The sequence below is a fragment of the Molossus molossus genome, unplaced genomic scaffold, assembly GCF_014108415.1.
Source record: "Molossus molossus isolate mMolMol1 unplaced genomic scaffold, mMolMol1.p scaffold_m16_p_8, whole genome shotgun sequence".
In the NCBI taxonomy this organism is placed as follows: Eukaryota; Metazoa; Chordata; class Mammalia; order Chiroptera; family Molossidae; genus Molossus; species Molossus molossus.
The window spans coordinates 19,080,158-19,152,246 of NW_023425402.1; the positions used below are offsets into that span (position 1 = coordinate 19,080,158).

The 72,089-nt window shown below is 37.8% G+C and overlaps 1 non-coding gene across 1 annotated transcript; it reads left to right on the top strand.

Moving 5' to 3' along the window:
* The first annotated feature begins 27,011 nt into the window (after window positions 1–27,011).
* Window positions 27,012–27,201, top strand: LOC118622165. The gene has a single exon (XR_004957975.1). It is a non-coding gene; the product is annotated as a U2 spliceosomal RNA (small nuclear RNA).
* The last annotated feature ends 44,888 nt before the right edge of the window (window positions 27,202–72,089 follow it).

Genomic DNA, 72,089 nt, shown 5'->3' on the forward strand with positions numbered 1-72,089 from the left:
CCTAGAAGTGGGATCACTGGGTCAAATGGCAATTCAATTGTTAACTTTTTGAGGTAACACTGTAGTCTTTTCCACAGTGGCTGCATCAGTCTGCGTTCCCACCAGCAGTGTACTAGAGTCCCCTTTTCTCCACACCCTCCCCAACACTTGTTTGATGATTTATTGATGGCGGCCATTCTGACAGGTGTGAGATGATGCCTCATGGTTGTTTTAATTTGCATCTCTCTGATTAGTGATGTTGAGCATTTCTTCATGTGTCTGTTAGCCATTTGTATGTCCTGTTTGGAGAGGTGTCTATTTCATTCCTCTGCCCATTTTTTAATTGGGTTCTTTGTCTTCTTTTTGTTGATTTGTATGAGCACTCTATATATTTTGGAAGTTAGCCTCTTATCTGATGCATCATTGGCGATTATGGTCTCCCATATAGTGGGATCCCTTTCTGTTTTGATGGTTGTTTCTTTTGATGTGAAAAACCGTTTTAGTTTCATATAGTCCCAGGTGTTCCTTTTTTCCTTTGTTTCTCTTGCCTTAGGTGTTGTATCAGTAAAAATTCTGCTGCGTATAATGTCTAAGATTTTGTTGCCTACAGTTTCTTCTAGAATTTTTATGGATTCATGAGTTACATTTAAGTCTTTATACATTTTGAGTTTATTCTCATGTATGGTGTAAGTTGGTGTTCTAGCTTCATTTTTTGCATGTAGCTGTCCAATTTTCCCAGCACCATTTATTGAAGAGACTTTCTTGACTCCACTGTATGCTCTTGCCACCTTTGTCAAATATTAATTGAGCATATTGTCTTGGGTCCATTTCTGGGTTCTCTATTCTGTTCCATTGATCTATCTGCCTGTTCTTGTGTCAGTACCAGGCTGTTTTGATTACAGTCACTTTGTAGTATAACCTGAAATCTGGTAATGTGAGCCCTCCTACTTTGTTCTTCTTTTTTTAAGATTGCTATAGCTATTCAGGGTCTTTTTGGGTTCCATATAAACTTTTGGAGTATTTGTTCTAGTTCTGGGAAGTATGTCTTTGGTATTTTGATAGGGATTGCATTGAATCTATAGATTGCTGTGGGTAGTATGGACATTTTAATGATGTTAATTCTTCCAATCCATGAACAAGGTATATGCTTCCACTTTTTTTATATCTTCCTCTATTTCTTCTTTCAATGTCCTATAGTTTTCTGCAAATAGGTCCTTTACTTCTTTGGTTAAGTTTATTTCTAGGTATGTTAATTTTTTGCTGTGATGATAAATGGAATTGTCTTTAGTTTCTCTTCCTGTGATTTCATCATTGGTGAAAAAGAATGCCATTGATTTCGTTACATTAGTTTTGTATCCTGCTACTTTACCAAATTCATTTATCGAGTCTAGTAGATTTTTTATGGAGTCTTTAGGGTTTTCTATGTGCAATATCATGTCATCTGCAAATAATGACAGTTTCACATCCTCCTTTCTTATTTGGATCCCCTTTATTTTTTGTTCATGTCTAATTGCTGTGGCTAGGACTTCTAGTACTATGTTAAATAAGAGTGGCAAAAGTGGGCATTCCTGTCTTGTTCCTGTTCTTAAGGGGAATACTTTTAGTTTTTGCCCATTGATTATGATGTTGGCTGAAGGTTTTTCATATATGGCCTTTATTATGTTGAGATATGATCCATCTATTCCCACGTTGTTGAGTGTTTTTATCAGAAATAGGTGCTGGATTTTGTCGAATGCTTTTTCAGCATCTAATAATATGATCATATAATTTTTATCTTTCATTTCGTTTATGTGGTGTATCACATTTATTGATTTGCGAATATTGTACCATCCTTGCATGCCTGGGATGAAACCCCACTTGGTCATGATGGATAATATTTTTGATGTATTGCTGGATCTGATTTACTAATATTTTGTTAAGGATTTTGGCATTTTGTGTTCATCAGAGATACTGGCCTGTAGTTTTTTTTCTTTGTAGTGTCTTTGTCTGGTTTTGGGATTAGGATTATGCTGGCATCATAAAATGAGTCTGAAAGTGTTTCATCTTTTTGGTTTTTTTGGAGTAGTTTGAGGAGAATGGGTATTAGATCTCCTTTGCATGTTCAGTAAAACTCCCCTGTCAAGCCATCTGGGCCTGGGCTTTTGTTTGCTGGGAGTTTCTTGATTATATCTCCAATTTCCTTTGTTATTAATGGTCTTTTCAACTTTTCTATCTCTTCCTGGTTCAGTTTTGGTAGGCTGTGTGTTTCTAGAAATTTGTCCATTTCTTCTAGTTTGTTCAATTTATTGGAATATAATTGTTCATAGTATGTTTTGATGATTCTTTGTATTTATGTGGTGTCAGTTGTTACTTCTCCTCTTTTATTTATGATTTTGTTTATTTGGTTTCTCTTTTTCTGTTTCTTGGTGAGTCTGGTTAAAGGTCCACCGATCTTGTTCATCTTTTCAAAGAACCAGCTTTTTGTTTCATTGATCTTTTGAATTGATTTTTTTTTAGTCTCTATGTTGTTTATTTCTGCTCTGACCTTTACTATTTCCTTCCTCCTATTAGCTCTGGGTTTTTTTGTTTGTTTGTTTGTTTACTTTCTAGTTCTTTAAGTTGTAGGTTTAGGAAGTCAATTAGGAATTTTTCTTGTTTCTTGAAGTAGGCCTGTAGTGCTGTGAACTTCCCTCTCAGGACTACTTTTGCTGTTGGACCTAGAAAAATCTTTACCCATTGCTGGTCTCAGAAAAAGTCAGACCATAGGGATAAAAAACTGACCTCTTCAGAGAAAACTCACTGTGAGCAAAGAATGCTTCCATTATGGTAGGGCCAGCTTTGTTTCAGGACCGAGGTGTTGGAATGAATGGATATGACAAAGCGAGGTGAGATCACGGTACCCGCTCCCCATGCCTGTGCACTCCTGAAATAAGGTGATCATGGTCGAAATGAAAGACCTGTCTGAAATACTCCCCTGGAAGAGCTAGACATAAGAAACGAGTCTATTCACAACTGGCTGAAGAAAGGAATGCTGGAAATGTGGAAACAGGATGGTAGTGGAATTTAGAGGATCCTGTGGGTGGTATTGAAATCCACAGACCATGGTAGGATGAGCAAGTAGTATAGTCAATGGCCTCACTAGCAGAGCAACAGTAGGCACAGATACAGTGAACCTGTAGATGGCAACTTTGATTCTGAGAGATGTCATTGGTCAGGGACCATAAATAGTGTGTAATCTGTGTAGCTATAGTTAAATGGAGAATATATATATATATATATATATATATATATATATTCTTGTTTGTTTACCGTGGTACAAAAATGCAGTTGATGACCTGACAAAAATGGCTCCACCTAAGGCTGGAAGGTTTGAGTTTCTCCAGCAATAACAAAAGATGCTCCCAGTTGGGGCTGAGTCCAAGCACACAGCCATTCCTGTACACACATTATTTGTAAGCTTCTCTGGTCTCTGGGTACTTAAAAGTATATGGAGAGGAAATCCTTAGAAAGGGCAAGATTTACAATTAATCTAGTGCTGAGGGCATGCATTCACCAGCTGATGAAGGGGATATATATATATATATATATATATATATATATATATATATATATTTGTGTGTGTGTGTACACACACACACACACACACTCAGGGTATTATTATTATTCAAGATTTTCAGACATACTTCTCGGTTGTCCTTCTCCCAAGTCTAGGAGTTTCAGTTCTTGCTTAATAAGACAGTGCACCTTCAGTTGTAAAATCTTTGAAAGGTACAAATATGAAATAGAACAAAGAATTGTCAATGGCAGGAGGGGGAATGCAACAGCTTGCCAGGCTGGTAACCTGAATTTTATGCCTAAATCTGAATTTTAGGTTCTCTGGTTTCAACTTGTTCATCTTTAAAATTAGAAGCTTAGATACAGTACTTTCTGAGATCCCCCCACCCCCATAAATCACAGGTAAACATAACTCGAGGCTATAGCTGATTGTATATTCCATACCGATTCAGACCTTGAGAAACATTTTTGCAAGAAATGCTGATTTGGCAAAAGAGAAAACTATGTCTAGTCAACTGTGTAAAATCTGTTTTTTTCTCTGCATAAGTTTTCCTCAGCAGGTCCTGCTGGAAGTCCTACCACTCTCATAGATATTGTGTTCTTTTAGACTAAAAATGTGTAATTGTCCAACTGGAAGAAACAGATGTCTTCTAGAGCAGCTGCCTCCTCTATTGCAGCTCCTTTTATTAAACTAGATGCAGGTGCTACCTGGCACAGGTGGCATATGTCCAGAGTCATTAGAAAATTTCTGCACCTGTTGGATCTCACCACTGATATTATTTTTATCTGCTCCACACACCAAGTTTCTTTATGTATCAATTTTCAAGTAAGGTTTTAGCCAGACTGCAGTGAAAAGTTGTAAAAACTTTTGAATGAAAAATAATTTATTATATTTTACCGATTAAATCGTAAATGAGCCTAAAGTTGGGACCAGATACTTTAATCTTTCAAAATACTTTCCTACTAAATATTTTTCTACAAAATATTTGTACTTACAAAGACTGAGGCATTATAATGTTCTTTATTCAATGTATCATTGAAGACTGAATAGAGAATATTAAAACCAAATAAAACTAACCAAAGTAATATTTAAACTCTTCATAGTTAAATTATTCTTATGCCCCTTTTCAGAAAAGAATGTTGAAAATATGAAAGAGTTTTTACTCATTTTAGAATCTAAGAATAAAATTTTTATCCTTATAGCCTTAGGTAAATCACTTCATTGCTCATTGTTTCTATTTCTCAAGGAAAAATGAGAAATGTAATAATTTGTCGAATCCTACATAATGCTAAACTCCTAATGAAACAATCAACTAGCTTTTAGAATTGATCTCAATTCTAGAAGCAGTTAAAAATGCAGAAAGAGTATAAGATGATTATCTTTATCCATTTGTATCAGTGTTCAACAAAATATACTTGTTCAAGCACCAGTATTTTTAAATATTCTATGGGAAAACGGTTCTATTATTAATACTTTAGATCCAGAGACATGGAAGGAGGGAACAGACTGACATACCTCAGAAAAAAGGGGGGAGGGTTGTGGGAAGAGAGAAACCAATGAACTTATATGCATAAACAATGGACACAGACAATAGTGTGGTGAAGGGTTGGGGGGACCGGGGAGGAGGGGTCAATGGAGGAAAGAAGGAGGGACATCTGTAATACTTCCAACAATAAAGATAAATTAAAAAAATACTTTTGGGAAGCACTGTTGACTAAACTCCTTTCTAATAAGAAGATAATACTGCTTTTAGCTCATTAAGGGTTCTGATAAGTCCTGTAGGTAGAACTCCATTTATTTTTTTAACCCAGTTTTTCCCAAGTGTATTTGATCTTAAAGACCTTTCTCCTCAAATTATACGTATTAAAAATATGTAAAACACACCCACACCCACCCTCACCCACCCTAACCCCCCCTCCACCACAGAATAATTTTTGAAAAATTGTCTCCTAGATAATAATTGTACTGCACTTCTTTGGGTTTTGAATAGGGGAATGATATAAAATGTCTATTATCTCAGAGTTCTTATAAGAAGTTTGGTTGTATCAATAGTGCTTCTCACCTATGGCTACGTGTTCAGTGATGAGTGGTTTCACAGTATGGTTATGTGCCTTGATCTCTGTTTTTAAGCATAAAATCAATTTAAGGGGCACCTTTTTCTTACAGACAAATAAACACCCTGGATATAAAAGATGACAGGGATGCAGCACAGTCTTATTTCCAAGGGCGGCAGATCACTGTGAATGTCACACAATATTTTGTTTCATTTATCTCAACTTGAAGCCAGCAGGTTTGTGCAGAAAATAATAATAATATTTACAGCATTATATTTGGTTATAAAATACAGTCCTTGAAATGACTTCGGTCCAAAAAAATAAAAAGTCTTTATTTATTTACATGATCTATAAAACATTATATCATCCATAAAAGAAGAGGCTGATAATAAATTCACCAAGTTTGAAATTTTTCTTTTATTCTCTCTCTGTTTATGCAACTGTGACATTGAGATAAAAAATATTCTTTTTCAGATTTAGTTTGATGATTTTTTAAAAATTTGTGTATTCGTTATTTTTTATAGTCATGAAAGAGACTCTTTAAATATTATAGTACTTTATCCACTCATCTACTGATGGGTACTTGGGCTGTTTCCAAATCTTGGTTATTGTAAATAATGCTGCAATAAACACAGGGGTGCATATATTCTTTCAAATTAGTGTTTCAGGTTTATTCGAATATATTCCCAGAAGTAGAATTGCTGGGTCATAAGGCAGTTCCACTTTTTAATTTTTTGAGGAAATTCCATATTGCTTTCTACAGTGGCTGCACCAATCTGTATTCCTACCAACAGTGCACAAGGGTTCCCTTTTCTCCACATCCTCACTGGCACTTGTTGTTTGTTGATTTATTGATGATAGTCTTTCTGACAGGTGTGAGGTGATATCTCATTGTGGTTGTGGTACATTTACACAATGGAATACTACTTGCCATAAAAAAGAAGGAAATCTTACCCTTTGAGACAGCATGTATGGACCTGGAAAACATTAGGTTAAGTGAAATAAGACAGAGAAAGATGAGTACCATATGATTTCACTGATATATGGAGTCTAATGAACAAAATAAACTATTAAGCAAAATAGAAACAGATTCATAGATACAGAGAACAGACAGACAGCTGTCAGAGGGGAGGCATTTGGGGGGCTGGGTGAAAAAGGTAAAAAGATTAAGCAAAGGACAAAAACCTCATTGACACAGACAACTGTATGGTGATTACCAGAGGGAAAGTGGGTGGGAGCAGGTAGAAGAGGGTATGTACATGGTGATGGAAGGGGTGGTGCACACACAATACCATATACAGATGATGTATTATAACATTGTACACCTGAAGCCTATACCATTTTATTAACCAATGTCACCTCAATGACTTCAATAACTAAAAATAATACTAAAATAAAACTAAAAATAAGTAAAAGCAAACAGAAAATAAATGTTATAGTATTTAAAATCAACATCGACACCCCATTTTAATGCATTTTATTGTCTCAGGAGTGTAAGTGTACAGTTTATTTCTCCAAGAAAAAGAGACAATGTCAACTTCTAAGTCTAACAAACTACTGATGTGTTTTTCTTAGTGGTGCCTTTGCCGACAGAGAAGCCCTGTGCTGCTCTCTCCATGCCTCATCCCTCCATTTCTCTCTTTTCTTATTGTTTAATTAGGTTGTTTTACTATTCATGAGGTGGCAATAATTCATACTTCAAAAATTGCTATAATATCCCCAAAGAACTTTCGCATTGTTTTTGGGTTACCAGTTTTAAATTTCATTTCTAATTTTTTGACTCATTTAAATGCAATAATGTTATCTGAGACATGGTGATATACTCAGTCATCATGTTCTGAGTTATTGCCACCACCAACTCCAAGAAAAATTAGTAATAGAGAAGGCTTTGTATGTATACAATAATAGAAGCAAAGTTAATTTATTAACCAAAATGTACCTCACACAAATTTGAGAAACTGCAAAAAAAACAAAAAACAAGTTTGAGACATTCATCTGAATATTGAAAGCATCTGGCCCTGAGTGACCGTCATTCTCATCAAGAAGACATGGCGTGCACTGCGGAGACAGAGGTGAGCTTCATTAGGGACACAGGAAGAAAGATCATTAGGCATGCTCCCTTTATAACAGCAGGTGGAAATACCTGTTATCCAGGTCCTGATATGCTCTGGCAGGCACTTGATGTAATTGCAATGAATTGCCACATTTGGAGAAGTGGCAGATAAAAAGAAATAACAGGTATAAATTATATATAGTCTAGAGGTCAAACCCGACACAAACACCGAATAGGTATCTGAGGGACATGAAAATTACAGTAACGTTTTTACTAACAGAGTGCTGAAAGGAATAGTAATGAGATGTATGGGATTTAGAAAAATGACAGGTGTAAGTGTTTTGATAAGCACTCATTTAAAATGTAATGGATGGCTAAATGAAAGTGCTCAGTTACGCTAATGTATGAATGAGATCAACATAATCACTAGAGTGTGAATGAGAGAAACAACTGGGAGGTTATGACATCAAGCTCTTATTTTTAATTTTTGAATTAGTTTACATGCAATATTATTTTGTATTAGTTGCAGGTGTACATAATAGTGATTAGACAATCCTATACTTTACAAAATGTTACCCCTGATATTTCTAGTACCTACCTGGCACTATACAGTTATTGTGCTATTGACTATATTCCCTGTGCCGTACTTTACATCCCCATGATTATTTTGTAATTACCAGTCTGTAGTTCTTAATCCCTTTACCTTTTCCACCCAGTCCCCCATCAGTCTGCTCTTCTTGCTGTGGAAGCTCTTATTTTTCTTTCTCTTTCCACCTTAAGAAACTGTTGTGTGGTCTAAAAGGAATAAACTATATTGAATCTGAGGCCTGAAATATTTTTTTTCCTGTCTTTAGGCTTACATCATCTGAGAAACTTTAAAATAAATATTAGTGAATGTACAGATCAATGATTATTTAATTATACCTGAGTACATTTGTAGATAGATTAGAAATTATTTGGAGTCAGTGATTTGTGACAATTCTAAATAAGGTACAAGAGATGTTTTGGGTAAATGTGTATACTGGTAAAATTGTTGCTTTTCTGTTCCTTTTCCAAGTTCACACTTCCTCCTACTGTTTAACATATTTTTTTTGCAGGAGGAGTTTGTCTTCAATCTATAAATGTGAGATGAGATTCCTTTGATTTATGAATTCACTGCTTTAAATATTTGATTCAACAGATACTTTCAGGTTCCTACCCAATAGAATGTACAGACCTGGCTAACCTCAAGTTCACCTTATTTGAAAGCTGCACCCCCACTGACCCTTCCTGACCCCCTTATGGAGCTCAGCCAGTATCCAGATGCCTGCCAGCTAGCTCCTCAGATAAATGGGACATTGTCACTCAAGGACTTGGTTTATTCAAGGGATTAATGGGAAAAACACAGGCATGTTTACGGACCTTACTGAACTTTCAGTCTGGTCTAGAAGATAGTTATAGCAGAAAATACCGAGTGCTCTATCTCAGGGGGTTTAGCAGAAACTACCTGAAGAAGTGAAATGTGTTCAGCGTGTGAAGGGTGGAGGAAAAGAATTAGCTTGTTGGAAAAGCAGCAACAAAGGAGGGGAATTGGGGGCGGTATTCTAAGGGAACACATTAAGATAGGAATTTATCATTACATATATTTTTATCTCATTTATTTTACTATTGTTGCTTTTATTATAAAGTCAATATGTAAGTAAATTCTGATTGTTAAAGTATCGAGGAAATGGGGTACTAGGACAGGAATATGGAAAATGTCCACTTACACCTCAGTTTGTTTTGTAAATTTGTTTTATTTTAAATATGTTTTTATTGATTTTTTAGAGAGAGAGGAAGGGAGAGAGAGATAGAAACATTAATGTGAGAGAGAAACATTGATCGGCTACCTCCTGTACGCCCTCTACTGGGGATCAAGCTCACAACGCGGGCATGTGCCCTGACCGAGAATTGAACCGGGACCTCTCAGTCCATGGGACAATACTCAATCCACTGAGCCATACTGGCCAGGCCACTACTCAGTTTATAGATAAGAAAGATATCATGTGTGCCATCCCATTTCTTCAGTTAATGTTCTATGTATGTTCATTCAACTACATACACATATCCATGTTTTAAATTAATGGGCTCACATTATAAGCTTAGTCTGACTTGATTTTTTGATGTAATTGTATCGGTGCATTTACCAAGAAGTACACATAGACCTACCTTCCTTTTAATGGCTGCATAATTTCACATAACCTAATTTTATTATACTTGCATAATCACTTTTTCAAAGATTGATATTTATGTCAACTTCTTCTTTTTTCTTTCTATTATATAAAAATTGCAATGAACATCCTTAATCTCCATCTTGAAATCCCAATGCAAGTGTTGGCCGAAGGTAGAATCAGAAGCACAGCATGACATTAAAAGGTCTGAGCCGGTGCGAGATCACATCCACAACACAAGGCCAGTGTAGAGCAAAATGGCTTTATTGCATGTGCCTGGGTACAGGTGGGCTGAGTCAAAAAGGGTTCAGCTCCGAATAACAGTTGGGGTGTAGGTTATATACTCTACTTTTAGCTTCCGGCAGTTCCTGCTGATGTACTCTGCATGGCCCACTGTCCACCTTGCAGTAGGACTGGTCTGGTATCTTGTCCAGCTTCTGCTGGGTTATCCATTGCCTTGTGGATAATCCTGGTAAACCTTATCTGTACTCAACAAAAGGCTGAGCAAAGATCATGCAAGAACCACAATTTCTATAGTTTTCGACTTTAACAAATTTTACCTTTACCCATTAAAACATTACTAACCCTTTCACACATCGGTGTACGTCCTGCTTTCCAGTGGGTACTGCCCATCTAATGGCCCTCCAAAAGCGGTTTCCAGATCTGCAGTCCTGCCAGAAGTTAGGATGGGGTGATTTTCTCACAGCCTTCCCTCACAGCACTACACATGTTGCAAGTTTTCTTTGTTGATAGATGGTTCTATGTACCTTGACACCTTTTCTGTCTTACATTAGATAAATATAGGGACACAAATTCAAAGACCTAGGGGAGTCAAACAAGTGAAAAATATTTGCATTGGGAAAAGAAAATAGCAGAGTGGTAGAGAGCCCGGCAAACTGTAAAGGATACACGCTGCCACATTAGCTACTGAAATTTAGGCTTTTTTTGAAAATAATCTGTTCACCAAATAGAAAGAAAATTGGGGCTGGAGGACCGTCAATTTGAGACCTTGCTTTAAAGACAGATGTCCTTGGTGGGAAGCCAGTCAGGCGAAGGCTTCTGTCTTCCCCTGGTTGCACAGTCTCTGTCCTCCCGCCGGAGGCCAAGGTCAGTCGTTGTCAACACAGACTTAGAGACACATTACCATCCTATTTTGAGAACTGAGGTGCCAGAGAATCTCTCTATTACCTTGGCATGGGTGAGGTATTTCATATTCTGTAGAAAAGCCGTTCATCACAGCCAGAGTTAGAATGATAAAAGATAAAGCAGTTGTAGGAAATTTGACATGTGTTTTGTTCTTTTTATGCAAAATAGCTGGTTTGCTGCAACACAGTTTTTAAGAGGCATCCATTTGCCTCTCCTGTGAAACCATGACTTTTAGACTTTAGATCCCATCTCCTAACTACCTTTCTGTTCCTTTCATCTGGCACACTGCTAAAACTTGTATATCTGGAAAGTTTTATCTAAACATGACTTATTTTTACTTTGTGTAGATAGGTAACATATTTTAAGTGGCAATGCTTTGCTATGTTCATTAGATTGTCATGGTGGTGCAGTTTTTATTATTATTTAAAAGGAAAATCTTCTTAGTATATATATTTCAAGGTGGCAGGGATATAGGTGGTAACATACATCATGGCCATGAGGCTGAAGACTATTTCTAATATTTCTGGCTTCCAGAGAAGGCCAAATTCAATATCCATGAGTTCTAGGTTCATGAGGTTTTGAAAGCGGTTACAGTTTTAGTGGGCAGAGAACAGACACTTTTCCAAATTCAGCTTACATCTGCTTTGAAAGATCTTGTTCAGCTGCTCACTGCTCTAGTTTCCTGGGTTGGCAGACGTGTGAATGTGGTAAATAGTCTTGCAGACGGGATTTTATGACTCAAGCCAAAGTCAGCCCCTGCCCAAGTGGTGAAGTAAGCCAGCTTGGGTGGAGAGGCTATCTTAAAAATCAGTACGAGTATCTGAATCAGAAATTTCTGAGTTAGACCCCAAGTCTGACACTTTCATATTGTGAATTTGGTGGGCGATTACTATAACATGCAAAAACCTTAGTGTCCTAATAGATTGTTTTGAAAAACCTACAGTTGTCCTCCCGTGCGTCTGTCCTTGACTTTCACACATGATGCCTAACATCAGGCACTTCCTGTCTCCAAACGTGTGGGAGTTGTTTCCACACCAAACAACTCTCTGACACCGGCTGGGTGTCCCACAATTTAACTCAGTTCTGACACTACCTGGGATAGCTTCAGATCCCACAGGGTAAGGGCTCAGTCCCATAAGACTGCCCCTACCACTTCAGATGCCGCTCACTAATAGTAGGTCCTCAGGTTACCCACAGCTTCTGTCCAACTTGTCTACAAATCAGAAGTTTCCATGACCTCCTCCCCCACGGATTTGATTATTTCCTCGTGTGGCTCACAGAACTCAGGGAACCACTTACTTGCATTAAAGGATGTGATAAAAATATAAATGAACAGCCAGATGAAGAGGCACATAGAGTGAGGTCTTAAGGGGGTCCCTAGGGCAGGAGCTTCTGTCCCCATGGGTTTGGGGTGTATCACACTTCTCGTATGTGGATGTGTTCACAACTTGGAAGCTCTCCCAATCCCCTCCAACTGTTCTATGGAGGTTTCCCATGAAGGCATGGTCAATTGTTAACTTCATTTCCAACCCCTCTTTCCGCTCTGAAATATGGGGGATGGGGCTAAACATTGCAAACTTCTAATCATGGCTTGGTCTTTCTGGCAACCAGAAGTCCACTCAGGAGTCCAACCAGGAGTCTACTCAGAGACATGCAATTAGAACAAAAGATGCTCCTAGTGCTCTTATTATTTTAGGAAATTACAAGGGTTTAAGGATCTCTGTGCCAGGAACTGGGAGCAGATATGTTTATGTATTTCATTATCTCTCATAGATGAAGTAGTACTAATAACACCCACCCCCTTAGGTTGTGTATATTAACCAAGGTGAGGTATATAAAATACAAAGTACTATGCCCGCTCTAGTCACTCTGTGAATTTCATTAACTGAGAAAGGCATTTCTTAATTATTTTTTTATCCCACCTCCTTCATGGGCACCTGGGGTTTGTTCTGTTGTTCTGGTTCATTAAGAAGGTGATCCTTTCTCTCTGGACTTCTGATGTTGCATGATCATCTGCTCAAATGAATGGCCTATTGCAATATAGAAAATTTTTATTTATCAAGAGAGCATGAAGAACTGTCACACCCCACCCAAGCTTGCATTTTAAGCAAAAGTGCCTGTAGTGTCTCCTTCTTCCTTTTGACATCCTTCCTAGTGTTGACTCCCTTACACTCCCATCCACCAAATGCTGTCATCCTTGACATCATCCCCTTGGGTATTAGACTAAAACACCTTCGTTTCTTATTGCTTCCTGTCCTTCACTAAATTAGAAGAATGTTTGCAACCATGCTCTCTCCTTCTCCAAATCCACCTCTATCTCTGAGCTCAATTCTTGTCATTTTGCGTCTTTCATTTTTTACAAATTCGTATGTAATCTTCTTCCATGATTCATTATCTCAAAATGTTGCTACTCATAACTACACATTCTAAATTGGTTCACTGAATTTTTTCCCCACCAAATAGTGAATGCTTATGTTACTCCGCAGCTCAAGAAACTTAAATTCCTCTCATCCTTTGCTGGACTGAGAGATTTTCTTTTCCCTCTGATCCATTTCCCATTCCCTGTTTTGCATGACTACCATTTTTAAAGGGTACCACTTTGGCTCAGGTTTGGATCCTTGCATGTGTGTGTGTGTGTGTGTGTGTGTGTGTGTGTTTGTTTGTGTGTGTGTGTGTGTGTGTGTGTGTGTGTGTGTGAGAGAGAGAGAGAGAGAGAGAGAGAGAGAGAGATTGAGATTTTTACCCAACTCTTACATGTATTAGTTTAAAAAACCAGTTCTGATAAATATTTTGTGTTTCAAGAGGCTATTGTGATGGCTTTGTAAGAAATAACTTGAAATACCTCTTGTTGATCTCTACAAATATATAGTATTACTTTTAAAATCCATCATACAGTATAACCAATAATTTGATACATTAGATGTCTGCTTCTCTAATTATCAAAGCTAAACTCTCATAGACAGAATGTCTGTCAAATATATGGGTTTGTTATTTTGTTAATTAACTTGTCAAAGTAATGTCAATGTCACTTGATATTACATGAGTGATGACACTCTTCCCAAATATATTGATATTTTTTTTCTGACTTTGGATAACCCTAGATATGACCCAGACTTTCTAAAAGGCCGTTTTGATGATTCTAAGGTAGGTGTCTCTTTCAATAAATGTTTATATGTAGTATTTGAAATACATATCTTTGAGCATCAATATCTACCATATAAAAAGCACTAGGTTCTTAAAAGCTTAGGAGACATTACCTTTATAATTAAAACCCGTTGAGCTCCATCTGGCTGAGAAACAGACTATGTCAGGACCATCTTATTATTTATTTGTCTTCCCCTCCTCCTTTTAGCTGTCATTGCCTATAATCAACTCTTCTAGGACTTCTAAAAAAACATTTTTATTTCTAGTGACAGGAAGGATTTCACAGCAGCTGGAACCCAGATGGTTCATTAGAGGCATATTGAGATGGACCAAAAATTTAACTGAAGCTGCTATTCATAGATAAGAGTATAAGGAGAGTTGGCCTTGGACATTCAAAGAAAGTGCCTTTGCGTCTCTTTGTCTCTGTTGTAGATACTTTCAGATATCTACCAGAGAGTATGCACGCACTGTATGTTAGAAAACCCAGTCTTATTCATCTAATAGTGAATAATAAAACCCAGTTTTATTCATCTAATACCATTATATGATTCTAAATCCAGAAACCACCAGGAAATAACAACTCAGAGGCACTGTTATTATTTTAAAGTTTTCTTCCAATACCATAGATTCAGAAACTCTAATAAACCAAACAGATATCTGACTCTACATAATTGTGAAAAAAAAAAAAGAATCTACCAGATAAATTTAAAAGTAGAAATAGTAGATTGTGAAATATGATGAAATCATATGTTCTCTATTGAATCAGTGTCCTTTGTTTCTGATTAAATACATATACAATACTCACGTTTTAAAGTTGTATTAAAAATATTTCTCTAAACTGGTTCATAAGTATATCTAAGTTCCTTTGACTCTCAACCTAATATTCAGCAGCAATCAAAATCAATCAATCCAAATGGATGTATTCAGAACATGGAGCTATCCATTGACTGAATATTAGATTCCCCAGAGAACTTATTAATTATTTTTTCTCTATTGATTTCACAGAGAGAGGAAATGAGAGGGAGAGATAGAAACATTGATGAGAAAGAACATTGACCAGCCACCTCCTGCATGCCCCCCACTGAATATCGGGCCCACATCCTGGGCATGAATCCTGACCAGGAATCGAAATGGCGACCCCTTGGTGCATGGAGCGACGCTCAACCACTGAGCCACACTGGCTGGACTCCCTGGAGAACTTTTAAAAAATACCCATTTATGGATTTTGCCACAAACCAATTAAAAATTGTGGTTTAGCTCTATACATTAGTTGCTGCTGCTGCTGTTGCTTTCTAAACACCCCAGATGATTTAATCTGCAAACAAGTTAGAAAAACACTAATGCATACTGCTTAGTGTTAGTAATTTTCTACTGACCTGGAGTTTTCAACGATTTTCACTTATGGTATTTGATAACTGTATTGATTTAGACTTACACCGAGTTGCATGTAACAGAAACCAAGCAAATCCTTCGCTAACAAGAGCTCTGAAGATAAGTGGTCCAGGGCTAAATTATTCAGTGTACAAATTAATCAGTGCCATGAGGTCCTTAACTTCCCCAGTACACTGAGTTTTCCTTCCAGCCTCTGTTGTTTTTCTAGGAAAGAATAAGAATTAACAAGGGGGTAGGAGAGGCTGTGTTATCAGAAAAACTTATTTTCTAGTAACCCCCCAATTGACAAGGTGCCCAGCACTTCAGCCACCAAAAATATGAGAAGTGTTTTGTTTTTGTTTTTTTTCTATTTTTATTTACACCAGTATTATTTTTACCTTGTATCCTTAAACTGTGCATACCATTTTGATATACTTGGTTGGCTTACACCACTCTTTTTTTTACACATTGAAAAGTCAGCAATGTTTTTATTGGAGAGATATAATACAAACATAACATGCAAAATCTTTTTTAGGGACCCATTTCTAAAAGATGAATAGTTTTTCATAAAAAGTATGACAGCTATTGTGCTTAATAATAATGCCAAACATGATAAATCACAGTACTAAGAAAATTATATAAATGTGATGTTCCAGTAACCAACCTTTATGATTTGCTACTTGATCAATGCTCATGAAAGTTTTGTTCCTTGTTTAGAAAAGCATGTCTATCAATTAGAACTATTTAAAAATTCAGCTGGTGTGTACTTTATCTTTTATTCTAAATCTAAAGAGAAAAGTCCTATTTTCATCCCCTTTTAGTTGAATTATGAATGGAATTGCTCTGGATATTAACTGTAAAATCACATGTTCAGCCTTTAACTTTCATTGCTTGAGAAATTCCTTTGGAAGGTTGTTTCTGAAGAGGAACAGAGGGAGCGGCACATTCCCAGATGGCTATATCCCATTTACAAAAATTACACCTAGCAATGCAGAGGACTGGGAAAAGATTTCAATATTTCTTCCTTCTATCAGTCAGGATCCAATCAAGAGACAGAAATCACACAACGATTTAGAAAGGGACCGTTTAATAGAAAGAATAGTTAAAACAAATGCCCAAACTCATAGACACAGACAACAGTATAGTGGTTACCAGAGGAGAAGAATATGGGAGGATCAAGTGGATAAAGGGGGTCAAATCTGTGGTGATGCAAGGAAATGAGATGTTCAGTATTACGTATTACGGAATCATACAGCTGAAATTTACAAAGTGTATTAAGCAATGTTATCCCAGTAAACTTAATTTAAAAAAAAAAAAAGAATCATTAATGATACAGAGTTAGAAATGAGTGCTCTATAGAACACTGCCCTGGGACTGAGGAAGAGTACCCAAGGGAAAGATACATCTTAAGGTGTGACTTCAGACCTCGTTGGGGAAGGAATGGGGGCAGACCTGTGATGGCAGAGAAGGCCAATGGGTTGACCCAGGTATGAGCTTGTCCACAGTTGTTGAATAAGCAGGAGAGACCCCCTCAAGATGCAGGAGAAGGAACCCACGGTTAGTATTGAGAAACAGGAAATGCAGTAGTCCTGTTATCTGTGGTTTTGCTTTCCACAGTTTCAGTTATCTGGGGTCCACCATTGTCCAAAATTACTAAATAGCAAATTCCAGGAATAAACAATTCATATGTTTAAAACTATACCGTGTTCTGAGTTGTGTGAGAAAATCTCAGGTTGTCTCAGTTCATCCAACCCAGGGCATGAATCACCCCTTTGTCCAGTGTATCTGTGCACACAACTCGCCCATCAGTCACTCAGTTGTTTCAGTTCTCAGACCCACCATCACGGTATCACAGTGCTTGTGGTAAGGAACCCTTATTTTACTTAATGGCCCAAAGCATAAGAGTAGTGATGCTGGTGATTTGGATATGCCAGAAAAAGCCGGAAAGTGCTTTCTTTAAACGAAAGGGTGCAGGCTCTGGCCTTATGAAGGAAAGAAAAAAAAAATTGGATGTTTAAGTTGCTAAGACCTACAGTAAGAACAAATCTTCTATTCATGAAATTATAAAGCAAGAAAAATAAATGTGTGCTAATTTTGCTGTTGCACCTCAGACTGCAGACATTATAGCCACAGTATGTGATAGTGCTTACATAAAATAGAAAGGGTATTGCATTTGTGGGTGGGAGACATGGACAGAAAACGTGTTCCAATCGATGGCAATGTATTGTGTCAGTAGGCACTGAACCTATATGAAGACTTCAGCAAGGGATCTCCTGAAATGAGTGACCACATTCACATAATTTTATTGTAGTAGATAATTGTAATTGTTGTATTTTATTATTATTGATTATTAATCTTATTGTGCTTAATTTATATAATAAAATTTATCATAAAAATGTATGTATAGGAAACAACATAACATATCTGGGGTTTGGAGCTATCCCTGGTTTCAGGCATTCACTGGGGGCTCTTGAAACTTATTCTCCCGGATAAGGGGAGACTAGGGTATGCTTTTGGGTTACTTCAAGGATGAAGCTGGGGTCCAACTACTGGCTATGTAGAAGCCTCAGCTGTAATTCACATGAAACACACCATTGAATGGCGATGGGAAGCATTCCAAGGGGCTACTACTGATACTTGATGAGGACAGTAGACCTAGCCATCTTCTCTCTGTGTCCTCACCTGGAGGAAGTGGCAAGAAGAGCTCTGTGGGGCTTTTTTTAAATAAAGACACTGGTCACATTTTAGAGGATGTCACCCTTGTGACCTAACCATCTACCACAGGCCTCACTTCAAAATAACATCGCATTGGAGATTATGTTTCAACATATGAATTTTGGGGCGGGGTGGGGGGCAAACATTTAGTCCACACTATTCTTCCTTTGACTCCTGAAAATTCATGTCCATGCATGCAAAACATGTTTATTCCATCCCAATAGCCCCCAAAGCCTTAACTCATTCCAACATCAACTTTAAAGTCTAAGTCCAAAGTCTCATTTTAATAACATCTAAATCAGATATGGATGAGACTCAAGGTCTAATTTATCCTGAGGCAAAACACTCTTCAGCTGTGAACTTGTGAAATCAAACATGCTATATGCTTCTAAAATATAATGATGGGATAGGCATTGGACAGACATTCCCATTCCAAGTGGAAGAAAGGCCTACCAGGTCCTGAGGTAGTTCACAGCCCAGTGGGGAAAATTCTATTAGACCTTAAGGCTTGAAAATAATCCTCTTAGGCCTGATACTTTGTCCTCTAGGCTCACTGGGGCAAGGGTTGTGCCACTGATGCTTTGATGGGCAGGGGTTGGACCCCCAAGGCTCTATGTGGCCCTGCTCACACAGCTTGTCTGAACAACCCACAGGGCTTCTCTGCCTAGGTGTCCTTTGAAATACAAATGGAGACAGCCACACCCCCATGGCTTGTGCACTCTGTGTGCTGGCAGAGATGGGATAGTGTGGGCATCACAAAATTTTCTGCCTATGCCTTTATGGGAGTGGCCACCATGGTCTACGCTGCACTGGAACCCACTGAAGCCATGCTTAGGTCAGCAGAGGGGCACCGGAGTGTGGACAGAGGAGCCCTCTGTGGCAGGTAGTGCCAGACAGTGAGCTGAAGTCCTGCAAGACCTGGTGGCACCTACCATAACAACAGTTTTAAGCGGTTTACTCTAAACTAGAATTGATGTATGAATTTAGCAAAATCTAAAATACGAGGTAAATATACTAAACAAACAAACTGTACTGGCCTGCTCATATCAGCTCATCCTGATTAAATAAACAAAAGGCCGACTATGAAGCTTTCAGAGGCAAACTGAGGAAGTACCAGCTGGCCTGGTACTCCTCTAAATGAATTTGTCCTCTAAGCGAATTTGTTAGTTTTTAGAACTTAGAAAATAGAATGAATAGCAGGAAAGATGTGTGATGGCCCACTTCACCCAGTTACCTTCCGTCTCAGCTCCCTCCCACTTCCGTTCCCTCTCGCTTATTGATAACTGCCTCTGCTTCTGTACTTGCTTGCTTGCTCTCCCCCAAGGCCAACATGAAATGCCAGTTGCAGAAGTTTGTAACAAGCAACCTATAAAATAAAAAAGTAGCTGAAAGTCGGGGCTGAGCTTCGAGAACTTGGGATCAGTCGCCGGTCGGCTTTGCTCTCTATTTGGCTTTAATTTGGCTCTGGTGGTCTCTCGGTTGTCTCCCGCCGCAACAAAACCAAAAATACCAACAAAACTCCTATTTTTAGATCTAGTGAAAAACAAATTCTAAAATAAAATGAAAATTTCTACCATCAAAATGGTCTTGTAGACATTACATGTGAAAGGGAAAAAAATTATAAAAAATTTTGAAGAATATTAAGAGAATACCCACATGGCTCTAGGAGAGTTAATATTTCTTAAGAGAGACACAAAAGCATTATTCATATAGATAAAGACTGACAAATAGAATTGCATTAAAAGTAAAATTTTTGTTCACCAAAGGATATAGAGCAAAAGGAGACCATTAAATGGAGACAATATTTGCAATACATATATCTGATTAATAACTCATATAAAAACATATAAAAACTTGTACAAATTACTAATAAGAGGATATCCAATTAAAAATTGTACAAAGATTTGAATAATCACTTTGCAAAGTAACAAAACTGAGTAGACTTGAGACTATGAAGAAGAAAAAAGAAAGCTCAATTGTCATTAGTCATTAAGGAAATGTACTTTAAAATCACAATAAATATCAATAAACTGCATTAGCATACCTAATGTAAAACAATAACAATACCATATATTTGCAAGGAAGCAGAGTAGGTGGGATTCTCATACACTACTGTATCGTTTTACATTTGTACAAACACTGTGGAAAACTGTTTAGTACTCTCCATGTTTAACATATGATAATGCCACCCTTAGTCATAACCTCAAAAGTAAGGTGTTCCTATGGGCACCACTAGACTTGTAAACAAGGTTTCTAGCAACAGTCTTTATAAAAGTTAAAAATTTGAAATGAGCCAAAATACACTTCAATATTTTAGCCCCAAAATGGTAGATTTTGGGATATTCATGCAATGAAGTAATTAATAACAATGAGAATATTAAATTTTAAGAAAATTTAAATCTTTGAAGTAACAAAAGGACTTAAAGGGATAGAGAGAGAGAGAGAGAGAGAGAGAGAGAGAGAGAGAGAAAGAGAGAGAAAGAGAGATACACAAAATAAACAATCATTCGAATTTCTCTTTTATCCTCAATGTTTCCCATGTTGGTCTTAAGAGCTCCTTTGGCTTCATATGGCTCTATCATGGATTGGGTTAATCCTTTCATTTTATCAATAAGAACTCTTGATACCTAGGAACAGAAATAGGCCTGTAGGAGTCTAGTAGTTCATGGTATGCCCACTTGAGATCATTTTAATTTTCTGATGAACTTTCTTAGCTTTAACACTTTTTATTGAGATGTTCTACTTTGACTTCCTGACAAATTAACACTTATTGAAAAGATGTCTTATGTGACCCCTCAGTCTGCGTTGTGTGGTTTGGATTAAAAATAAACCGGTGCAGGGAGGGAGGAGGAAAATAATCTGTTAAAAAGAATCATGCTTCTTTGACATGATTTGACAGAAGAATGTATTTTTAATTCATATTTAGAAATAATACAACAGAATATGGAACATTTTTTAACTTGAATGCAAAAGATACAGTAGTTTAAACACTTTGAGTTGGATATTTTAGGGAATCTTTGGTTTAGATAACAACAGTTTTCATTTTCTACTCCCTTTCTCACCTTTTTACTTTCTTTTTTTTCTTTCTTTCACCTTCTTCTCACTTTTTTTTTTTCCCCCAGTAGACTTGAAAAAGAAGAAATGTCAGAATGTCAATATCACTTTGAGTTCACCAGAAAGGCAGCTCAAAAGTACTTTTATAACCTTTTGATTAGGTTGTTGGGGATATCTTTTGTGCTGTGTTTTCAGAGGTTACAGTGGGTTTTTCTTTCTTTCTTTTTTTTTTTTTTTATGAGAAGCTGTGAATTTTGCCTAAAGGTTAAAGAATAAAATTTGTTTTAAAATCTCCTCATTAACTCGATGTCTTCAGTGGGAAATCTCTTCACTAGTTTGTAAACCTGTCAGCAATCTCATTTAGAGCACCCCCCCCCCCCGTTTGTGATCAGTTGAAAGAGGTTAGTTAGCTTTATGATCTTTAATATGGAAGGTATTTAATATTTGTGTGGTTTTGAAAGAGTAACTCTAGGCAATGATATGATGCTCATTTTTAGTAGCAATCCCCAGGGATGCTGCTGAGCATATAAGCTTATCTGTGTGATATGTAGCAGAGGAATAGGAAAAGTAATTATTTGATCTTTTATGGATCTCTCAACTGTGAATTCCATTACAACCATGTTTCTTATAGGTATAAAAAAATAGAAATCATTAAGTTTTTTTCAATCATCTCCTGCAAAATGTGAATTACATCTCCTACAAAGTAGGGAGTGTTAGTATGTTTAATTACTGTATGTGCAAATGGATACAATTTACTATAGAAATATGATTGTTTCCTGAGATACTGATTTTCCACAAATTCCAATCTCTCTTCTACTGCCCTCAGCTGTGCTTCTGATAGGAAGAACAAACCTGTAAAATAGGTTGTCTTTGTGGCTCTTACTGTGTGATTGCTTTTTTTGATCAGGCATTTTCACTCAGATATTATTTTCTTCTCTCGTATTATTTCACACCCAAGCAGACACCTTTTTTTTTTTTTTTATCATTCCTCAAACTGTAATTTATATATGCCAGTGAAGTATTATTTGTAAGCAGTCAAGGCAGTACTGTACTTCTAAAAGATTAGGGTACATAAGCATCACTAAAAAGGTTGTTAAGGTACAGATTTCTGCACCCTAAATCAGAGACTCTGGTTTAATAAGTAACTGGTGTGTCTTAGGAACCTCCAGTTTTATTGAGTTGTAATTTCTGGGAACATTTATGCATCCAGAGAACCCTTAGACCAAGTTTTCGAGATCTGATAGCTATATGGTCTTTATAAAGTCTCTTATTTCAAATCCTGTAAGCAGCTGCCTCTCTGCCTCCTTACAAGGCAAGTGATGCTCTTCTCAGTACCTTTCTCACTGAGCCATGCAAGTTAGAGGACTCTGTTTTAGCTGTGTCTACTCACATATATTCCAACAGCCATTTATTCATTAGACAAAGATTGCATCTCTACTATATGTAAGCTACACTAGTTACTTGGGTTGTATCAGTAAAAAGAACAGAACAATTTCTGTCCTTATGGACTTCTTTTCAAGAAGTAGAGATAGCCAATAAACATAGCATAGTAAATAAGGAAATTTTATGTAACGTAGGTGCTGTGGAAAAAGAAAAAGTGGAGTAGGGTAAGGAGGCTAAGGAAAGTGGGTCTTGTGGTAAGATGAAATTTTAAGTACCATGGTAAGGGTAAGCCACACTGAGAAGGTGACATTTGAACAATGATTTGAAGGAAGTAGGGGAGTAGGCATATGGATGCCTGGGGAAAGAGTATTCTAGGAGTAAAGTAAGAGTGTACCTGTAGTGGGTAAGGAATACCAGAGTGGTTAGAATGTCTGGTGTGGACTGAGCAAGGAAGACAGTCTATAAGGACCTTAACAAAGAACCAGGAAGCCAGATCCTATGAGGTCTTTTGATTCATTGTAAGAACTTGGCATTTATCTCAATGGTATCAGGTCCCATTACAACGTTTTAAGCAGAGGAGTGACACAGTCTGTCAAATTTTAAAAATATCCCTCTGGCTGCTGTGTGACAAGAAACTGTAGAAGGTCAAATGTAGCCATAGGGAGATCATTCCTACAGTTATTTGCAGGCAAGAGATGATGCTATTTGCAGGCCAGAGATGCTACCAGGGTGGTTACAGGGTGCCTACAGTTATTTGCAGGCAAGAGATGCTACCAGGGTGGTAACAGTGGAGGTGCTGAGAAATTGTTGGATGATACTTTATACACATTGAAAAGAGAACCGGCAATTATTTCATAAAAAAATGAATGTGGAATGTGAAAGAAGGTAAAGATGACTCCACATTTTTGTACTTCATAACTGGATGGAGAAAACAGCAAATTAAACAAGCGTGGTGGGGCTAAATAAAGAATCCAGTCCTGGAATTACTAAGGTTTGAGATATCTATTAATTACTGGTTTTGAGGAAGTGGTTGGATAGAAGTATCTACACTTCAGAAGAGAGTTCTGAGCTAGATGCAAATATGGGACTTGTTACCATTCAGAAAGCATTTAGAGGTATGAAAGTAGATGTGAGTGCAAAGATAGTGAGTTTACACAAAAAAAGAGGAAATAATTACAACTAAATCCTGAGGTGTTATTGGGGTCCTGGAGGACTTGACGGCTGGTTGACCTGAAAGCTGGACCCAGGCAAGCTCCTCACCCCCTCCCCTGTCCTTGGAATGTATGTTCTGCTCATAGTTTCCCCAGTGGAAGCCATTTTCAAGGACATGACCTTGTGAGGGTAATGTGTTGTGGAGACTATCTTGACTGCCTACATGACTGAACCCAGTTAAAGCCTGTGAGTCTGGTGGATGGCCACAGAGAGCTACTCATCTTGCTGCCGCCCAAGACAAGCCTCATATGTAAATTCCCTTGCTCATTAAACCTTCCACCACTAATCTGAAGTGGCCTGTCTGTTCTTCTATTTCTTCTTGCTCTGCATGAGTATGGGGGCCAATTTGCAAACCAACTGGTATTTCAATATTAAGAGGACAGTGGGGAAGAAAAAAGTCCAGTAAAGGAAAATGAGAAAGCATGACCAGAGGCATAGGAGTAAAATAAGAGAATTGTGTCCTGGAAACCAAGTGGAAATCAAGGATGGTAGAAATGATAGCTGAAGTAAATGAAGACTGAAAGTTTATCAGTTGTTCCTAATGAGGATGCCACTAAAGAGTTGAATTAGAGCTATTTCATTGTAATAGTGTGGGCAAAAGTATGATTGGGTTGTGTTTAAGAGACTGAGGAAGGAAAGGATTTGAAAACGATAGATGTAGACAGGTCTTTAGAACAGTTTTCCTGTAAAGAGTGAACTGTTCTTGGGGAACACCGGAATAAGAGAATGATTTTTGTTTTGTTTTGAAGGGGGGAGAAAAAAGAGCATATTTGTGTGGTAAGGCAGACAATTGAACAAGTAAAAAAGTCAATGTTGTAGATGACAGAAAGGACAACTGCTGAGTAATGTCCTTTGGTGTGGGGAATGGGTAGGATCTCGTGTAAAAGTGAATGAATTGACTTAAGAGAACACAGAGAGCTCATCCATAGTAGTAGGTACAGAAAACCTTCAACAATCTCAATTTACCTGCTGACTTTTGTCATCTACTTCTTAGGATAGTTTATTGAGCACACCTTGAGAATCTCTAATTCTTGTTGTGTTTTATTTTCATTCGTTGGCATTATCATTTGTACATTACTAGTCAGCTATTATGGATCAATATTACTAGTTGAATGCCAACAAATATAAGAAAGAGAGGAGCCTCCATTGAATAACACTAGTATACATTTCTGATCATACTCATATTAGAAAAGTAGAGTATCCAAAATTTTGTCTAAAACCCAGCCATATGATAGAATAGTAGTGCTCATCAGTAGAGTGTGTAGAGAACCATCTGTTTTACACCTCCTTATTGGCTGAAACCTAATGCTAGCGCCCACTTTTCAGAAAATATACTCAACAATATACAGTATTATAGTAATGGGTATTTTCCCTGTATGTACCTAGTAATTTATGTGTCTTTGGGTCTATCAGAAAATATAAAGGCCAAGCGATTAGCATAAATAAATGAAGTATGCATGTAATGATTTATTACTATATCTAATTATTAAAGACAAGGAGATTAAGAAAAGGAGAGAATAAAAATTGACCAAGCGCCTACTTTATGCCAGATACTATGTTATAAATATTGTGGCTTCTATTTCATTTGTTCTTTGCAAAAAAAAAAATGGTTATGCTTGTTTCCACTTTATATGTGAGAAAAATAACTAAGAAATATATTATAATTTGCTAAAAATATGTTAGAGGCTCATTTGAGATTCAAACCTAGGTCTTTCTGAACCCAGATCCCATGTTCTTTTCATTATATCATATATGTTTTTTTTTGTGGGAAGACTAACTATCTAACTATCTGAATCTAATGGATTTCTACGTATTTTCTTTTGGCTTTACAAGAAAAAGAAGGAGTTGGAGGAGGAGGTAGAAAAGGAGGAAAAGGAAGACAAGAAAAATGAGGAGGAAGAAGAAGATTGAAAGGAAGATAAAGAGGTATGTGTATGAATATGGATAACTAGTATATGAAACACAGTAATGAGAATATAATTTGACTTTGATTTACCTATGGTTTTGAATTTTGGACTCAGGGTTAAAGATTACTGGTAAATTGTAACCATTATTTGAAAAAAATTTCTATATAAAGAAAGCTTTATGGTGGTTTATACACAACAGAAGGTAGCTTCTACTTGAGACATTGGAAGACATTAGAGAATTCTGAATTTGTGGACATCTTATTCATAGGTAGCATGAATAAAGCCACTCTGACTTTCAGCCAACATTAGGAAGGACTGGTGCAAAGAACCAAAAGGAGGGTCTTACAACAGGACTCTTAGAACCAAGATAGCAACCCAGATATTAGGCAGGGGTGCATTTATGACGGTGAGGAAAACACAAGGATCCAAGCTGAAGGTCAAAGAGTAACCTGCAGCAAAGATGATGATAAATGAATCACTGGATATCAAGAATAAAGATTCTTATGTTCTCCCTCACTCAGGGAAAGAAGGGTTCCACAGCTTGACTCGTTTTCACATTCTGATGGCTCAAAGTGGATGGATGAAAGAACAACGAACTGGGCTGATCTGTACAGAAGTGATCCTATTCACAAGTTCTCTTATGGTGCAAGCTGATTTCACAGGAGAGTCCCTTGTTATAATCTAAAGTAACTTATAAAAACTCATCAAATTTATCAAGGTTTACAAATGGAGATATAAATAGACTGTATCATGAGGTGTAAGTGTAGAAATCCATACATTCTGTAGGAATTATGTAGAAGGAAAAGCACTGATCGCGATGATATAAACTCTTGTTTTTCCACAAGCTGTTTTGATTGGTTTTCTTCCTATTTAAACACTGTAGTCTTCATGGGCCTTTCTAAGATGATATTTCTGTTCAGATGTTTGAGTTTTGTTTCAGGAAGAGCTCCACAATACAAGTTTTTACCTATCGTTTTATTTATTTATTGAAAACGCTGTCGCAGTTGCTCAAATATGAAGTATTATTCTCCCTTCTAAGCAATGTAAAAATAAATAGCAGTCCAGAAATATTTATTAGTTAGTGATGATGTCTGAACTTAGAATTTCTGATATGGATTTTCTCAGGGGAGCCTTGGAAATCTGTATACTGGACTTTACCACACTGCAAGATATCCACTTAACTTGGGTAGATTAAATAATACAAGTTCGTTAAGGAGTTATTCAAAACACAATTTGGGGCATCATGAGATTAAAATGGTCCCTATATATATTGCTTCTCAGCCTTTTAACTAAGATCAAGTGTAGCATCTGTTCTTATCAGTTTAATATCTGATATGTCCTCTATCCAAGGACAATATATTAAGTGGATTTTTGAGCAGGGAGATGGAATAGGAGCTTGCTCTGTCCACTCCACACATTGACCCGGTATTGCAGCACCTCTGGAAATGGTGCAGGGAAAAAAAAGTAAATAAATAAAATGGTTCATATATATATCATCACCTGAAGACATTTTTGCATTTATCTTTACTTCAGATAGAGGGAGCGGGAGAGAGAGAGGGAGAGGAAGAGGAAGAGAGAGAGAGAAATGTCAATCTGGGAGAGACACATTGAGTGGTTGCCACTCCCACGACCCCAACCAGGGCCAGGGACAAACCACAACTCACGTACGTGCCCTTAGTGTGAACCGAACCCGAGAGCATCCGCAGGCCGATGCTCTAACCACTGAGCAAAACTGGCCAGGGCTGGTCCCTAAATTTAATGTCATCAACACAAAACTCTAGTTTCTTCTTGGAAACTTGACTTGGCATCATTTTGTACCGATGATGAAAGTCAGGATAACCAACTTTGAACACCTTTCTCTGGGTTAGGATTTGTCTCCGGAATAAATTTAACTGCTTGCTTAACAGGCAATGGAAGGTCCTTTTTTTTTTTTTTTTTTTTTTTCTTTAGGCATGCAAAGAAGCAAATACATTGTGAATGCTGTTTATATTTTATCTAGTTTTCTTTTTTTAAAAAGACCTTGCAGAAGTTCGGTCATATTATATGCCTCTGGAAGATCTCCAGCACACTTGTAAAAAAAATGACAGGCATCTAGAATAATTTCTCCCTAAAGAATAGCAAAAGCTATTACTTTAGTGTCATCAAGTAAGATGTTGATTCATCACAAGGTTACGCATTGTTATAAAGAGAAATTTTGTTATCTCTTTCTAATCTTTCTAAGATATACCATGCTTTCTGTTTAATAGAAAATTATCTAAAACACTTTGTTCAATTTTTATAATTTTAAAATTTTATCTTTATTGTTGAAAGTCTCCCATTTTATCCCCTATTGAACCCCTCCTCCCTGCTTCTGCTTCTCCCTTGCCACCTTCACCACACTACTGTCTGTGTCCGTTGGTTATACATATATACATGTAAGGTCTTTGGTTTATCTCTTCCAGCCCCCCATCCCTTACCCTTCGAGGTTTGTCAGTCTGTCCCCTGCTTCCTGCATGCTGGTTATGATATTGTGCTTTGTACTGGATCTAGAAAGGCTAAGCCAATTCTAGGGAAGAAGAGGTTTATTTATGCCTGAATGTCAGATGTGACTATGATTAACTAGGTTATTTGAAATCACGTAGATTAAGCTACTAGTTGTTTTCCATCTTATTGTTCCTGTTTTGGGATGGTTGTTTTCCTTTGAACCAGTTATTATGCTACTAGTCAATTACAGCCATGTATTAAAACTTTTCAGAAAGATGGTTTCAGAAAGAGAGTGTATGAGAAAAGTGAAAAGATTTACTTAACATCATACTAGACAATAAACAAAAGTGAAAATAGAATCTAGTTACTTTGGCTTTAGTTAAGTTATCATGAAGAGGATTATCCTCACTTATTCTCTAAGATGGAATAACTTTGCCCTAATGATGATTTTCTTTACCAGTTGTTACATGTGAAGTAAAAAGCTTTACTGAGAAGGATAATGACCGCTCCATTCAGGGAAAATCCTTATGTTATTGGTTCCAAGAAATGCATCCAAATGCTTTTCAAATCATCATTGTTTATGGGTACTCATGGCATTTTGGAACAATGAAGGCATTCCATTTGGCAAATAGGGGAGATGAAGGCAAGTCTTAATACAAATATTTTCTTGTCAAAATAATTGCAAAGCACTCAGTGGCTTGTAATTTGTGATTACAGTGCCCATCATAGTATGTTCATGGACGCATGTTCTGAAACAGAAGTTTTTCTAAGAAGTTTTCCTGCAATCTCATGGCAAGGCTTTCAATGGAATATTATTTACCTCCAGTATTTGTGTTGCTCATACACTAGGTGTATTGATTAGAGTATTTTTATAGTCTCTGGAAGAGAAGGATCTCCTTTTAGAATAAAGCATGTTTTATAGTGGAAAGAGAAGGAAACATATATAAAAGGTACTGTGGTAGGGAGAGAGAAGTGAACTGGAAAAAAAATTATCCCAAACTCTCAACTAGGTTATTTGAAGCCACTTAGATTAAGCTACTAGTTGCATATAAAAGGTATTGTGGTCGGGAGAGAGAAGTGAACTGCAATAGAGCAAGGAATGTAGCTTATCGCAGGGCAAATATTGGCAGTTTGATTCCTTTGGTTAGTAACCTTAACTTGAAGTCCAACATGAGCTAAGGTGCAACTTCACACAAAGCTACAAAGCTGCACTGTTTGCTGTAGATTAAGCTAGAAAAGGCACAGCATTTTAAAAAATGTGTATTGGAAATGCTGTTCTGCAAATTTCTCTGTAAAATAGCAAAACATAATTTTGGCACATGTGCCATTTTTAACATCTAAGATTATTGATGTGGCCTGGAAATTTACAGAGAAGTCTTCAAAACAGCTTCCTGTATGGTGATTACTTGTTTTGCTTATTGCTCAAAAGTACGATGAAAATACCCTTCTCTACCCCTGAAGATTCATGACTGCATTTTGGTGTAGGAGGCAGGATTGGAAGAAGCAAAGAAACTTGGTCTGGGAGGCAGAAGATCTTACTTCTGACTCTCTTCCTAACTTTGATTCAAATGGTGTGCTCTTGCTGAACCTGTCTTCACATCCATAATCTGTAGGGTTGAAACAGAGGAAACAGTGCTCTCAAACTCTGGCCCCTTGCCAGATGCCCTCAAATGTGTACTAAGGTACAGTAGCCTAGCTTTTATTTTTCCTGTCTCTATAGACATGGAGCTCAGGAACCTAAGTGTCTCATCTTTGTTCTTTTTACTAATCTTCAAGCCCATCATTTATTATGATCCCATGTAGCTGGGTAAGGTTTCTGAATATGTTAAGTTGAAAAGATGCCTACTACAGGTATCTCTTCTTCCTCTGTATACTGATATTGGATGATGATGATGATAAACAAATGAGAAAAATGAGAGTTGAACAGTTTTTTTTTTCCTTTTAAAGGAGCAGTAAGGTGTGCATGTACACACACACACACACACACGCACACACACAATCAATCAATCAGTGAAGAGCAAGAGAAAACAAGAGCGAAAGAGAAAGAGAAAATAGATCAAGAAACAATCTTAGAGGAGAAACTGGGTTTAAATTTTAGTCCTGTTTACTACTAAGTGTGGAGGATCTGAATGGATTCCTTACTTAACATATGTCCTAACTTCCTTCTAGTGTGCCATTAAACTTACTCTCCCAGACTCCCTTATAATTAAAATTTTGGGTACAATTTAAGTTTTACCTTTCAGTGCCCTTACATGAAAGATATCAAAGCTAAGGAGGGGAGAGAGGCAAGGCATGAAGCTTCTATTTTGTGTATAGAGGGGGAGAGGATTTGAAGCCAACTCTAGAAATCCTTCTATATTGAGTAAGCAGGTTGAGTAGGTTGGTTCCATGTCATGCAAACACATTAGTTGCCATGGTGACCCAGATTTGGAGTGTTACATACAGAATTCATCCCTTAAAGTTCAGCAATTGTCTGTTTCTTCAGCCCTCCTGACAATTCTTTAAGCTATTTGCTATGCTAGAATTAATTACCTTTTCACTTAACTTTGCTAGAATTTCCTGTTTTATTCAATCAAACTCTGGCTAATTAGGTTTGTAACCTTGAAAATTATATAATCTCTATAAGTTGATGTTTATTCCTCTATAAAATATAAGCAAAATAAAACTATTTTATAAAAAGTATTGTTCTTTACAATAAGTAAGATAGTATATGTGAAGTGCTTAACACAGTGGTTAACATATTAAGCATTCAATAAATATTTGGTATTGCAATAATTATTATTCTACAAAGATGGAGAAAAGAGCATAACTTTTACTCTAGATATGTCCTGATGCATCACACACATGCACCCCCAAACCTGGTCATGTAAACAAATTATTTTATTATGTTACAAATTCTATCATTTAGGGATTCAGAAAGACATACTGCATTGCTTCTTTCTGTTCCAGAATGTCTTAGGCTTCCGCTTGGAGGACGTGGAGGCAGAAGTGACTCAATGGCAGGGTATCCTTATCATCTGAAGAACCATCCACTCACAAACCTGCACCTGGACTTGAAGAATAGCAAACCATGGCACTGACACACACTATATCTCAGTATAGTTTGGTTTATTCTGAGCATGGCAGCATTAATAGTAGCTTGAGGCAAAATTCCTCAGCAAAACTTCAGCAAGTCAAATTTCATAGTGTACACCAAAAAATTAACATATTATGAATAAATAGGGTTTATCCTAGAAATGTAAGGTTGATTTAAGATTTAAAATTCAGTGAATATAGAGATTCTCAAGTAGAAGAGATTTTTGAAGAAGTAGGTGGATAGTTTCTACAAAGTAAAACTTATATAATGCTGGATGAAATTGTCAAAAGCAACCTCTTCAGAGCTCTGAAAGTTAATCAAAGGCATACAAAATATTTAGCAGTACTTATTCTAAGAAAAGTGCTATAGCTTTTGTAAGGACAAAGATTCAAACATTGTAGCCTTACCTGGACCTACTTCTACCTTTTATCACTTCATGACCAAGAATGGTAGTTTTACTAATTCAGGTAATGAGAATTATAATTTCACCAACATAGATATGGCCCTGAATAAGGACTGCTCTTTAGCTGGAGGTAACAGACTTAACCAGGAGAGGGACGAGTGGGAACCCAAGGCCTTTTCAGCTAAAATTGTGAATTCATTATTAATGGGAAAAACCCAGAGCATTGGACCTATAATTTTAGTTGCAAAAAAAGGTGGATTAGACTGAATTTTTTTGAGGAGACCAGGAACAAGTGAAGGAAATGAGGGAACTAGTGGAGGAGACCAAGGTAGCCATTTGTTAAGTTAAAGTAAAGGAAATTTTAAAAACTGGTTGAGCCTTGAATTCATTTCCCAGGATACATGAACATCAACTGGTACAGAGAGGAAGCCTATGATGCTTGTGATAGTTGGACAGAACAGTTGCTCTTTTCATTACCTAAACAATAAGACATGTACAAACAGTGGCAATCCCCAGGAAGCCAGGCTTAAAATGTAAAAATAAATATTGAAAACGTGAGAAGAGATATCAAAATCTGAACAGGAGAAGATATATCCTGCAGTTTAAATGCAAGCAAATTGCCCTGGCCAGTTTGGTTCAGCAGTAGAGTGTTGACCCACAGACCAGAGTCGCAGGTTCGATTCTGGTCAAGGGCATGTACCTTGGTTGCGTTTTGGTTGGGGTTGTACAGGAGGCAACAGATTGATGTGGCCCTCTCACGTCGATGTTTCTCTCTCTCTCTATCCAACTCTATCTGAAGATAAAAAACAAAAAAAAAGGAAAAAGGTATCCTCGGGTGAAGATTAAAAAAAATAATAATAATAAATAAATGCAAGCAAATTTGCTTCCATATTTTTATTCAGTTTGGGTCTCGGCAAAAAGGAAGAGAAATAATAAAAGACATATGCCTTAGAACTAAAGATGTAAAGTTATTTTTATTTAAAGATGACCTAATCCTGGGTGAAAAAAATCCTAAGCAACGTATGTTCTAAAAAATTTGTCTGCATATTGCTTTGGCTCATATATTGATTTAAAACATATGTTAATAATATAGTTTCTATGATTAAAACAAAAATACATATCAATGTAAGAAAACAAATTTGTAGGTTAATCTAAGTTTTATTAATTCTTTGCAACTGGATAATTTTTTCAGAATCCTTTAACTCTTCCTAGAGGGCATTTTCAAATCAGAGTCTTGGGTGTCGCTTGTAAAACCAAAACAACATTGCAAACCACCAATCTTTCCACTGCTTTTCAGTTGGGTTCACATCTTCCAAGAGGCAAACTGAAAAAATTGTATTTTTCTTCTTTTCTTTGTTTTTTATTGTGAAATATGACATGAATATTAATGGAAACATATAAACTTTCTGTATAGTTTACTGAACCTTCTCCCTTTTCCCTTTATCTAGGCAAATGTTTCTTTTTTTTCTTCAGTCTTTTCAAAACACCCAAATTTGTTTTATGTTCTTTATTGTAATTTTAATTCTGAGACCTTGCTACACTGACTTATTAGTTCAATAAGTTCAAGGAGTTATTTTTATAAAAAAAATTGATGAGTAGAAAGCACAGATGGGAAAAATGAGAAAACAGGAAACATAAAAATGGGTAAAATAAGGTCAGAGTTAAAGGCTGATGCATAAATATCAAAGATGAGGAGTTCATAATTATACCAGAGAGACCAAAAAATATATTATGGAAAATGCATATGGAATCTGAAGATAAACAACTTTACATATATGGGTAATAAATGCAATCAAATGAAAATTTTTATTTTTATTTGGTTTGACATTGAGAAATCTGCTCTTGGTATAGAAATGTGTGGGGAGAATATATAAACTATAGTCAGCAGTAACAAGATCATCAGAATAGAAAAATAAAAGCCTGGTTTCTTCCAGTTAGTTAAGAAAATAATTTTCACAGGTTGGTCCGATGGTTAGTCTTCCAGAAATAACTTACATAAACCAGGCAGGCTTCTTCCTCTTCCCCAGCCAGATAATATGTAAGCATAATAGAACAGTAATAGTTTTTCAGACATATCACCCAATTATACTACTAAGTGAAGTAGTAAGAGACTTAGATCTGTGAATGGAATTTGTATCATTTGTTGTTGGGTCAGTACCAAGTTCCTATTCTATCCTTTGTCCAGCTTCCTTTCCTGTTTCATTATCTGGTTTCCATATGTCCAGAATGTTCCACCATTTCTCCAAGTTTATATCATAGGGGTGAAACTGTCATATATTTAAAAAGTGATGATATAATACCACATGTGAATAATAAATAACATGTGCATCTAAAATTTAGGTTGTACTCAGCAGAGATTATAGCAAGCAAATGTGTGTGTGTGTGTGTGTGTGTGTCTGAGAGAGAGAGAGAGAGAGAATATTAAGATTATTCAATGACTGCATATGATTCTAAACTTTGGGTGTAGTGCATCTAATACTCTTCCAGCACTCTGTCCCCAAGATCAAAGTATTTATTGCTGCAGTTGCATAAATGAGGGTAGCTGACAGCAGTTAGCTAAGTCTTGCTCTGGTACTTGGCCTTGGCTAAAAGAGCTAAGCTTTACTTAAGGTTATAATTGGTAGCAACAGGGAAATAAAATCTCAGTTTTGGAGAACTCCAAAGAGCCATCTCAGCTCTAGTTTCCCCCTTATAATCAGCTGAGGACTCTGTGTCAAATTTATCACAATCCGGGTATCACCTCTTCACAATCCTGCTTCTTCTCTCCATTAAATGTGTTGATCTTAAGAGCATTTCCTACTAAACCTCCTAGCTGAAAATCTTTAGCTGAGTCTGCCTCCTAGGGAGCCAGGACTGAGACATTTAGTACCAAACATAGTACAGAAAGTAGGATTTTAGAGATGGATCAGCAACCGGCTCACCAGCAATATGAGCCCCACCTCTGGTGATGGGTGGAACACGGATAGCCCATAGCAGATGGTAGTACTGCAAGTTTATCTCTTCACATGGAAGTTGAATATTATGATATTGCCAATGGAAGGAATGAACTGGCAAGTGAAATGTATCAGGTGTTTGAGAGAGATGAGAGAATTAGTAATGAAAGAGTGGGAAACTGGAGCATTTGATACATTGGGGACAAGCCATGAAAGGCCCAGGATATGTAACGAATTAAAGGCTGTGGGCTTTCTACACAGCATATCAAGAGATTTTTATCTCCTGCGTTCAGAAGACAGAACAATCTTGGGATATAGCCCATCACCTAATTATAAAAGTAGCAGAGCTCTTGAGATCTTTACATTTTGACACTTCAGTGTTCCGCTGGACCAAGCTGAAAACATGGAATCTGAGACATGGATCGATGACACCAACACAAATGTAACTCGTCGGTCTCAACAAGAGTTGGCTCATTTATTCCTGTTATAGGTTGAGTGCCCGTTTGTTTGAAAACAAAGCCAAGGTCTCTCTGTCTTTCAAGATATATGTAACGCGTTCAGATCAACTGCACATTCCCTCCTGGCCCTCAGACCGATATTTAGAAATGAGGCCAGAAAAACCAAGATGATATCTTCCCTGGGATTTCCTAGGGGACACGCATTGACCACAGCTCTGCCCAGAGAGGAACTGGCATCGCTGACAGTGATGTAGGACAGGACTGTGGTGAGAGATGTTACATGGCTCTCTGATTAGAGTGGAGACTGCAAGTACTAAAAATAACAGAAGGCAGATGGTGGTGTTTACTCAAACAAGAATGGCGCAGTTATTATAATGACTAATAAGATCAAAGAGTCAACCGGGGGCCTAACCCACAGAGAGCTGTGGGAATACTTAATAGCACCTGGTATCCATAGAAGCGAGTTAGATGGGCAGCCAAGAAGGGTGTTGCTCAATCTCCCAATCCAAAACAAATAATGTATGATTAACCAAGAGGCTGAATGCAGTCACCCCGATAAATAGACACAGTTCCTTGCCTGGTTTCCAGACCTAATTTAGTTTTCAGAGCCAGGAACCACTCACTGAAGGATAACTAGGCCCTCTGGGAGGAATATCCTGACCATATCACAGCAAGTGCATAGATGGGGTAATGTTTTCTGCAGCCCTCCCCCAAAGGTACCTATAGCCATTTACTTGCGCAACTGTACTCTAGATAAAGGCTAATGCCCAAACATTTTGAGGACTGTTTGGCTCAGGGCTGAACTGACATTGATAACCAGGGACCAGAAACATCACCATAGCTCCACTTGGAGGCATAAGAGGACCAGTTATCAATGGACTCCTGGACTCAGTGGGCACATTAGGTCAGTAATCTCACCTGGTGGTCATGTCCCATCTGCATCTGCATAATTGGAGTGGCCATACTTGATAATTGACTGAAACTTCAACTGGCTGCTTTGTGTGTGGGGTAAGGACAATTATAGTATGGAAAGACAAGTGGAAAATTCTAGGAGTGATGATAGAGGATAGTGCCAACCTTTGAGAACTAAAGAATGTAGCATTCTATATCATATTCACATTTAATTTACTAGTCTGTCCACTAAAGTTATTCACAACCTATAAAATGACAGCAATGACCACACAATCAAGTGGTAGCCACCATTGCTCTGCCAAACGAGTTATCTTTGCTAAAGTAAATTAACATGGCCTTAGGGACATGGTGTTTGGCCACTGAGCTGGTGCATACTTGCTTTCCATACCAGTCGGAAAGAAGGATTAGAAATAGCTTGTGTTCTCATCAGATGGATAACCAAATGCAGTATGGTTTTGTCCCAGGGCTGTGTTAAATTTCTTGCCCTCTGTCATATCATCAGAGGGAACCAGAAACATCTAAATCTGGACTGTATGAAGTGGAACAGTATATTGAATAGATAATGCTATTAGAATAAGATGAGAACAAAGTGACAAGTCTCTTGGAGGTTTGAACTTTTAGTGAGATACACACACTCCAGAGTGTGGGAGATAAAACCCATGATGATTCAAGGGCCTGCAATGTCAGTGAAATTTTTAGGAGACCAGTGACCTGTGAAATGCTAAGACGTCCCCTCACCCTGCACCCCAACATAAAATGACCACATCATTGAATCCTACACCTTCACCACTAAGAAGGAAACAATGCATGGTAAGCTTCTTTGGGTTCCAAAAGGCAACATATTACACACTTGCTCCAACCCATTAACCAGATCACATCAAAGACTTCCCACTTTGAGTGAGGCCCTAAATTGGAAAGGGACCAGCAGCAAGACTATGCCACAGCGCAAGTGGCCCTGCAGCTTGAACCAGATGGCATGGACAAAATTAGTTACACTAGCATTCCATTCAGAAGTGAGACTGGACAGTGTAGTAAAGAAAAAACTCCCCTAAAGACAAAGCTTTGGTTGGGATAACTGGTCATCTTTTTGTAGAAAGAAATGGTTTGGCTGATTGACCAGCTACCTAGAAAATACTATTAGTATATTCGGGAAAAAGAACATATTAGATTTTCAGGACTGGTGTAACAAATTGATCACAATTTTGGTCATTTAAAACAAGAGGGATTTATTCTTTCACAGTTATGACAGCTAGAAGCTTGAACTCAAAGTGTCAGCAGCACCACACTCTGGCTGGAGGCTCTAGGGGAGAATCTATTCTTTACCTTTTTTAGTTTTTGGTACCTGTCAGCATTCACTGAATTGTGGCTACACTACTCTAATCTCTGTCTCCATGATCACATTGCTTCCTCCCTGTGTGTTATCGTCTGTCTGTCTTCCCCTCTGTGTATCTTGTATAAGGACACTTGTCATTAGATTTAGAGCCACTCAGATAATCCAGGATAATGTCTGCATTTGGAGATCTTTAATTGTACCTGCAAAAACCTTTCACAAAAGGTCACATTCACAGATATTTAGGCTAAGTCCTCAACACAGTCCTATCTCTAGAGGAGACAGTTAGGTGCTCAGTGACAAGCTGACTATATTAGATCCCTTATATTCTGGAGAGATCAGTAATTCTTTTTGACTGCCATGGACTTACATTCCAGTTACAGTTTTGCCTTGCATGCAAGACTCTCCAATGTCATAAGATGTATTATATTCTCTGTCATGCATGGAAGCTACAAAATGGAACCCAGACTACTGGATCTATTTTATTGCAAAGGAGATATGGGTATAGTCACACAACCACAGAATCCACTAGATTTACCATGTACTCCACTTCCCAGAGACTGCTGGTTTTTCAGTAGTTTTCCAAAAGACTACTGAAGTGGAAGATCCAATTTGAAGAAGATACTATGTGATACCAAGGTACTATGGTAAGCATAATTTTAAGATAGCCCCCAAGGTCCTTGCTTTGTGTTGTAAGAGCCCTGCATAACTGTAGGGACTAAGAATATGACAGCTTTTACTCTCGTGATTGTTACTTTATATTGCAAAAGAAAATTTGCATTTGTAATTGAGGTCCCAAATCATTTGACTTTAAGTTCAGGTGACTATCCAGGTGGACCTGACTATCACATGAGCCCTGCAAATCTGGATCTGGAGGTCAGCGAGCAAAGGAATTAAGAAATTCAAAGCATGAGAAGAAATTGATGTGCAGTTATCATCTTAAAGATGGGTAGGGCCACAAGGCAAGGGATGCAGGAAGTCTCTAGGAACTGGGGACCACCTCCAGATCAGAGGAAGCAAGGAAATATTAAATTCAGTTCTACTGCCACAAGGAAGTGAATGTTGCCAGTTTCTCCCCAGAACTTCCAAATGAGAACAGCCTTGTCAGAGTCAACATGTATTCACCAAAAGGCCCACTGGACCAGTTTGAGAACAGCTGAAGCTATTGGGTTTTGCCCTATTTGACACAGAAGAATGTGAGGAGTCCTGAGAAATGGCTGATAGGTCCTGGACATTGTGAGTCACAGGGTGTCTTGCAAAGGACCAGATACAGTTTCCAGGGCAGAGCCTGCCACTGAGGAGAGGAATTACAATGAAACAGAAAAGGGAAAATAGAGATGAAGGAAAGAAGGCAGTCCAGATAAGCATGGGAGAGTAGAACAGAGCCAGCAAATCTCAGAAAGTAAGCTGCTGTATTTTTATTTTTTTAAATTAATTGACTTATTTTAGAGAGAGAAGAAGAGAGAAAGAGAGAAAGAGATAGAAACATTGATTTGTTGCTCCATTTACCTATGCATTCATTGGTTGATTCTTGTATGTGCCCTGACTGGGAATGCTGTAAGCAACTGGACTATCTGGCCAGGGCCAAGTAGCTGTATTTTAAAACATGTCTTCTTGCCTGGCTGGTGTGGCTCAGTGATTGAGCATTGACCCATGCACCAAAGGGTCACCAGTTCAATTTCCAGCCAGGGCACATGCCCAGGTTATTGGCCCAATCCCCAGTGGGGGGCCATGCAGGAGGCAGCCAATTGATGTTCTCTCTCACCGATGTTTCTCTCTCTCTCCCCTCCCTTCCTCTCTCTCTACAAATCAGTAAATACACACACACACACACACACACACACATATTTGAAACACATCTTCTCAATGGTATAACTGGAATTATGTGAAGTTAGAAAAACTGTCTTGAACCCTTTAAAAGTTAGATAAAATAATTCTGTTTAACCAATCAGAAAGAATATATGTACCCCCATGTTCGTAGCAGCACTATTTACAATAGCTAAGATCTGGAAACAGCCCAAATTTTCATCAGTAGACGAATGGATAAAAAAGCTGTGGTGCATATACACAGTGGGAAACTATGCAGCTTTAAGGAAAATAGATCTCTTATCCTTTGAGACCACATGGAGGGACCTGGAAAGTATTATCCTAAGCGAAACAAGCCAAACAGAGAAAGACAAGCATCATATGATCTCACTTATTTGTAGAATATAATGAACATAACAGTCTGAGGAACAGGGTAGTCCCAGAGACATGGAAGTGGGGTTCAGACTGACAATCCCCAGAAGATGGGGTGGAGGGGAGAGATAAACCACAGAACTTATATGCATGTATGCACGAACAATGGACATGGACAACAAAGCTGGGGACAGGGTAGGGAGGAAAGGGGAGGGGGGAATCAGTGGGGGCAAAAAAGAGAAACACATGTAACAAAAATAAATAATTTAATTAAAAAAATTTTGTTTGGCCCTGGCCGGTTAGGCTGAGCGGTTGGAGCATCGGCCTGCGGTCTAGAGAGATCCAGGTTCGGGTCCCGCTAAAGGCTCGTACCTCGGTTGCAGTTTGTCCCTGGCCCTGGTTAGTCGTGCGGGTGGCAGCCACTCCATGTGTCCCTTTCACATCGATGTTTCTGTCTCTCTCTCCCTCCAACTCTATCTGAACAACAACAACAACAAAAAATTTTGTTTAAAATGAGCAATGTGGTAGCTCAGTGGTTAGAGCATCAAAGTGTGGAGCAATGAGTTGTGGTTCAATTCTGGTCAAGGGCATGTACCTCAGTTGCGATTCGACCCTGGCCCTGGTTGGGGTCGTGTGGGAGGCAACCACTCGATGTGTCCCTTTCACGTCGATATTTCTCTCTCTCTCTTCCTTGTCTCCCTCCCACTCTATCTGAACAAAAATGGAAAAAAAAAATGTCCTTGGTGAGGATAAAATGAATGAATGAATGAATGAATGAATGAATGAATAAATAAATAAACTGAGCAATGAAATAGGATGGTCAAATACATAAAAATGGCATGCATATAAATAAAACGAAATAGAGAATAGGGGCAGAATTGAATTGCTATGGTCAAGGATAGTATGCCAGAAAAATATGCCCACAAAACATATCAAAGTGTAACCTATTTTAAAATGAGATAAAATGCAATATTATAAAGTGATGTGGTAGGAAAAACAAAAGGCTTTTCAAACTTAAAAAAAAACAAACCTCATAAATGATGTAAAATAGCTCAGGTATGAATTAAAAATAAAAGAAAATGGTAGACAGTTAAATTATAAATTAGAAGATACAAGAGCAAATAAAATAACTTATTGAAAGACATACAGAAAAGGTGAAGAGGGGACAATTTAAAAAATAAAAATAGTAGAGTTTAAAATGAATTTTTAAAATGGAAAAATATGGGGAGCAGTCAATGAACAACATATGGATTACCAGAATCCCTAAGGAAGAAAAATCAAAGCAAGGTAACATAATAAATATTTCAAAACATATTTCAAAAAACGATTGGGACATAGAAAAAAATTAAACTATAAATTGAAAGAACATACTTTAGAGCTGAGATTATACATTCAGAAAGATCAATAGCCAGACACATTCTTATAAAATTCCTGGACTTTAAATAAAAGAAAAGTCATTTGGTTGCCTAGGAAAGAAAATACAGAAGAACTTAGTAAGGGAAAAATGCGGGTTATCATTAGACATTTTGGCAGTGACACTTTATGCCCCATGAAAGAAAATGTGAGTCAAAGATTTTACAGCAGAAAAACTGACAATCAAATATTAAGGACACAAAGTATTGACATCCAAGAACTCTGGGACTATAACTCCCATAAGCACCTCCTGAGAAGTCCACTGGAGAATAAGCTGTGGACAACCAAAATAACTAGGGAAATGTCAGTATTAAAGTCTAGGCATGGAGATGAGAATTCAATAAAAGTGACGGAGAAGTGGAACTACATCTGAGTTAAAAGAGAGAGTATAGTTTGTAATGGATCTATGTTCTCACAAAGCAGATAAAATACAACTATTATAATATTGGAGAACATAGAAAGAGCATGTAAAATAATTTATTTTTTTCCTAATTATATTGGTGAAATTTAACTTTTTTAACTAGTAATTATATTATTCTGATGCCGTTGTGTGTTTGATATATGATAAAGTAATGAGATATTCCATTATTTCCTGTGTCCTCGAAAATCAAGATTAACTTTGTAGAAGAAAGTATATATATACAGATGTAATATAGAAGTAAAAACCCCTCTATTCTTGAATTTTAATTGTAGATCCCAATGATCTCAGCCTGGTATAAGCTCTCTTGAGTAACTTGCTTCTAACCAATGAGGGCAAAGAAGGTAACATTGAGGGATGTCACCAGTATGATTATAATATAATAGATTGTAGTCTCCATTTTGCCAGGAGATCCTACATGGCTTTCTTTAATTGCATGCTTTGATGAAATAAGCTGCCATGATGAATACTCAAGGAACTCAGGACAGCCTCTATCCAAAGCTCAGCTGTGAACTGGGACCCTCAATTCAACACATGAAGAACTGAATTCTACCAACAACCATGTGAGCTTGGAAGTGGATCCTCCCTGGCTGAGCCTTCAGATGGAAACTCAGCCCTGGCCCATACTTTAATTGTCACCTGGTAAGAAATATTAAATATTGTGTCCCTAAGGTCCAACACATTATCAATACTCAGTAAATGTTTATGCAGTGAGTGAATTTAGTAGAGCACGTTTTCAGGATACATACAATGTAAAGAATTATTGACTTATAATTTATATATGATGTGTTGAATAGGGTTAAAGTTCCTAACCGAACATTAAAAAAAATAGTTCTTGAAGAGTTAACCATACTCTTAAGTACAGTTTTTATGGTAAAAAAAAAAAAAAAAAAGTCCTGATCTTATTATATGGATAAAATGGTTGCACAAAGAACAGGGTTGTCTGGTGAGAGCTTTCAAGTAATTATGCCATAATGAATTCCTTTCAGATTTGTGGAGCATGTAATGACTCTCGATATAGAGGCATTTCTTTCTTTCTTCTTTTTTTTTTTTTAGTGAATTTATTGGAGTGACATTGGTTAATCAAATTATGTAGGTTTCAGGTGTACAATTCTATAATACATCATCTGTATATTGTATTGTGTATTTACCACCACAAGTCAAGTCTCCTTCCATCACCATTTAGAGCCATTTTTGATTCTGGGGAACGTGAATACAAAAATTCAGGATGGGTTGATTGATTGCTCATCAATCTGAAAGGAAGGCAGAGGTTGGGAAATGAAACTGAGGGATAAGTATTGTTAACAGATGACCAGTTGCAGATAGGGAACACATTTCAACCTATACCAAACCCCAAGGGTTTGAGTCTTCTAAGTGAATTTAGATAGAATGTGAGCTATGGAGACATTATGACTTCCTAGTATTTTAATACAGTAATTATTCCTCACTAGTAAGGTTAGAAATATAATTTTATTAGGTCATTGCTGAACTGAATCTTAGTTTGTCTTTTCCTACTAGGTTTGGGCAGTAATTGGAAATGTACCTTTCCACTAATATCAGAAAATATTTGAAGATGACAATGTTGGAAATTATAGTTACTTAAAGAGAATGATTAAGTGACTTATAATTAAAAGTAAATGGTATATCATAATTTCACCAAGTAAAAGGCAGGCATGTTTATTTGCTTTTAACCCATTAATTAATAGTTTTACTATTCAGAAACATTTTTATATTTTAAGGAATGTGGATGATACTGATCTCAAGAGATTTCTAAAATAAAAAATTGTGGCCTTTTATAATTGTATAACACAGACAATTATAAAATGCTTCCTGATTTCAGAGATGATACAATGTGTGAAAATATGAATTATAAAATATTGTATGTGTTACTAAGTCACCAGGCCATGGATATGAACTTGGATGTTTCAAGGAGCACACAAGATTAGGTCTTGCTTTTCTGTTTATGTTAGATGCAGCCCATTCTATTATCTTTTAGGCACAATGTAAAAAACACCCATTCCACCTGCTTTACTAAGTAAAATATATTGTTATATGAGTATATATTAAGTGAGACATTCTCCCTTTTTCACTAAAATATGCCTGTGTTTTCAACTCTGAATAAAATTCTAGGCCCTGAGGATATAATTTGATAGTAAATGAAAGAGAAAGCTATTATCACTTTACACATGCCTCATATAGACTATGATTTTCACAAAGCTATTGAAATGTATAGTCTCTCTTAAGGGGAACAAAAGCTCAAGAAATCCAGATCCTAGTCTTTTGAATGAGGGAGCTGAACCCATCTTTCTATCTCAAATATAGTCTCACACTGAGTGAAAGACAGAGAATCTAGGCATTCACAAAATTTTAGTGATATTTGAGATCTGAACATTGTGAAATGTTTCTAGTAAACTCACATTTCAAGATAGTCTTGGGCAAATGAGTTTATAATAAAGTCTACTTAAAGATTCACAAGGATTGTTGTGAAGGACAGGTTTTAATTAAGGAAATCTCCAGGAAGTCTGTGTCTTCAAGAGGGTAGATATATTCCAGAAATTTCCCGACTTTGAATCCTGCATTAGTTTGCTATGGCTGCCGTGACAAAGTAACACAGACTCAATGGTTTAAACAGCAGAAATTAATTTTCTCTCCATTCTGAAGGCTAGAAGTCCAAGATCAAGATGTCAGCAGGATGGCCGATTTCTCTCTCTCTGTTTTCATATGGGCATCCCTGTGTCACTCTGTTTCCTGATCTCTTCTCTTAAGGACACCAGTCATATTGAATTAGGGCCCACCCCAATGAGCTCATTTCACCTTAATTTACTCTTTAAAGGCCCTATTTCCAAATAGAGTCACATTTTAGGTACTGGGTATTATAACTTCACTATATGAATTGGGAGTGGAGGGGACACAATTCAATTGAAAACAAACTCCAAGGGATTTAGTCTTCTAAATGGGTTTAGAATCACAGATCACAGGAATTACATAGTAATTCCATTGTCATGGTCCTGGCCTCTGATGTTGGGAGTTCAGTGATTGTGATATCTGGCTCTTATGTTTGGTGTACATATCTTCAGAGCTTCTGAGCCAAGGTATTCTGGGCTTAGAGATAGAATGGAATTGAAGTTGGGTTGAATGCTCTGGAAGGCAATTCTAAGAATTCTCAAGTATCTTCCATATTAATCAAGTAACAACACATAGGCATAAAGGATATATTATTTCACCTTGATACCCGGACTCTGGCTGCTAAGTTTACACATGCACCAAAAGGTTTGGTGGTAGCAGTGTGGAAACAGATGCAAAATAATATCAATTCAATGTCACATAAATATTGGTTTGTTCTTTGCCACTGAATGTTCAATTAAGACGATTAGCTGCTGCCTAGTTGCTTGATTTAAAAAAGAGTGCAGTTTGATAAATTCACAGGAAAAAAATGGGAAAGATCTAAGTAAATGAATAATAAAATAGATTATTGGGAACTCTGAAAATATTTTCTTTTTTTTTTTCTATCCTCACCCGAGGACATTTTTCCATTTTTTGTTCAGGTACAGTGGGAGAGAGAGAGAGGAACAGAGAGAGAGAGAGAAACATCTATGTGAAAGGAACACATCGAGTGGCTGCCACCCGCACAACCGACCAGGGCCGGGGACAAACTGCAACCGAGGTACGCGCCCTTAGCGGGAACCAAACCCGGGTCTCTCAGGACCGCAGGCCGACGCTCTAACTGCTGAGCCAAACCGGCCAGGGCTGAAAATATTTTCTTAAATATAGTTTTAAAATTTTGGTTTTTGGATTTGAATACCTAAATAGTCGCAGAATACTTTTATTATTATTACTACTATTATTATTATTCATAAAAAGACTCTTACTAAAGGCGCTAGAATTCTTAGAAACCAGCAAATTCCTGATTACTATTAGTTAGCTCTGTGGCAGTCTATGAACATTAGAATTCTGAAGCACGGATACACTAATAGCAATTCCACATTGCTACATTTACTTTAAAATTCTGAAAGGCAGTGTTGATATTAAAGATCTTTGAAGGACAAAACTCTCTGCTTTTCTGAGTAATTATTCCTTGATATATTTAAGGTAGAACAGTTCTGTCCAATTCATCCTGTTCCATCTGATTTTTCAAAACTCTAAAAAATTATGGGAGTACATAGAAAATAGAGCCATCATCTTTACCTTTGCCCTAAATCTTAATTTACCTTTCTCTTTATCTCTGATGAGAGACTGCTCCTGTGTTTGCTTTTTAGTAGATAGAATATTCAGTGGAGGGAAAAGTTGAAGGTCTAAGCATCAACTAGACAGCAGCTGCAGCTGCAGCTGCTCCTCCTCCTCCTCCTCCTCCTCCTCACCTTCCTCCCCCCTCCTTTTGGAGACTAACTCTGTAGTGTTGCTTCATCACCAGGGTTTCTCACTTCAGAAGCTTTCTTTATTTATAAATGAAAATCATACAATTACCCCGTTTCTCTGAAGAAGAGAAATAAAATAAAACAGAGGCCTTGGAGAGATTTAATTAAAAGGAAATTTTAAGGAGATACTGTCCAGCTCAGTAGAATGGAACTTCCCAAGGACAGTTGGGTTTTAAATATAAAATCAAAACCCTACCTATGATCAGAGAATGTTATAATTAGAAGAAATTGATACAAATAATTTGCTACTTGACCTGAGAAAACTGAGGTCTAGAGAAATTAATAGCTTATTGAATTACACCACAAGTTAATGTCAAAACCTGATTTAAATTCATTTCCTAATCCTAATATTTTTCTATTTCTTTTTTTATTACGGTCTGCACCAATATTTTTTAGCTTTATTTAGATATAATTGACATATACCATTGTGTAAATTGAAGGTATATAAATTATTCATTGATACATTTATATCTTGCTAAACGGTTACCACCATAGTGTTAGTTATTTGAATTAATCCATTGTGTTTTTACAGTATGTTACATTTCACAAAGGAATTTTTATAGGTACTGTATGCTGCTTTATTTCATTCTCAAAATGACCCCTGTAACATATAGGAAAAATATTTTTGCCATTGAATTTCCATTTACAGATACAGAAATTGAACCCTAAGGACATGCAATCATTTGAAAATTATATAGTTAGAAAGAAACATACTCAAGATCAGACCTGTGCCATCTTACTACAGTGCTTTGACCCTTCCCACTGCTATCAGTCCAGTGTCTAAAGTGAGGTTTTGGCAAGTACCTGATACCTCCTCAAGCTAAATACTATTGGAATAATCTACAATTTCTTAATAGTTTTTCACAGTGCTGATTCAGTTGTAGTGCTATTATTATATTATAGATGTATTATAGAGGTCCCAGAAGCACTGGGCATAGACAATTTTATATTCCGAGTATATGAGATATTATTTTAAACCACATTTACAATCTTATCCTTGCCCTCCACCCCTTCTCCTATTAGTAAAACATGTTGGGAAGGGATAAACTTTGTTTTATTTTGTCTTCCCCAGGAAAATCAATCAGGTTGATAGAAACAAAATGCCATTTTGTCATGAAACTTTAACCCAAAGTGCAGGTGGTTTCCTTTTTTAAGATTTCATGTCATTTTCTGCTCTCAAAAAAACTGCCAACTAGTCATTAAATATTTGTTGAGCTTCATGTATTTATTTGCAAGCCATTGTGTCATATCCTGGGGATTCCCAGGTGAGAATCTTGTTGTTTTTGCCGTGCCTGCAAAACCAGAAAGACGGCGAGTATTCCATCCACGAAGACAGGGAGTATTTGTAGGAGACAACTCACAATGCTGTGAATTTGCTTGCACCCAGTCGTAGAGGGATAAACGGAACTTAACTGGGAGGCCTTGACCTTGCCCCGATTTTCCTACGAACTCTTTTCCAGGCTGTAGAAATGTCCTTCCTGGGACTCTTCAGAATTTTAACTTTTTACGCCTTTGAATAAGATGGTCTAGGAGCTCTTTTCTGCTACTAAAGCATAATTATTTATATTTTTCTTGTTGGTCTTGGTACTCAATGGCTCTAAACTTTTTTATTTTTTGAGTTCCTTGTCAGTTAACCAACTACATGTTTTTAAAAAGTGTCTATGAAGAATAATTTCTTAATTTGAATTTCTGCTAGCTATCTGTTGAAAAACAGCCTGCATTTAGCTAACTGTGGCACCTTTTTGTGTATATGGTTTCAGAGTGAGGCTGCTCAGAATAAGGGAGAAAAGAAACTCATTCAAGTTGAGTAGTGCCTGCTGTTTCCTTCATTAGGAGAAATCTCTGAGTAAGGATTTATTTGATAATTATGTTTTATTTAACATTACCATGATTCATCAAAGTGTAACTCTGGTCTAATGCCTCTTGTTCAAAGGAAGCAGAGATACTGACACCAGTTCTTAAACTCTAGGCAGGAGGCTTGGGTGTGGAGGCAGTTGAGTTGCAAAGGACAGAATGAGCTGAAAGTGTAAAACAGAGTAACACACACATACACTTTCCATTTGCATGAAGTCTAAATCTTCTATTCACTCATTTACTCATTTGTAGAGTAGAAGATGCTGATCCTCTAATATATGTTGAGTTTGGAACTAAACACAGGGCGTGTTGAGTAGTAAACTGGGTTTATACTTTCTGGGAATGAGGGGAGGACCACAAGCCACAGCTGTAAAGGGTACTGAAGATCATTTTTTAGTTACTAAAAATTATACATAGACAGACATACGCATAAATACATACACTTTAATTCACACATAAATACAGACATACGTCGACACAAACACACATGAACACACGTGCATATTAGATATCTGATATCCTCAGCCCTAAACTGTTAAATAAATGAATGTAATTTTATTTATTTCTTTATTTTTAAATGTTTTTTATTGATTTTTTGAGAGAGAGAGGAAGGGAGAGAGAGAGAGAGAAAAATCCATGTGAGAGAGAAACATTAATTGGCTGCCTCCTGCATGGCCCCTATTGGACATTAAGCCCACAACCCTGCCTTGACCAGGAATCAAACTGGGACACGTCAGTCCGTGGGACAATGCTCAATCCACTGAGCCATACCGGCTGGGCATGAATCCTAATTTAAAAATCACAAGAATACAAATGAATCTAAATTTAAAAATCATAAAGATATCAATTAAACATAAAATCAGTAAAAGAACATCATATTTTAAACAGTATTTCATGATTACCATAGAAACTATGATGAATAAATGTCTTCTGTTCTTTAGATATTGTACTGTTTATCTCTCGTGGACTGGGGAATATAATCAAGGACCTTTCTGGTCAAACATGTATCGGATGCCATTCTAGTCTCTCATATATTGTATAATTATAAATAAGAATTTAAGCTCTCGGAATCTCAATTTTCCTATTGTTGGTATAGGAATAATAATCCTCTAATAGGTGGAGAGTTAGAGCAAAGAATGAACGAAATAACACACTTCAAACCCCAATATGGCACATTAGATCTTAATTTTTGCTCTCGGCAGAATTTTCCCTTTGATGGAACAAAACTTACAGCCCAAAATTAAATTCTTCCAGTGATTCTTCAACAATAATGTTCCTCTTTGAGTCTATGGTCTTCCTGATCCGTGGCTCGGAATTGTATTCTGCTCAATGAAACACAAGCCAGTAGCTGAAAAGTAATTTGAAAATTAACTACTTGCTTTCTGTTTCTCAAATCCCTGAACACAGTACAATTACCAAGATTTCAAAGAGCAACACGTGCTAGCTCTCCTTGCCTTTGTGTTCATTTCTCAAACGCTAGTCAGCTGCCCTAGAGATAGGCTATAGGATTCTGACACCAATGCCAATGTATGGATTGTTCCCAAACCACCAAGCAATTAAGTCAGTTTTGACAATATCTACTGCAGATAGTGTAATATGCCCCAAGCGAAGGGCTCAGTCCTACAATATTGTGCCTCATCTCACTTCAGATGCCAATTGGAAGTCCAGTTTGTCACCTGTGCTTCTGACCATCCAACCACAGATCAGAGGTTCCAATGGCCCCTTCCTTGAGTTCAATTAATTTGCTAGAGCAGCTCACAGAACTCTGAGAAACCTTTTCCTTACTATATTAAGGAAATGAAATGCTATAACTTAGAAACAGACAGATGGAAAAGAAGTTCAAGGCAATGTATGTGGGAAGAGGCTTCCATACTTCCTGAGCATCTCCAGGTGTTCACTAACCCAGAAGCTCTCCCATCCCCATCCTTTTGGTTTTTTATGGAGGTTTCATTATTCCATGGGTATGACTGATTAAACATTGACCATTGGTGATTGAACTCAGTCTCCAGCCTCTCTCCCCTAAGGGTTCCCACCCTCGAGTCACCCAGTTCGTCTCCCTGGCAACCTGGGAGCCTGCTCCCATCTTTAGGTTAGTTGGGGATTTTCCAAAAGCCATCTCATTAACATAACAAGACACATTTCTTTCTCTCATCACTTAGGGAATTTCAAGGGTATAAGGAGCTCCTGGGCAATATAGACCAAGCCTATATTTCTTATTATAAATCATAATATCATAGTCTGTATGTCAACCCCATAGATGCTGACAAATTTATCCTCCAATCTCAGTCCTTTGTAACAAGCCTACCTCTTTATTCCCCACCTGTCCATTAGATTCCCTCTTCCTCCACCAGTCCCTTACATTTTAAGAGTAAAACCATAAATACCACTTGTTAAACTTATTATCTGCCACATTCCAGAGTGTGTACTTTTTATACATTATCTTACTTAGTACTTGAGAACCCCTGTGATGCATAAAGTTCTATGCCAATTTTAGAAATTAGGAAACTAATCTGACAGAGATTAAATAACTGGCAAAAGCTCCCCAGCTGATAAGTGTCGAAATATCAAAGACTAGAAAAAAAAAAAAGATTTTAACAAAGGCTATTTAATTTCAAAGCTTGTGCTCTTAATTACCACCCTACTGAGCTCTTCTACAGTTATTTCAATGTGTGGTGGTGTCTGTTGGTTTTCATATTAAATTGATATGAAAACATTCATGTTGTTTCTCTATAAAGATGTGTTTGTGTTGTTTCATTTGGTTTGATTTGGTTTGGTTGGACCTTGTCCTCTTCCACATTGGATACTTTCATATCTCTATTAATTTGCAAAGACTTTGAAAAAAAGTAATGTATGTAGATAAGATTCCAGATCCTGTAGCTGTCTGGTTCAATCATTTTGGGTAAGTTACTTTCTATGGTCCTTGTTTTCCTCATTGGGAAAACAAAACAAACAAACAAACAAACAAAGCAAAAACCAGCATGCTTGGGTAAACACCTGCCTCATAAAGTAATTTTGAAGGTTCAGTGAGATAATAGACACACTATTCTGTAAATTCTAAAGCAGTTTATAACTCATAGAGTTGGTAATGATGATGCAACCTGGTAGAGACTTTGAGACTTTTACTGTAGAAAACTGAAAATTGTGAGTTTCTTTTATTGGTACTCTACTTTTCTTACTTCAATAATGCCTACAGCTAATAGAAAATATTTATTTCATTTGGACTAAAAATGTCAAGATATTTTTTGGAAGCTGTGAATATATGGTTCCATGTAGTACAGATAAAGAGATACATGAAATATTACATTACAAAGCTCTTAATTACTCCTCTCTCGGACTGTTAAAAAAAATTACTTGCAATTATAGTCTCTTACAAGGCACCAGATATGCTGTGTGTATTTATTTTTGGTCTGTGCCTGTGCTATATAAAGTGAATTTATAATTGCTCCTCTGTAAATCCATGCAAGTCTACTCAAAACAGGATCTGAAATCACCGCTAATCATTCTTCTCTGTGGTATAATTTAATAGCTCATTTATACTCTGCAATTGGATCAAGAGAATGTTCTGCTCTGTAGTTCAGGAAATACCGCCCCAACCTGGCCAGATAACCTGAAACAGGAGTCCCTAGTACCCCTTTCTGCCAGAACAGAGGGATGTGGAATCGCTTTCCTGTGTGTTTGGTGAGGGGAAGACAAAAGAACAAATGAATATATGAAAAGAGAATGACTGAATGAACAGGTACTCACAGAAGTTATAGTTGAGTAAAAGGTAGTAGTTTAGCAGAGTCATATATAGAACTAAAGTCTTTTTCCCAACTATGAATCAATTTTAATTGATGGAGACGAGATAATGGCCTACATTAATGCTAAAGCTTATACTTACATTAGGAACCGTACATTAAGTGTGTGGTCATAATACGTCTCTTGATTCTAAACCCAAGACATTTTCAGAATAATGAACCAGATTCAGGTTATAATAAAAAGCCCTGGCCAGGGTGAACTGAGTGAGGACAGGGACAGTGCAGAATTATAGGTGATTGAAGCCTCTTGACAAAGAAACAAGATACAAGTGAGATTTCTGTCTAAGGGAGAGAGAGAGAGAGAGAGGGAGGGAGAGGGCGATAGAGAGAGAAGACTAGTTGTTAGAAAAAGGCCTGTAATAAGTCACAGTTAAACATATCCTGGGTCCCTACAGGATCTAACTCAATAACTTAGATTTAAAGACTAACTTTAAATTCTAACTTATCTAACTAATGATTCATTTAAAGACTAACTTATCACTATCTTTGATGTTACTGTGCTAACATTTTTATTTGTGTGTGTATTTTAGTAAAAAGAATTTGTATGGCTGAAAACACTTCAAATTTTAAAGGAGTTTAATTCTAAAGAAAAAATAATTATAATCTTGGAAATGTTACTCAGCTACCGTTAAAAAAAAGGGTAAACTTAAAAGCTTGAAAAAATGGAGACATTAAATATATATATTAGAAAATAAATTCATTCATATTTCTAACATTTTGATGATATCACTGTTAAAGAAAGATTTTAGCATCTATGAATAAAGTCTTTTTAAAAATTTTATTTATTTTTGTTACAGATGTTTCTCCTTTTTCCTCTACTGATTCCCCCCTTCCCCTCCCTCCCTGCCCTGTCCCCAGCTTTGTTGTCCATGTCCTTTGTTCATGCATACATGCATACATGCATATAAGTTCTGTGGTTTATCTCTCCCCCCACCCCCTCTTCTGGGGATTGTCATTCTGTACCCCACTTCCACATCTCTGGGACTACCCCATTTCTCAGACTGTTATGTTTATTATATTCCACAAATAAGTGAGATCATATGATACTTGTCTTTCTCTCTTTGGCTTGTTTCACTTAAGATAATACTTTCCAGGTCCCTCCATGTAGTCTCAAAGGATAAGAGATCTTTCTTTCTTACCGCTGCATAGTACTTAGTATTCCGTTGTGTATATGTACCACTGCTTTTTTATCCATTCGTCTGCTGATGGACACTTGAGCTATTTCCAGATCTTAGCTATTGTAAATAGTGCTGCTACAAACATGGGGGTACATGTATTCTTTCTGATTGGTGTTTCAGTCTTCTTAGGGTATATTCCTAGAAGTAGGATCACTGGGTCAAATGGAAGTTCAATTTTTAATTTTTTGAGGTAACACCATATTGTTTTCTATAGTGGGTGCACCAGTCTGCATTCCCACCAGCAGTGTATTAGAGTCCCCTTTTCTCCACACCCTCGTCAACACTTGTTGTTTGATGATTTGTTGATGGCGGCCATTCTGACAGGTGTGACGTGATACTTCATTGTTGTTTTAATTTGCATCTCTCTGATGATTAGTGATGTTGAGCATTTCTTCATATGTCTCTTGGCCATTTGTATGTCCTGTTTGGAGAGGTGTCTATTCAGTTCCTCTGCCCATTTTGTAATTGGGTTTTTTGTCTTCCTTTTGTTGAGTTGTATGAGCACTCTATATAAATTGGAAATTAAACCCTTATCTGATATATCATAGGCAATTATGCTTTCCCGTACAGTGGGTAGCCTTTCTGTTTTGATAATTGTATCTTTCGCTGTGCAGAAACTTTTGAGTTTGATGTAGTCCCATGTGTTCATTTTCTCCTTTGTTTCTATTGCCTTAGATGATGTATCAGTGAAAATTCTGCTGCGTATGATGTCTGAAATTTTGTTGCCTACAGTTTCTTTTAGGATTTTTATGGATTCATGAGTCACATTTAAGTCTTTTATCCATTTTGAGTTTATTCTTGTATAGGGTGTAAGTTGATGGTCTAGTTTCATTTTTTTGCATGTAGCTGTCCAATTTTCCCAACACCATTTATTAAAGAGGCTGTCCTTACTCCACTGTATTGGATGAAGTCTTTTTAAAAGAAGGGATTATGCCCTGGCCAGTTTGATTCAGTGGCTAGAGCCTTGGCCTGAGGTCCAGAAAGACCCGGGTTCGGTTCCCGCTAAGGGCACGTACCTCGGTTGCAGTTTGTCCCCAGCCCTGGTTGGGTCGTGCGGGTGGTGACCACTTGATGTGTCCCTTTCATGTCGATGTTTCTCTCTCTCTCTCTCCCTCCCACTCTATCTGAACAAAAAATGGAAAAATGTCCTCGGGTGAGGATAAAAAAAAAAATTAAAAAAGAAAAGGATTTTTAGGACACTGCAAATGTTGTGGCAGAAATTTGGTTGGCAGGAAGAGATAGACTGCACGCACTCAGAGGATTAGAAAATGACTATTTAACATGCACTGGTGCTGGCCCAGTGTAGTCACCTCCAAAGGCCGAGCCCTGCACCCAGGTACCAGCTGCCTTTTAACATGATAAGCTTCCAGGTATTTGGTGGCCTTCTAGTTCTGCTGTCGTTTAGGTGGTTGCCTGATACAAGAGGATTACAAAAATCAGGGGTGGGGTCTCTGCAGTGTGAGCTAAGGGGGTTGTCTGCACCTGGCTTGCTTTCTATTTTGTAATACTACTGCTGCTAAGGAGTCTACTTGATCCTGTTAGACTACGAAGGATACAGAGTTCAGTGCTAGGATCAGTCCAGCAGTTGATGACCATCCATTCTACTGATGGAGTCCTCAGGCACTTGTTGTAGACTGATCAGCAGGTTTCGATGACCTCTTAAGGGCGACCTGCAGAGGATTGTTCTGGCTGGTGGTCACTCTCCAGGCAGGTTGGTTGTCCTGTGGCAGGTGAGCTGCCTTCACCCGTGAGTGGTGGATCCAGGTATTCAGACCTGCAACCTTGAGAGCTGTGGGAGTGGTTGGTATAACTAAATAGGGCCCTTTCCAGGTTGGTTTGAGGGGTTTCCTTTTTCAGTCTTTTATCCAGACTTGGTCCCCTGGTCTATGGGGGTGTACAGTTATTCCCAGGGAAATGAGTATTCTATCGGTTACCCACTTAAGTACTCAAGAATGGTTTTTCTAGTCCTTGTAGTTGTTTTGAGCACAGAGGGGACAGCATTGGGAGACTGAGGCACAGAGGGGTGGAAGTCGAGCAATCGGGTACTACCAGCTTAATAAGGCTTCTAGGGCAGTTTTTCCTAGGTGGGTGAAATCATGTTGTTGGAGGACTAACCTATGGGCTAATTGTCCTGGCACATTGGCTCTATGGTCTGGGAGTATCCACCATCCTTCCTTCATTACTAGAAAAAAAGAAGGGCATGGAGTCTAAACCAGCAGCCACATAGGTAGGTAGAAAGGGCAACTCCAGTCACTGGCCCAGAATTTTGCAAGTGTTTTTATACATCAGGTTGGGGAGAGAAAGATGTAAGCGTTCTGAAAGGATTTCCATCAGCTGTAGACGAAGGGGGTGGGAGAAGGAGAACTGGGGCTACTTCTGGGGTAGGAGCCTCAAGGGTACTCCAGGAGGGAGTGTTCGTCTCTTTTGATGAGCTGTGGGCAGTAGATTGAAAAGTTCCTGTGTGAACAGGAAGCTGCGGCCCCTGGGCTTCTGTGGCACCTGGCTAGTCTTTCTGCTGCATAATGGTGGAAATAGCCACCTGGAAACTAATCCTAAATTCCAACAGATACAGAGGAATGTGAGTAGTCTTTCATCACCGCTGGTCCATAGCTATTAACAGGCTAATGGTTCTGTCTCTTTCTCTCACTCTCAGGCTTCTGTAATTTTAATTTAGAACATCTAAGGATGGTTTTCTTGTCATTACTAATTACTTTGTATATTTCCAGTTCTTTTTCTCTGAGAATAATGTTTCTGTCCATCAAAATGTCATATATACATGTATGTAACAATATGTATTTATAAATAACTGCATAAACATATATATATATATATATATATATATATATATATATATATATATATATATTGTATCTTCACAATTTTGACTGAGGTCTGTCATCTGTTTATACTTGGTGTGTCTTAGAACCCTAATAAGGTACAGGCCATAATCAGTAGGAAACGTCTACTTTTAATTCAACGTGTGAGAATCCTGTACTTCACAATGATATTGGGGATCACAAAAGATAGAAATAACACTTTACTCTTAAAGAGTGTACTGTTTAGGGCAAGATACTAAGCATATACATGAGAACAAAAAGTCAGATAGAAAGTTAGAAGTAGTTAACGTCAAATGAGAGATAAAATAGATGTAAATAATTTAAAAGGAAGCAACAAATGTCCTGTAGGCAGTATGGTCTAGGCTTCACGGGAGAGGCAGGGCTTACGCTCAGTCCTGAAGGATTACTATGATTGAGGTCAGTGGAGAGGAGAGGAGGGAGAATCCAATAACAGAGACTGAAATAATAAAAATACAGACTAATTCTCTCCTTTTGTAAACACTGAGTGGATGGCTTGAGGTGAAGAAGGAAGGAAGAGAGAAAGAGAGGGGTGGAGAGAGAAGGAGATGTCGTGAGGAGTGACATGTTACGTCCGTTCATCCATCTACCAGCCATATAACTAGGGAGCTAGGTAAGAGGCAGAACTGGGATTTGGACTAGGGTTGCTATGCATTCAAACTTACAGTCTTTTTTTAAAGTATAAGAATTTTTGAAAGAATTGATTCGGAAATATAAAGATGGGATGAGTTTCTTTATACCTCTTTTCAAGAATGAACTTGACAGGTTTAGTAGGGCTGGGTCAAGGAAACAATGCTGGAGAAAGGAAAACAAGAGATGTGAGCGTGCACACGGGTTAGTATACATATATGTGTTTGTGTGTGTGCAAAAGAGAAAAAGGTCATTCAGACATTTAATGAATAGTATCCATGCCAGATGAATGAATGAATCGTCCCCTCCAGCCAGGTATTTTCTCTGGTTTGCACAAGGCTTCTTCTGTTCCATCAGTCCTTTGAAATGCTGCTTGCCAAGGAGCTCAGGGAGGTGGGAAGAGAGAGCAGGAATGCATGAGCCATCTTCACTGGGACAGGAATTGCTCCCAGGGCCCTTCATGCTGGAAGCAGATGGGGTTTCGCAGCTAGAAGCTGTGCAGGTTTTCAAATTCTCAGAGTATTATTTTGTCTTAGTCCTTTAAAAGGTCCCCTAAGTGCTCTGAGTTCAAGCATGGACATCTGTCGGATTACAGAAAGACTGAGTGAAAGTCTAGTTAGAATGTACATGGAAATACTCAGCATATAGAAGTTAAAAGTTGATTGATTTTGAAAAAAAAAAGTCTCATCTTTGTATTTTAAAAAACGATGTGTTTTTGTTAAGCCAAAGTAGATGAAGATTGGGATGCACCATATACTGTGGGAAGAAAATAAAGGGCAAGTGAGTACGGTGTTGCTTATATATCACAGATTAAAATAATAACAAGAAATAAGCATTTGATTATGGTTTAAATCATTAATGTGACTTAATACCATAGTATATTGGTTCTCTGTTTTAATTTCTGAAATGTTCTGTGTTTGCTCTCCTGTGTTGAAATCCTCTTATTCCACAACCACAAAACCAGTTATAAGAAATTAGCATTTTAAAGGTATTAGGTGGGAGGCCAAGGTGAAGTTGGAAAAAAAAAAAAACATACCCAAAGCTCCCAACTCCTTTGCCACCCCTAATTAAAAGAGAGAGGATCGGCTCATATGAAAACAACCACCACCACAACCTTGTGGTAACCTATATAGCCAGATTGCTTCATTCTCTTCTGTTGTGTATTAAAAAAAAAAGATTAGAATTTTCAGATGTATTTCCAATTTATGTTTGGTGCAAATCAGTTTTAGTAATACCTGGGATGACAAACCCTTGTGATTTTTCAAGTTATATGACCTTCTGATATTGGCACCTGACTATTTTGGAAAGGATAAGTAATTAAAATTGCTGAATAACAGTATGAACATGATGAAAGAAAGCAGAAATGCAATTCACCTCACCACTGGTGACTTTATGAGGGACGATCCATAGTTAAACAAATTCACATTGATCCAAAGGTGTTAAACCAGCGCTCAGCAATGCCAGCAATCTAATTTTGCTCCAGACTCAATATACGATAGACGTTATTCATCAAAATGTTCTTTTAGGCTATATTTTTCTTTGCCTTCTTTTATAGTTTAGCAGATTGGAGCCTTTAAGGTTTTCCAAAAGAATTAACTACATTCATTTACAAGTAAGTTAGTATCCATTGATGAAATGACCTTTAAAAATGAATAACATAATATTTAAAAGCTCTGAAATAATAAGTTACCTGCTAGATTTTTTTCCTCCCAAGTATGCTATTAATGTTAGATGCAATTAAAATGAACACAATGAAGACTTGCTAAATTTAAAAAAATACTATACTATACTACTAAAAATACTATACTATACTGTAGCTATTAATCTTATCAGCTTATATTTGACAAAAGAAGTGGTACTATTGTCTATCTTTTCTTGGGAAAGTGACTAAGCCCTTTGTTATTTTACTATAAGCATAGAAAAAGTCAAAGGTTTTTTTTGGAACAAAGATACAACAGCACCAGGTCTTAATACATCTTTGGGGTTTTTTGTTTATTTATTATTCCTGCACTGATGTACTAAATTTAAGAACTAACTTATGCCCTGGCCAGGTGGCTCAGTTTGTTGGAGTGTCGTCTGTATATCAAAAGGTTGTGAGTTCAATTCTTGGTCAGGGCACATACCCAGGTTTTGAGTTCAATCCCTGGTCAGGGTGCATACTGGAGGCAACCAATAGATGTTCTCTTACATCATCATTTCTCTCTTTCTCTCCCTTCCTCTCTCTCTAAAATCAATGAAAGAATATCCTTGGGTAAGGATTTAAAGAAAAACAATGAACTTAAGTAAGAGAAGATATTTTTGATATCTAATTTTCTCCTCTGAATCCTTGAAATAATCTGATAGTTTGACTAAATAAATTGCTGGTCTTACACTTGCATTTATAATGTCCCTGCGATTTAAATTCACATCACAAGTTGGTATGAAATCAAAATGTTTTGTTTGTTGTTTTTGCTTGTCCAGTTTTGTTTTTAAGGCACCTCTACCCCTTTACTCATGTTTTCTGTCGTTTTAGGTAATCTTTGGTTTGGAAGATTTGGCTTCTATTTTATCCTAAGGGAGAATATTTGTGAAGGTTGCACTCATCATGGAGAATAGACAGTGTGGGGAAACCATACTACTCTTATCCTTGGCTTTCCTCATGACAAGCTGGTTCTAGTTTTCTACTGACTTCCATTTTGGAAAGAACAAGAGAGACTCTGCTTTCTTTCTTGCCTTTTAAAAATTAAGATATGGCCCTGGCCGGTTTGGCTCAGCGGTTGGAGCGTCGGCCTGCGGTACAGAGAGACCCGGGTTCAGTTCCCGCTAAGGGCACGTACCTCGGTTGCAGTTTGTCCCCAGCCCTGGTTGGTCATGCAGGTGGCAGCCACTCGATGTGTCCCTTCACATCGATGTTTCTCTCTCTCTCTTCCTCTCTCTCCCTTCCGCTCTATCTGAACAAAAAATGGAAAAATGTCCTCAGGTGACGATTAAAAAAAAAAAAAAAATTAAGATATGTTTGGTATGTAACTTTGTATAAATTTAAGGTGTACAACATGCTGACTTGATAAATGTATGTACTGTAATATGATTGACATTGTAGGGATAATTGGCACCTCTATTTTGTTATATTATTATTTTTTCTTTTTAGTGGTTGGAATATTTAAGTTCTAGTCTCCTAACAGGTTTGATGATTATAATACTATATCACTGTTTATTTTCATTGTACTGTTCATTAGCTCTCCAGGGTTTATTTGCTACTTGTTGTAAAGTTGTACACTTAAACAACATCTGTCCTGCCCCCAACTCCATCCCCTGGTAACCATAATTTTACTCGCTGTTTTACAATTTTGACCATTTTAGATTCCATATCTAAGTTATACCATATACCACTTATCTTGTCTGCCTGAGAATCTCCCTTTCCTCAGTATAAATTAACGAGAACTTCAATAGTTTTCTTTCTGCATGAAGATTGCTTTCATCTCTGCTCCAGAAAATTACTGTTTCTTTCTCCTGTGGAAGGTATGTGTTTTTTTTTATCAGAAAGTTTCTGATGTGGGGGAATTAATATTTCATTGCATAATTATAAACGTCTGCTGGCAGACGCTTTGCTGCCCCTTGTTAACATGACCAGGCTTCCTAGTGAGTGGACAGCAGCTTTGAACCAGGAGATGGGATACGGTGAGGAGATATCAAGGCATGAACACCACTCAAATTAGAGGACTTGTCAGAAAAATGTGGACTCGTAGAGGGATAAAAGCATCTCTCTTTCTAGTTTACGTAGGGCTTTTATTATCCCACGTAGGGAGTCTTAGTATTTATTGGGCTGCTATTCTGTCAGGGAAAGTTAGAACTGCAAACAAGCAGGGACGTCGTGCAAGTAAATTTCCACATGTGTGTCAAAATCAAGAGCGAGTCCAGATTTTTATGAGGTTAAATGCATGGTGGTTAAAGCCTCAAATATACCTGGGTTAAACTCCTAAGAGTCCATGTAATTGCTTTGTGATCATGAGCAGGATAGTGAACTGTAATTTCCGTGCTCCTCATGTAAAAGTGGAGATAATAGCACGTTTGCCTTTGGAGAGTGGTGAGGATTAAAGAAGATATGACACAAGAAATTAGCTGTTGTTATCGATTGTTGCTGATTCAGTTGTATGCGTTCATAATGCAATAATTACTGTTCCAGCTTTCACACTCCTTAATACGTTCTCCAGTCGCTGCTTTCTCCGCACTTCCCTTTTCTTAAAAAAAAAACAAACACAAAATGGTTTTATTCCAGGTCAATGATGGCATCCTATTTGCTGAAGAAATGGGTATTTTTCAGACCTTGTCCTCAACTCTGCAACTTTTGGCAAGGTTCACCTGTGCTTTTGTCTTGTGACTCTTTCCTGTTTTGCCTTCTCAGTTATTGGAAAAAACGGATGAATCTCAGAGTGTCAGCTTCCTCATTTCACTTCCTGCCTCACTGTTAAGGAACTGTGTGGTTTTAGGTATATGCCCTGTACTCCCAGCATATACTACTTTGGTCCTTCTCTCCAGACTATGTGTGTTGACCTTCACCATATAGGTTTCCCAAAAGTAAATGTAGCAATGCATGTAGTTGCTACTTGAAACAGGTGAGATGAGATTACTTGTCAACACCAAGACATTATTTAAATGAAAAACTATGCATGTCACAAAAGACATACTACATAGCTCCTTGCTCTAGCTTGATAGACCACGTACTCTCCCTCAACGCATTATCACATGTCACTGGGGTCCAGATAGTTTGGATCTGGATTTTGAACTCAAAATATAAGCTGAAAAAGGAATCACACCGTGGATCCACAAGCGAGGTAAGGATTTTTAACATGGTCCCTGGTGACTCTCTTGATGGAATTCAGATCTAATTGCCCCTCCAGTCAAAAACAAGTGATTAAGAGACAGAAAAATGAGAACATGAAGCAGCAAGAAAAGCCTGGATACCACTGCTGCTATTTTAACACAAACAGGTAAGAGTTACCAGCGAAAGAAGAATAAATATTTCAACAGTGAGAAAGGTCTAGGGCAGTGTTTCTCAAATATTAATGCACTGCAGTCATCTGGGATGTTTGTTCAAAACACAGAGGCTCAATCTCTACCTATTTTAGGTAGTCTTTAGATGGTATTTTGTATGTGCTCTCATGGAATTCTCCCCTGCCGATTGCTGTTGCCTTCCTGCCCAGACGGCAGGTCATTGGACATGTCCATCAGGAGTCACTCTGTCCCTGGGCATGATGGGTCACAGCCGTACACTGCTGTTTCTCCTCTCAGAAAATACCACTCTGCCAGAGTGCTATTTCCCAGGTGCATGAGTACCAAGTGAAACCCAAGTACCAACACCCCTGAGATTGTAAAACACCAAACCTCCCCGTTCTGCTGCTGGGGAGTCTAGTGCACAGTGCTCTATAGAGGAATGGGGAGGAAATGCACCGTGGCTCTCCTGGTCCCTGCCTCTGGATTCATCATCACCCATAGACTAGCAGGAAATATAACCCTTTCCTCTCTCTTCTTCCCTGTCCATACCGGGCAGTAAGTGCATGTCTTAGAGGCTGTGGGCTGCAGCTCTTCAGCCCTGTTTGAGGAACACTGCACTAAAATGTTTACCTGAGTTTTTACATTGGTCTTTTTGCTGACATAGCTGCTTTTTGTCTCAGTCCTTATGGTCAGTTCTTCCCTCAACTAGAATTGTCTTATTCCCTTTTTTTCTCCCTTTATTGATTTTAGAGAGAAAGGAAGTGAGAGGGAGACAGAGATAGAAACATCGATGAGAGAGAACATCGATGGGCCGCCTCCTGCATGCCGCCCAGTGAAGATCGAGCCCACAATCTGGGCACGTGCCCTGACTGGGAATCGAACCAGGACCTCTTGGTGCATGGGTTGATGCTCAACCACTGAGCCACACTGGCTGGACTAGAGTTGTCTTATTCTAATGCAAATCTCATTATATCATTCTTTGGCTTAAGATCCCTCAATGAATATCTTACCCCCCCCCAGGATAATATCTAATCCAATACAACCAGCATTCTGTTCATTTTTCAGCCTTAGTTCTCACTACCTGCTGCACACAGTATCTTTGCCACAGTATCTCTCATCGTTTCAGTCCTTGTGGCAATTGCAGGACCAACAGCTTTTCTCCATTCACTGGTTGCAAACCGTCTAACCCAATAATACTGTAAAGTCATTTTGAACAGGGATTATTAGTTACTCTATTATATTTTTTCATGTTTCCTAGCACAGGACTTACTTTAAGTATAGTTGCTAAGGTAAATCAGGAAGATAGGAAGGAAGGAAAATAGAAAGAAATGTAAGAAGGAAGGAAGGAAATCATACATTTGTCTAGAGACTATTATCTAGATATAAGGGTTTACTTAACATCTTCCTATACTAATGCCTTATTTTCTAAGGTGTTTTTACTGTTCAAACAAAACTGATATAGAGTGAGTCACAGGCTATTTCTTCTTGGCTCAGTTGGCATTGCTACGCCTTTTCTCTCCGGTGCATATCACTAATGTGAGTATCCACCGTGCTGCTGGTTAGTAACCGGGAATCCCTGGAGTGCCTTCAGCCATTCATATTGCTGGGCAGTGAAGGGGGTCAGCATGGCAAAAAAATATTCTCAAAGTAAGGAAGGTAAGAAGAAAAAGTTCATGGGAGAAGCCAATGAAAATCTGTAAGTTAAGGATTTTAAGTCAGTCTTTTTCACAGTTGTTTTGCTGTTCTGAGAGGATCCTTAAACACGCGTCAGAACCTTCCACCAGGCCAGGAAGCAACAGCACATTTCCTTTAGTTCTCAGCAGTATAATGAATATCAATAAAAGGTAATTCATTTCATGTGCAATGCTTTCCACAGTTTCTCGCTCATCATCTAATCATTTACAAAGAAAGGAGGTGGGCATGACTGTTACTTGACATACATAGTTCGCAGCCAAGGCCAACATGTAACTCTCTGATCTCTGAAGCGGAGGCTGCATTTCACATATATTTCTTTTTTTGTCTTTTATTGATTGATTTAGAGAGAGAGGAAGAGAAGAGAGAGAGAGAGAGAGAGAGAGAGAGAGAGATATCATCTGCCTCCTGCATGCCCACTATCAGGGATGGAGCCCGGAACCTGGGCATGTTCTCTGACTGGGAATCAAACCGGCAACATCTTGGTACTTGGAACCATGCCCAGTCAACTGAGCCACACCATGGCTTGTTTGCTAAAGTTGTATTAGGTCCTAAAAGTACTGGTTTCTGTGGGAAAGTGATGGCAAGAGGAGAGACTAGCCGCCTGATGCCTTGCTGTTCCCCGCGTTGTCCACCTTTTATGTCTCCTCATTGAGACACTGGCAATTGGTGTCAGACTCCTGCTTTTTGGCCCGTCAGAACCTGGGCTGCAGGAACCGGCTCTCTTCTGTGGTTCTGAGTCATCTTGCATCACCTCTCCAAGTTCTAGTCTTTTCCGTTTTATTTTCCTAGCTGCAGGGTGTTCAGAGCCTACCACCCCCAACTTCCCCCTTTGGGTACTCCAGTATTCACTTTTTGCTGCTTCGCTGCCCCACATGCCCATAATAGGTGACTAATGGCCTAGATTGAATCCAGTGCTAGTTCTGTTTTCCTGAGTGTACTCTCATGCATTAAGACTCTGGGTTCTGTTTCCAGTCTTCTATTAATTCAGAGGTCATAATATTTCTGCACTGACTGATATCAGACTTACATCCTTGTGTCTGGACTACATTAAAGGTGTCCTTTCATTTTAATTTTTCTCATCTCTACAAAGCCTCATTCCTTGCCATGACATAATACAAGCCTTACGTTGCAATGATCCCTGTGTTCTGCATGTCCAACATGTCTGCAAACCTATTCTTGTCTAGATGAATTATTGTATATAATTTTTTCAATGTTTTTCTTCTGCCTATCTAAGACATCTACCTCAACATGCTGCCCCGACCCTTCTGGGAGACAACTTATAATACTCAACTTCTTTGGTAAGCTATTAAAAATCTACCTGATCCTAAAATAATGTTAATCATGGTAATGATTATTCCTGCTGGTCAATCTTCTTTTCTGAAGTGAAAATTTATGTGAGACTGTATCCTCAATTTCTTTCCTGTGGCCCATTGTGCAGAGATGCTCTTTAATTATATAGAGGTTGTCTGATTTCTTCCAGCAGCTTCGTAGGTAACCATAGTTCATTTTTTCTCAGTGTAGATGGTGTTGAACGCTGTATTTCCAGTACATCGATGCTTGCCTTCCAACACTTAACAATGGTAAAGTGTTTTAGACTCAGCCTGTGTAAAACCTTGCTGGCAGATTTATTACTCCTTTCATTCTTTGAAGTCCCCGATTGAAATTTCAGGCCTGACATGAGCTTGGGTGATTGAAGATCCTGTACTTTTTGTGGCATGCGATGGGTTTATGACTGGAATTTCCTAATTTGATTTTTGCCCTCTCCACCAAAAGGGAGGCTCGTTTGCTAGGGAAGAACAGTGGAGGAAACGGTTCTATCATTGCTTTAATTCTCATCTTCACGCTTTATCCCTCCCCAGCAGTTCTCCATGTCACCTACCTCCTGCATGGGGCTCTGATTAGGTGCAGTGGAGTTGCTGAATGTGAGAACCACCACCTGAGAATACTTCCTTCTGGGGTGTGCAACGTGGAGGAAACCGTCTGTTCAAAAGCACATTTTGCCACCTTGTCTTTAAACAACACTGTAAATAAAAGATGCTCTTTTGACTTGTTCTTATTGGGTACCCTTTTTAGCAAATTCTGGGTTGTTTTTTGTTTTTGTTTGTTTGTTAGCAGTGAAGGGATCCTAAAATACAAACTTCCAATTTTTAAAAATGGGAATGGTATTGATATGTGAAGTATGTTGTAGGTTTTCACTCTTTTTTGTTTGTTTGTTTGTTTGTTTTTTATCCTCATCCGAGGACATTTTTCCATTTTTTTGTACAGACAGAGTGGGAGGGAGAGAGAGGAAGAGAGAGAGAGGAAAACATCGATGTGAAAGGGACACATCGAGTGGCCGCCACCCGCACGACCAACCAGGGCCGGGGACAAACTGCAACCGAGGTACATGCCCTTAGTGGGAACCGAACCCGGGTCTCTCCGGACCGCAGGCCGACGCTCTAACCGCTGAGCCAAACTGGCCAGGGCAGTTTTCACTCTTTATGTCACTAAAAAGGAAGAGGGAGGAGGTGGGGAGAGAGGAGAAAGAGGAGAAGAATTTGCCAGACCAAAATGTCTAGACATTCTTCTACTAGATTCAGTAGTAAGTTTCAGGGTATAAATTGAGGGGACAAAGGAAACCCACTTGGTCAGATAGATAAAGTTCTCTACACACCCAATGAAATTAAGTCTGAGCTTTTCAGTTCTTCAGATTGATAAGCAATGTTTGGGGGGGGGGGAATTAGGAGGCAGTAATATCCCCTTAGGACTTTCACCTGCTCTTTGAGATGACAATCTTTTTCTCCGATTAGCATCTTTTCCTCTGCCTTCTCCCGCCCCTTGTGAGAGCCTCCCCCTCTCATCATCTTGAGACAGAGGCAGACTGTGGCTCTAATGTCAGTCATATTATCGGATAAGTCAGTGAGTCAGGTCACCCATCAAGAGCTGGGACACAGGGTCCTGTTGACGGCGGGGCTCCTTTCCGAGCCTCCAGATACTACCTGGCACCTCCTGTGTCTACCTGTATTTTTTTCTCCTTAAATCTCTTTTTACTCCTCACTCCCCTCCATCCCTTCTTCTTAAAACTACCTTAGATTCTGCCCTTCATTGTGGAATGGCATTTCATTTCCCCTTTATCACGGGAGCCTGCTCTGTGAACGCCCTTACTTCTCGTCCCCACAATAGCGGGAATCTGGAATACCAAGACCGCAGCTGCCAAGACTCCCTGCAGCAGCATCCTACCTGACTGGCTGAACACCTTGAGCTCACCAAGCTGGCGACTCTGACAGAGATCTGTGTGCTCCCCAGGGACTGGTATTAATTTATCACTGTGAGCAGTGAGACCCCCGAGTTCTGTTTTCTTCTGACTGATCAGTGGGTTACTTCCAAAAATATGTCATGAAAATACTATTGACTCATCTGTAAGAATTCTTTGCTTTTTCGTTTTGTGTTTATTTTCTACTCTATTTCTTTTTTCGGTTTATGCTTTTATTCCTTTCGGGGCTTTCTCTGGTTCTTAATAGGGATAGAGAGTAGCTAATTAAATTCAGTGAAGCCTTCTACCTTTAAATACTATAGAATGAAGTGGTGGTACAGGCTCATGCAAGCTTCTGATACGAAACATTTGGGGATTTACTCTAGATTTCAGTTAACCATTTTATTAGAAACCCTGTTGGGTCTCATTACTCACATCTGAATGATTCAAGGATTCCTCTTGAGGTCTGGTATTTTACCCTACTTAAAAGCTAATAAGATAGCTTTTAGCTTTGTGGATGCTGGCAGATGACGTGAAACTCCAGGGTCAGAGACAATAAACTTCATTACTTGCAGCATGGCAGGTGTGCTGTCAAATTCCACAGGGGCGGTAGGGAGAGACTAAGTTGGATGCTGCCCACACAGGGAGTTTGCACCGTAGTCCAGAGACTCTAAGTGTGGAGAATCACTGCTTCCACAGTGAGCCCGCTCCGTGTCTTGATAAAGACAAAACAGTAAGAAATGGTCTGGGGAAAGAATGATCGGCGACCTGCATTCTTATCGTATGCAGCCAAAACGGGCACAGATACTCAATACTCATGCTAGATCACCTCTTCCAATTGACATCAATTTTAGTAAGAATCTTTTGGACAATTGGTTTAAATATTTCTGGATTCCACGTGGAGAGATTTTGATGTGCTACAAGTAGGTTCCCAAGTCCACTGACAGCATAGAGCAGGGCTGCATTTCTGCAGCTCAGCAGCCATTTTATAGGAGAGGAGAGATAAATTTCCATAAATTTAGAAACTCAAGATTGTCTTAGAGTGCATTTCGCTTGGCTTACCCGGGGGAATCGTTTTATTACCTTCTGCACATCGTTCCATATTCGACCGTGAGCTCTCTACTTGGAGGACTCTCTTTACTTCTTTCCAAATGTGCTCTTATCACAGTCCTGATTTTTTCTTAAACAGCCTTGATAGGAGGCTAGTAGCTAAAACAGTCTTGTTGCCTGTTCTCTGTGGATGTGTCTACTAGCTCACAAATAATAAATGCTTTTTCAAACTGTTCAGAGAGAGAGAAAGGGAGGGAGGAGGAGAGGGAGGGAGAAAGAAAAAAAAGAAGGATTGATTTTGTTGGGTAAGAATTTACAAAGGTAAAATTTTAGAAGAGAACTGAGACTGTTAATGGAAGTCAGTCTTCTCTAAAGCATATGCAAAGGGTTCACTTGGACAATTAGGGTTGAGCTTGATGGGTACAAATACTTGTTTTTCATTTTATGATCACCAATTCAAGGGACACTACACGCAAAGTGCTAGTACATGAGTGGGTGTGTGTGTGCACCTGTGCAGGCAGGTTCAAGTGCTCACCTGTTTCCTTCTAGTTGTTCTAGACCTTTTCTTCTACTTTCCCATATATTATAGGAGGAGCTTGCATAAGCAGGACTAAACCAATTACCAAAGCTTTTCCTGGAAGATTCTCTTAAGTTCCATTATGTCTTGAAACTAGCTTCTAGCTAGGAGAATCTACTTTTTCCAAGGGTTGAGATGGTGGGGGGAGGAATACAAAGGGGTATAGTATTTCTACAATAAATTTTATAGTAGGAGAATTTTTTAGATTTTTCCATAGTTGTTATTGAGAAAAGGTTTTAAGGTCCTGATGGAGGTCCATTATGTATTCCCAGAATAATTGAAATGTGAGTGTTTGAATAATGATACTTTGAAAATGAGGATCTGGAATAGTCTGCAGTATTTACTTTGATCCTGTCTTCAGAATTTCTTACAGTGACAATAATAACTGCTTGGTCTTGGGTAAGATGAACTGTATCTATGTTAATGAGAGTGAGCTTGCCCTTCAGAAGGGCATCATATGCAGTTTAGTGACTACCATGTCTGGGTTATTTCTTTTACATTTTACCTTAGAGAAAGAATTTTACACAGTAACATTCAGGATACTTATAAATCTACATTCTATTTACAATAAATTTATTTACACTTCAGGAGGAAGAAGATCCAGTAATGACAGTATGGGCCTTTGTTTGTAGACTTTGGGGGGTCCTTAAATTTGCCTTTGGAAAGTCCTATTTAAATACTGACCAGCTCTGACTTTGCTCAGCTCCTATCTTTATGGCATCAATTGAAAGATGATGAATCTGATAAGGCAGGACATATATTCTTGATGAATTGCAGAATGATTTTCTGTTGTGCCTGCTTGGGTGTTCATTGCCATGGGTTCCTGAGCAAGCACCGAAGCTGTCAAATGTGTATGTTTTCAAATCACTGCTGGTCCCTGAGAAACAGGCCATGGAAAGTTTCCTATTATTTTAAGCAGTGACATTAATACAGAAATAATTAGTCTACTTATTCTAATGCTGGCTTATGTGTCACTTATCTGTCCTTCATAAGACTGGCTTTTTTTAATAAGTTAAAAACTTATTTTACAAAGTAGACAGAGTGCCCATGAGATAGCATGGAATTAAGATGACATGTTAGTCACCCAGGTCTTTGTTCAGAATGATGTGCTTCCCGGTGCTCAGATACTAACAGCACTGCAGACTGTGGCCATCTCTGAAGAACCACTTTTTAATTACCTGCTGCATGCTCACAGCTCTATGACACATTGTGGGTGGACACTAAAGAAAAACATAGACTCCATTTTTAAGAATTTTTGTCTAACCAAGGAAGTATGTATGATGAGACTATGTGGCTATGACTTTAGAATTTTTACAAAATTTCCACAACTAAGTAGAAAATGCTCTCCCACATGTCAACTGAACGATCTTAAAGAAGCCGTTGGATTATGCTGAGCATCAGTCCTCTTGTTTATAGAATGGAGATTGAATGAATATTCTCCACGTGTTAGTGAAGTTCTTGCAGAAAATTATTTTACAAATGAGAGCACATTGTACAGAAGCCGGTTGTCAAGGTGCATACTTAGGGGTCTTAAAGTAGAGGAAATGCCAACAATGTGCTAATCAAGGTGAGTGACCTCAGACTCTCAGAGTGACAGTGGTTGGGATGTTAGAGATCATGCTGTTTGAGCCCTGCTCCAAGTCAGGCCGCCCAAACAATTGTGCATTGGACTGTGGGCATCTGGATTTCTGAGTTGAAATAGTTCAGAGAGATTCTGATAGAACTGAAAAAATTAATTAGATGGATGTGAATGATGTGATTAGATGGGATTTGCATATATCTATTACAATTTTGAGTAAACTTATAATTATTTAATTTTTTAATCCTCACCTGAAGATATGTTTTTATTTTATTTTTTTTTAGAGAAAGGACAGGGGAGAAAAAGAGAGAGAAGGAAAGAGAAACATCAATGTGAGAGGGAAACATTGATCTATTGCCTCTCTTACGTGCCCTAACCAGGAATTGATCCCCAAACCTAGGTATGTGTCCTGCCAGAAATTGAACCCACAACTATTTGGTATATGGCATGATGCTCCAACCAACTGAGCCACCTGGCTAGGGCAAATTTTTATTCAGGTAGATAATACATTTCAAAACACAGGATGAACATTCCCTTAAAATCAGTACCCTGATGGAGAAATAGAACAAATGTCTCCCTGAAATCAAGTCAGAAAACTGCCCTTAAAGGGCAGCTGCTATACACTACTTAATATTTTTTATTAATTTTTGCCTGTTCTTGCACACTATATGAATAGGATTATATTGTACATACTCAGTGGGCCTAGGTTAGTTCAATATTACATTTTTAAGTTTTATTTAAACTGTTGCATGCATCAATAATCATTATTTCTCATTGCTCAATTTAATCTAATGGATAAATACACCACAACATATCCATTCTACTACAAATTAACATTTAGAATTTTCAATTTTATTTATTTATTTGTTGATATCAGAATTAGAGTAAATTTTTTTTCAATTTTTATTAATTTATTTTTGTTACAGATATTTCCCTTTTTCCCCCATAGACACCGTCCTCCCTATCCCCCCCACCCCAGCATTGTTGTCTATGTCCATTGGTTATGCTTACATGCATATAAGTACTTTGGTTTATCTCATCCATCCCCACCACCACCCTTCTCTGAGGTCTGTCAGTCTGAACTGTACTCCTTTCTATGTCTCTGGGTCTATTTATTCATCAGCTTATTTTGTTGTTTATATTCCACAAATAAGTGAGATCATGTGATATTTGTCTTTCTCTGATTGGCTTGTTTCACTTAGGATATTACTCTACAGGTCCCTCCATGTCATCTCAAAGGATAAGAAATTTTTCTTTCTTATAGCTGCATAGTATTCCATTGTGTATATGTACCACTGCTTTATAGTCCACTCATCTACTGATGGACACTTGGGCTGTTTCCAGATCTTAGCTATTGTAAATAGTGCTGCTATGAACATGGGGGTACATATATTCTTTCTGATTGGTGTTTCAGACTTCTTAGGGCATATTCCTAGAAGCAGGTTCACTAGGTCAAATGGCAGTGCAATTTTTAATTTTTTGAGGTAACAAACACCATATTGTTTTCCATGGTGGCTACACCAGTCTGCATTCCCACCAGCAGTGTACTAGAGTCTCCTTTTCTCCACACCCTCGCCAACACTTGTTGTTTGATGATTTGTTGATGGCGGCCATTCTGACAGGTGTGAGGTGATACCTCATTGTTGTTTTAATTTGCATCTCTCTGATGATTAGTCACACTGACCATTTCTTCATATGTCTCTTGGCCATTCATATGTCCTTTTTGGAGAGGTGTCTATTTAGGTCCTCTGCCCATTTTTTAATTAGGTTCTTCATCTTCCTTTTGTTGAGTTGTATGAGCACTCTATATATTTTGGAAATTAACCCGTTATCTGATGTATCAATGGCAAATATGCTCTTCCATATAGTGGGTTCACTTTCCATTTTGATGGTTGTTTCTTTTGCTGTGCAGAAGCTTTTTAGTTTCATATAGTTCCATGTATTCACTGTTTCCTTTGTTTCTCTTGCCTTAGGCATTGTATCAGTGAAAATTGTGCTGCATATGATGTCTAAATTTTGTTGCCTACATTTTCTTACAGGATTTTTCTAGATTCACGAGTCACATTAAAGTTTTTTTTATCCATTTTGAGTTTATTCTTGTGTATGGTGTAAGGTGGTGGTCTAGTTTTATTTATTTATTTATTTTTACATGTAACTGTCCAATTTTCCCAACACCATTTATTGTGATCCCTCCTACTTTGTTCTTCTTTTTCAAGATTGCTGTGGCTATTCAGGGTCTTTTTGGATCCATATGAATTTTTGAAGTATTTGTTCTAGTTCTGTGAAATATGTTGTTGGTATTTTGATGGGGAATGCATTGAATTTATATATTGCTTTGGGTAGTATGGACATTTTAATGTTAATTCTTGCAATCCATGAACAAAGTATGTGCTTCCACTTTTTTATATCTTCCTCTATTTCTTTTTTCAATGTCCTGTATTTTTCTGCAAATAGGTCCTTTACTTCTTTGGTTAAGTTTATTCCTAAGAATCTTAATTTTTTTGCCACAATGGTAAATGGGATTTTTTTTTTTTTAGTTTCTTTTTCTGTGAGTTTATTGTTAGTGTATAAGAATGCTGTCAATTTCTTGATGTTAATTTTGTATCCTGCTACCTTGCCAAATTTGTGTATTAAATCTAGTATATTTTTGATGAAGTCTCTGGGGTTTTCTATTTACAACATCACGTCATCTGCGAATAATGACAGTTTTACTACCTCCTTTCCAGTTTGGATCCCTTTTATATTTTCTTCATGCCTAATTGCTGTGGCTAAGACTTCCAGTACTATGTTAAATAAGAGTGGTGAAAGTTGGCATCCTGTCTTGTTCCTGTTCTTAAGGGAAATGCTTTTAGTTCTTGCCCATTGAGTATGATGTTGGCTGTAGGTTTTTTATATATGGCCTTTATTATGTCAAGTTATGATTCCTTTAT